At 35.2% G+C, this 72,089-nt stretch overlaps 1 protein-coding gene and 1 long non-coding RNA gene across 2 annotated transcripts; one reads left to right on the forward strand and one right to left on the reverse strand.

Annotated features, from left to right (window-relative positions):
* Positions 1-25,188: 25,188 nt before the first annotated feature.
* Positions 25,189-49,739, reverse strand: LOC18431050 (FH interacting protein 1). Its single transcript, XM_006841183.4, is given in 5 exon segments — positions 25,189-25,487; positions 25,489-25,652; positions 33,234-33,505; positions 48,982-49,083; positions 49,375-49,739. Coding segments are annotated over 5 exon segments (948 nt in total). The 5' UTR covers positions 49,697-49,739; the 3' UTR covers positions 25,189-25,399.
* Positions 49,740-69,664: 19,925 nt separating this feature from the next.
* LOC148782539 (uncharacterized) lies at positions 69,665-71,758 on the forward strand. The gene is made up of 2 exons (XR_016054626.1): positions 69,665-70,238; positions 71,194-71,758. It is a non-coding gene; the product is annotated as an uncharacterized LOC148782539 (long non-coding RNA).
* The last annotated feature ends 331 nt before the right edge of the window (positions 71,759-72,089 follow it).

Below are 72,089 nucleotides of genomic sequence, written 5' to 3' on the forward strand. Positions count from 1 at the left end.
AAAAATCTTGATCAAACTTTGTCAAGAATTACTCCAAAAGTCTTCAAGAAATGTCTAGAAATCTTCTGGAACGTTGTGAAATTTTCCATATTTTTTTCAGGACTTAGAATGGCGCGTTTCACATTAGTGGGCCCATCGGGCCTAGGGACGTGCCCCGTGCTGTTGATCCTGATTCACCACTGGCTCACACCAGGAATTATGATGAGTCTTGTGGTGGTGGTGTGGTTCAGTTTGGGTGCATTTCTGGGTTCACTGTCAGCTATTTTTTCGATATGTCTATGTTGTTTTGGACAACCTCGGATAATTTCGGACTAGATTTGGTTAAAAGGGCTAGTTTTGTTCGGAATTATGGATTTTCTACGGATCACGGACTACAAGTTGGTGTGTCCTCAGGTCTACTGCACTACTATGGCCTTATGGTTTGGGGTTATAAGGTTTTTGGAATTCTACTGGCCAAATTTTAAAAAGGGTGTTGACATAAATAATGGGATAAAATCAACTTATATTTCTCTAATCCCTAAGAATTCCGCTATTAACAAGTTGAATAATACAAGTCCCATAAGTTTGCGTACAAGTCTCTATAAAATTATTTCAAATATCTTCTTTAAAGGATTAAAAGTGCTTCTTATCTCGGGTCCCTCATAGACATTTATTCAAAATAAACTAAAACATTAAAAGTGCTTCCCTTTAGGAACTTGAATGGTGAACTAGAATTTTAAGAGAGTTGGATATGAGAAAAGCTTGTGACAGAGTGGATTAAGGGTGTCTATCAAGTGATCATGTCTCCATGTTGATCAATGGTCTTTTTGTATACTTTTCGATGATGTAAACTGATAATTAATAAAAGTAACATTCAATTATTCATTGGTAAAAGGATAAAATGTCATTCTAGTTCCTTATTTATTAGGGGATAGACTTACGAGGCTGCGTTGGCTTGATATTTTCACTACGGCTAGACGTTCTTCGGTTAAGGTAAATGAAAGGACTAAACATATTGTCTCGAAGTGGTTTTGGAGTAAACCACTTCAAGACATTATGTTTAGTCCTTTCATTTACCTTAGCCGAAGATATATATAACCAATGCTTAACAAGATTTGGAAATGGCTAATTCTTCACAAGGATCTTACTGTGGATTACCTTAAAAAGAGTTAAAATTATAGATTGCCTTAAAAAGAGAGAGAAAATTATAGTTAACATACATTCAGTATGTGAGGGAGATGAAGAAACATGGATGGCTTGTTTTTCTTTCGTCTTTACCTTATCCTATTCGAGAGTGGACTTTATAAAAGATGGGTACATTTCAAGTTGTCTTTACCTATCATATTCGAGAGTGGGCTTTATAGAAGATGGGTACATTTTGCCTAGATCATAAAACGGGGAAGACAATTTGAAAAGTGTTCCGTGCAGCTGTGTTATAAGTGATATGAAAATAAGGAAGACATTTTGAAAAGTGTTTAGTGTAGCTATGTTATAGGAGAAATGAAATGAAAGGATTAGAATATTTTTTTATGGGTTTCTACTGAATGAAGACAACATTAAAAACAAAATTTTTTACACGCATTATGGAACTAGTTTTCAGTTTCAAAAGACGGTTGGGGCGTTTCAAAACTGGATGTATCGATCAATTTGGTTCACCTAGTCAACCAACGCATTCCAAAGCTTCGCCCTAATGTCAACAATTGGTGCAATAAAGAGCAAATAATATTTGGAAACTCATATCCATTTGGCTACAAATCATGGACATTAGTAGCTTTATGGATATTTCATTTAAGCATGTACATAGAGAAGCTAATGATCTGGCAGATGGCTTAGCTAAAAGGACGACTATTTTCTAGGAGATATCTTAGATGGCATTGTAATAATATTGTAATCTCACTTAATAAAGTTAGTAATGTTGTAAAAAGAAAAAAAAAAACTCTAGTTTTCTAGAAAAACATGAGAAAACTAATACAAAATTTTAGACCGTATGGAAAAATTATTGCTAACACTCGTATGTTCTTGCTATCCATTCTATTGAGAAATCACTCTCAAATTCAAGTATATTTATTGTAAAACAATAAACCTTAATAGGAATGGGCTCAAAGCTTAGGCAGTCAAGATGATAGTGCTAGAGTGAGATCTTAAGTTCCATTCTTATCATGAGTAGGAGACCTTTTCTCCACTGAACTCCACAAAAAATATAAACATTAAGGCATAATAGAAGAATAAATTATCTCAACATTAAAGCAACATCTTAGTTTTGAGAAATACCTACATTTATCCAGAATTTCGAAGAGGATGAAGGAATTTATCAAAGGGAAATGGTTTGATTGGGCTGCAGCTTTACGTAAATAAGTAAAGCCTCACCTCATTATTCATCAAAATTTGTATTTCACGTATTGGAAAATCTTGACATCGACATCTCGGCTTGAACATTACGATGGTGGAAAAAAATTACTGTTCATTTCGCTTAAATACAAATGTTTATGTATTCGTACGATATATACTACTTTTTTAGTTTCAAAATTTACTATTGGTGTTGAAGAAAATTAATTTTAGATTCATCATTAAGCGATTTCCATTACCAAACATGTTTTTGAGACGTTTTTTATTTTATTTTCATAAATCCTAAGCCTTATTAAAACATTATCCTTTATCAAGATCAAAGGAGCAGTCTTTCATAAATATCCACACACTCACCTTCATTGTCGGCAAAGAAGCCTTAAGTGAGGGGTACGGTTTGTATGTAGAGCCGATGCTCTAAGCAATCAAAGTAAAGCACACCTTCAAATAGTATCGAAAAATGTGATCTCAATATTAGAAATGTTTTTGTGATAGCGTTAAAATATATTTTCATTTTTAATTATAAAATATATTTTTTTCTTTAATTATAAAATTTAAAGCTTAAAAATAGTGTAAATCAAGCTGATATATGAAAATTGACAACCAAAAAATGGGCTACAAGGTACACCATTTCTAAAATTTGAAATTCATTTTTTTCTCATTTCCATGCATCTTGATGTCGAGATGATCAGTTTGAAGATATTTGAGCATCAAACCTACCTCTTCTATTGAATTTTTTTAGGTGGGCTCCGGTTTGATTGTTTAGAGCCTCGGCCCTATACAAACTTTGTTTTTTTCCCTAAAAAATAATCCACAAATTCAAGGACTGTTTTGGTCATTTGAAAATAATCTCCCTCACCTGGTAAAAAGTAGGAGAGAGAGAGAGCTTCTCGCTTTAGTGAGAGAAAGAGGGAGAGCATGTCGCTTTAGGGCGGGGAAGGAGGAGGAATTGACACCTGGCCCTTGGTCAGGCTGAGCGGTGGCGCGTCGAGTTTAGGGTTTATTTTTAGACATTTCCATACACAACCAAGCCTTGATTCGACATTTCCATACACAACCCCCGCACACCCATATTTAAAGAGGCCTTGTCGGTATTTAAGGCTTCTCTCTCTGCATGCGTCAAATGCCGACACGAGTGACGCCCTCTCACTCTTAGGCGTCAACAACCTCTATTTATTACCTGGTATCCCTCTTGCGAGCTAGAGTAAATTTATTGTAATTGTCCTCCTCTATTGTTCAAATCGTTTATTCGTCCTTGGCTTTCTTAAAGTGCTCAGCTTTTTTACGGTTTCTTTCTTTGTACTAGCGTCCCATGTGGTTAAAAATGCAAAGTGATATGGAATAAGATTTTAGTTTAGATGTTAGTTTTTTAAAAGGAGACAAATTTTATGGATGTAAATTTTGAAATCCACTTCTTTTGAGGAGACAATATTTTCAAAAATAAAATTTTGAATTTGGGCTACCATAACCCTTTTCATATGAGTTACACATATTAACTCCACAAATTTTACGCTTGTATACTATATAATTTTACGCTACTATAAATTTTACGCTTGTATACTATATAATTTACGCTAGTAGTGCACATCTTTGTAACCCTATATAATTTAGGTTCTTGTTCACATCTTTGATAAGCTCAATAATACATCTTTCATAGGGGCTTAACCATTGCAAAGGTTCGATTTTTCAGGTGGTAGAGAATGTGTTTGGTATTTATTTTTTGGACGCAGTTTGTATAGAGCCGAGGCTCTAAACAATCAAGGTAGCGAACTATGGAGAAATATATTTTTATATATAATTATAAAATTTAAAGCTTAAAAATAATGTAGATAGCAGATCTATGAAAACTTGAAATTTTTTCAAAATTGACAGTCAAAAAATGCATTACAAGAAGCACTATTTCCAAAACTTGAAATCTATTTTTTTCTCATGTCCATGCACCTTGATGTCGAGATGATCAATTTGAAGATATTTGGATACCAAAACAACCTCTTTTAGTGAAAATTTTAAGGTGTGCTCTCATTTGATTGCTAAACTATATATATATATATATATATATATATATATATATATATATATATATATATATATATATATATATATATATATATATATATATATATATATATATATATATATATATATATATATATATAAGGAGTGGATTCTGTATGTCCACTAGTTGATCGCTACAGTAAACGCCAATGGCCTAGATTGAATCTGGGCCGATCTGATGGTCACGACCTCTTATTTTTTTTTTATAAATCCAAATCACTTGAAATTTTAGGCGTATATTCTTCTCATCAAGACGCACTTAATAAAAATATAAGAACAAATAATTTGTAAAAAATAAATTGACCAAAATACCTCCGAATCTTTCTCAGGGTATTTTGATCAATTTTTTTCATGGAAAATATTTTTTTTATATTTTTCAAAGATTCATCCATTTTTTTATGTACACATACTCCAAATTTCAGATCAATCCAATTTTCAAAAAAAAAATTTAAAATTCAAATACTACCGGACATTCGGGATCGTTAGATCGGCCCAGATATATACTTTTTTTATTTTTAAATACTAACAAATAAAAGCATAAAAAAACACTTTGTCATCTTCATAAACCAATCGGGGTATGTCATATTCAGAATCGATAGTGCATTCCCATAAGTCATAATTCCTAAAAGCAGTCTCTCGGAAAGCATACAAGTAACATAACAAGAACATAATATTTTCTCAAAATTTATTGCGAAAATTTTATTGATTGCAATGTTTCTTAAAAGGATACTACAGGAAAGCATAAAAGAAGAGTTACAGCTCAATAAACATAAATTTATTTCGTTTTCAAGTATTAAAGAAAAAATGATTTGCCGTGATATTTTATTTTTGGTTAAAAGATTCTATGCTCTCGCGGCATCATTCATCCCTTCATTTTTTTTTTTTTATTTAGAAACAGTAATAATTTTATTGCATCCTTTAAACGTACCCAAAAAATTACAACAGCCATTTGGCTCAATTTTATATACAAACACAACTAGAAAAACAGTTATCCAATTATTAAACACTCAGCATTCATGCCAGATTTAGCCCCCATCCGCTTCCACATTGCGTTCTACATGCATATGAAGCAAGAAGCATTCAAGATCAACACAGCAATCAACCGTCTATGTAATTTTCAGGGTAATCATCCCTTCATTCACTCACGGAAAAATATTATTGGTATTTCGAAGCTCCTAAATTTTGAAAAGGTAATCTCCTAAATCCAGTGACTAATCTAAAGGAAAAAAATATTCAACTATCTGCTTAAAAGAGACAATATCATCCGATCGAATAGAGGCCGTTTAATTTTTGGGCAATTAGAACTAAGTGGTCGGGAACTCAAAATATATAATTTTTAAAAATAATCAGCTGGTGATTCTTAAGTGGGTTCTAAATATTTCATATTGAAAATGTTCGCATATGCAACTCTATTTTTTATTTTTTTATTTTTTATTTTTTATTTTTCTAGACGCCAATCAAATCTTATTGATAGTGAGTGAGGCGGGGTGAACATTCATTCCGCCACAAAGTCTTTTTTTTGGTTTGGTTCAGCCTGTTCTGAGGTATAAATCGAATTTCTTGATAATCCATCTTTTATTTTATGAGATTGTTTATTTGTAGTAGTTTTTTTAACAGGTCATTTTACGAATTTTCTCATTTTTTAACGTTTCTTTGTCTTGTCAATCGGCGAACCAAGTTGAGTTCCTCGGTTCGGGGCAGGGGGCAGTCCATGCCCGGAGGCCGGGACAAAAACATGGACATCAATGGAATTGTTAGGGTAGAGGAAAACCTTAAAGAGTCCCTAAAACAAAACCAGGAAAGAAACAAGAGAGAGAAGGTAAAGGGAGGAGGAAGAAGAGGTAAACGCCTACCCAGTTACGGTATATGGATTCTGTGTTTTTACCCGATATTTTTCCCTGTTTGATTGGGGTTTTCAATAATGGAAGGGAGAAAACAGAAAGAAACGTTACATCTTGGGACTTGAGGAGTACAGACCATATACACATACAATAATAATTGTTGCCATCACCCATTATTAAGAGAGAGAGAGAGAGAGAGAGTGCTGCTCATTGGCGTCATGTGACGTTTCTGACGCAATGCGGTGAAGACTTTCATCAAAGAATCGAATCAGTTGCTGAGTTTCGATGTGGAAATTTGTTTTAGAGAGAGGTGGAGGTTTGCCGGTGGTTAGAGAGAGAAAGAGGACCACCAGAAAGCACGAATGAATGAATGCGATGGCAGCTTGATTGGGGCCAGGCGTCTGACATTCCCACCACTTGGTGAGGTGAGGTGAGGTGAGGTGAGGTGAGGTGGGGGGAAGAAAACAAACACGCCTTCCATTGCCTCCCCAACTCCCTTTCATCATTTCAAAACCCTAAACGGCTCCTTTCCAATTTTTGTTATTTCTCCTTCCAAAATCTCCCTTGCTCTTCCTATTATATCTTAAATGACCTCTATTTAGGGATGGCTCAAGCCTGGCTGGGTGGTCTGGTTGGGAGCACCATAGCATAATGTTTTGAGTTTCATTTCTACTACGGGTAGCCGGGCCCGCTACATCTCTATTGAGCTACCCCTAAAAAAACAAAAAGCGAGGATCTCTGATTTTATAAAAATCAATATTTTCTCCTTTTCGGAGTTTTTTTAGTACGCTTTCATTATTCCTTCTTCTCTTTAATGAGTGAGGCAGGAAAACTGAAGCTACATCCTATTATGTCTATATTCCTTCTTCTCTTCAATGAGCGAGGTAGGAAAATCGAAGCTACATCCTATTTTGTCCCACTCAGTATAAAAAAATTGAATCGGAACGGTTAATTAGGAATAGGCTCGAAAACAGTTATTCAATACTAATCGGTAAAGAATCGGGTAAATCCCAAACAGTCAAAAAAGTGTTCAAAAAAAAAAAATGTAATAACATATGATAGTATACTTGAAGCATGATTAAGCAAAGAACATCCAAACGAAATTGAAAATTAATGAAAAAAATAGATTTTAAATAAATGATTTGTGCCCAAGAGTATTTTTGTAATTTTCTAAAAAATGGATAAAATGCAAAAATAAGTATCAATGGCCAAAACAATTTTCATTATTTGGCAAAATGATGAAAATAAATTTAAAAGTGCATTATAAACAAAGTCCCTTATTTTTTTTAGATTTTATATATTTTTTTGATTTTTTTTTTAAAATACCTGGCCGATTCACCTAAACCGGCAATGACCAGTTCTGATCTGACCGGGTGGTTAGAATTTGAACCACCCGATTTTTCCTACACCGGTCTCACCTCAAGTTGGAGCTCCAAATCACTAAATTGCTCACCTCATCTTATCGTTGTTGAGTTTGAGTATCACAATAGGAGTTGCTATCTAGTAACTATTTACTCAATAGATACAACATTTATGAAGCTTGATTGTATATGTGGTTATTTTATTGACCACTCTCTCGCTCTTCCTCTCTATCTCCAAGGAAAAACAAAGCCTTTTGGTTTTCATATCATTGCCAAACTCCCAATTCGTACAGAAAAGGTCAACACAATTTGTGTCAAAGAGGTCCAGAGATTGAACTTCGAGTCTAGAATCTCAGACTTAAAGGGTTAATAGGGGACTAAAACACAAACTTTTCCCCATGTTCCCTCAACTTCTTCAAATATTTTAGATGATAATGTACTCTTCAACACTTTTCCACTTTTGGTGTTATGGCAACATAATTGTGTTTTATTATAATAATCTTTGGCACTCTTTCAAGTAAGCAAACCATCACCTCTTATAAACCTTGACTTTTAACTCCATTCATTTGATTGGTTGAGAAGAGAATGAGATGAAAAGCTCCATAAATTTGTGTTGCATGTCTTTCTTTGAGTTTGAAGCTTTTGTTTTTATATTTGATGGATGCAATGCACGTGAGTAAACAACACCTAGCAACGAAAACGACTTCATGGCAAACACAAACATGTTATATATATAACATGGGGCCCCTTCTTCCTTTCTTCTATTTTATTTTTCATTTGTATAGTGGTTCAAGATCATATGAGACATGGAAAATAAGAATATCAGGACCGTCCATCGAACCCACCTATTCCATCCTATGCTTTATAATGCGCTTTTTTTTCTTTTTTTAAAATTTTTTTCAAAAAAATATATATAATGCAGTGTACGAAAACCCAACATGTCATTGGTTGAAGGAACCTTTGCTCTAACCATGTGAGAGAAAGGTGCATACTGTTCCAATGAAACCTAAAAATGTTTTGCTTTTCACCGCAACAGTGATTTGTCCCTCGTCATTTCGCCCAATTGTGTGACACCATGATGCTTGTGTGAAGAAGGAGGACATGTATTCAAGTTTGGGGGTCGTAGAAACCAAGTAATGGCCAGACAAGAAATGACAACACACACCCACATTTACGATGTTGATGTTGCGCCTAAATTAACTATGCCGTGGCAAATACCAAGCCGGTTATATCACTCCCAAATACGGGTGAAGCAGGGGGATTGTGTTAGGTAAGACAGCCAACGTAAAATTTTGTTACATTCTTTCATGAATCCTAAATCAATGTTAGATGTTTATGTTAGATCATTTCCTGTTTAGGGTTAGCACTTGATAGAGCAGAATGGTAAAGCAAGAATTGGATAGCTGATCTAAAATAATTGGGATAAACCCGAATAATGATGATGATGTTGGGCCCAAATTGTGAGATCCATTACCATAATTAGTAGGCTATCTATACCCATAAGGAATTATTGATAACAAAAGACTTGCTACAATTTTGTTTTACACGTCATGCATTTTCCAACTAAAGTGAAATATTAATACTGAGAGCATCCACGCCTCCATTTTCAAAATCTAACTATTGCTTACATAGATAGAATTTTCATCCTGCTAGGCTTCTTGACTTGGACATGAGCTTTTTCCTTGCCAAGTGAATTTTCCTATTAGGGTTATGAATATGCTATTTAATGTAATTCTTACCTCATATGTTAAACTTTTATTTCTTTTCCTTTTCATTTTCTCTAGAGAAGAATACCTGTACATTGGCCTCAAAATGCCAAAGAGTGCGTTAAAATTAGAGACAGGAGTTAGCAGTTGTCTACGTAATATAGAACAAGGCATTTCCGAATAAAAGGTCGACTTTTTTTTTCTTTCCAAAAACCAAAAAGGGTATTTTCTAAATCCAATATATTGGTAGCAAAGGGAACTTTATGAATTCCTAGGGGAAATTATGAGGGCATATGTACACGGTTTCTATGGTTCACGGACTCGTATATAGAAATGCGGGCCCCTTAATAATTTAATTTTGAAATAAAATTTGATCATAATTTTTAGATAATATATAATCTTTAATATAGAAATTATTAATCTGTAAAAAATAAATAAATTTTAAAAATTAAAAATGATATTTTTTGGAAAAAATATTTGAACCGTCGATTTTACTTTTTTCTTTGGAGGACTATTAGTAACGAGACGCAGTTTTGGTGGACGGGGTAGATCTCCAAGCCCGCGTAGTAACAGCTGCGGGCTTAGACGCACCAAACAATTTCCCTTCTAGAATTGAAGAAAATATTGGGGATCAAATGGACCCGAATCTATGACGTTTTCCTTTATGTGGAGCAGTTGTTCAACTTTGTTGGGCATATTATGATGAGAAGAGATGTGAGGACAGCTTTTGTTTTAGGGTTTGGAGAAAGGCAACCCCTCCCTCCAAGTAGGAACCTAATTTAGGACCCACTAGCAAGTCCAGTTAGAGGGCAACCCTTGTGGCCTTTGTCTTCCCCAACATAATAAAACCAGTGAACCACCCACATGTTTGGTTTGCAAGGTTCAAATGCCCTAGCCATGAGACATTTTTCATGTTGGCCATTACACATCTTAAGCTGTTTCTTGGCAGCACAGCAGGCAGATTGGAATTTGGGGTGCAATTATAGGCTCTTATGGGAAAGGCATCTCACCTCTCCTTGGTTTGGTGGTTAGGGTTTAAGGGCCACAACACAACTCCATCTTATCCAAGCAAAGTTTTGCCCCAAAAGAATATAACCTCTTTCTTTTTGGAAAAGATTGGTAGATATTCCAAAAGAAAGGGGAGCAAAGATTTTTTAGGGCATGATTGGTTGCTCTTGAAAATTAGGGCACATCATCTGTCATTTTTCAAAGTTGGGAAGGGTTGGTTGGGTATTTTGGCAAAGAGTGAAGGGGTTTTTTGGACTCCCACATGGTTTGGATTGTATGCGACAGTCGCGAAGAAACATCAGATCAAAGGGCACAATGATCACATATGATATGAAGTGAGGTTTTGGCACATCTCTATCATGTGTTTCTCTTTTGCTTTTTCCCCTCTTGGTAGCTTCGTAAAGGTCGTTCCGGAAAAGAGGCTCTTCTTTATACTGTTCAAGGGGGCTGGACACATTTTCGACACATACTTATATCCCATTATCTTTGTCACTTCTCATAATTTTGTCATATTGCTTACACGCTATTGTGAGATCGACCAGACTACTCAAAGTCCGATTTGTATGAGATTATATCCTAACTTAAATCTTATCATAACATGTAATTTTGAATCTCATAAATAATGCACCTTGAAAGTGGTGGGTCCAGTCGAATTACGACTTATGAGTAGCTCAGCCTCAAAAGACCCTTCTTTTTAAACAATCGTAAGCTGAGCCGGTTTAGGTAGTATGAAATCTAAAAAGAGCAAATAGGAATTAAGAAACATAAATACAGAGGAGACAATTGAGAGATATGTACGATGGAGCGTTAACTAGTGTACAAACAACTAGTGGGGAGACGAGTGAGTTTTTAGTGATAACAAGCCTACATCAAGTGTTAGCATTGAGCCCGTACCTCTTTGTCTTAGTTATACACGACTTAACTAGGCACCTACAGGATGAGGTATTGTAATGCATGTTCTTCGCAGATGACATAGTTTTGATTGATGAAACCCGAAACACAAAGTTAGAACTTTGGAAGGATGCTCTCGAGTCCAAACGATTTAAAATTAGTCGGACTAAGATAGAATATATTGAGTGCAAGTTTAGTAATAATAGGAGTAGAGACGATGAAGTAGTTAAGATTGAAGATCAGAAAGTATAGAAAAGACCGCACTTTCGATATCTTGAATCGATAATTTAGGAAAATGGAGAGAATGAGAAGATGTCGTACACAGAATTAGAGTTCGTGGACGAAGTGGAGATGTACAATTGGAATTTTATATGATCGACGCATACTAGTGAGGCCGAAGGGCAAGTTCTATAGGACAGCGGTGAGATCAGCTTTGCTCTATAGGGTGGAATATTGGGCAGACAAAAAACAATATACTCACATAATGAGTGTAACGGAGATGAGGATGTTGAAATGGATGAGTGACAAAGTAAGAAATGATAGCATTTAAAATGAATTTATTCGAGAGAATTTAGGCATGACACCAATAAGCGAATGAGATAAAGTAGACTTAGGTGGGCTGGCCATATATGGTACATTCTAACTACAGCACCTGTTAAGAGGTACGAGTTAGTTCAAGTGGAAGAACTAACAAGGGCAAGGGGTAGGCCCAAAAGGCTGTGGTGGGAAGTAGTCCGAAAAAATATGGGGACTTATGGCCTCACTGAGGATATGTCATTTAATAGAGCGGAATGTAGAATCTTGATTCATGTAGCTAACCCCAATTAATTTGAAAAAGGCTTAAATGATGATGATGAAATACAAAGGAGACAAGCAGTAAAGATCTACTAAAGAAATAAATTAAAAAAAAGAAGAAAGGACTTGGTGGCCAAACCCTTAGGCCAAGCATCGGAGTTAGGCCCGAATCAAAGGCAAAGATGAAGTCCTTACTCCTTGATCTTCGAGATTGACGATTCTCCATGATTGATTACACTCTGGAGAAGATAATTATGCCTAGAAATTTACATTTAGAGCTTTGAATGACTGAAAAGGGCTTATTTTTTTATCTCTAAAGTTTGTTAGAGCAGGATCCTATATCTAGGGTTTGAACGGCTTAAGTCTGGGGCTCGAGGCTGTAGATTTCTATGATTAGGGATTTAGGGTTTCGTCTGTAGGTCCCCTAAAATCGACTACAAAGGGCTATGTTATAGATTCGAATGCCCAAAATATGAAGGCGGTGATTTCAGAGCAATCGGGCGGTGGCACGTGGACTACGCCGCGATATGCATCTCAGGAGAGAGAAAGCCTGTGCCATTGAAATATTTCCCATCCTTTGTTTTAAAGGTTTATCCTGGAGATTGCGTGGAGTCTAATAGTGGTGGTTTGATCAAAATTAAAAACTTTTTTGAGGCCGCGATCTATTATGTTCTTTTTTCTGGTTATAGAAACTACCTTTTCTGGGACATTGGTTTCCTAACTAAGAGATTCTAAAATGTTAACCCTCCTACATTGGGATTTAGGAATATTTGGCTTATGATTTACTGAGAATATTTAAAATATCTTGGGATTATTTAGGGAATATTTGATTTTCTATGTTTAAACATTTGGGATATTTAAGGATATTTGGTTTTCTAAAACATGATGATTATGTTCTATGGCATAGTGAGGGAATATTTCAAGTTGGACTATGGTCTAAGTGTGGATTATGGATCAATGTATCCTATGATGTACTGAGATAGTATGCTCTAAGGTTTTAGAATTCAGAAATAAAGCAAAATTCATAGGGGGTGTCCACAATTGCTCCTCTTTGGCACTCCATGTCGTTTAAGAGATGCGAGAGTAGCAAAGAATTAGACACTTGATGCTGAATGGAAATTTGAAACTAGAAAGACTCAGAACCAATGGTCAGATGATGGTCACCCATCATGTCCGTCGACACATTGACTGCCATCCTATCTAAGCCTACTGTTGAAGACCAGGTCTGAGCATTCTTTTGAATGATTGCATATTATATGTTGAGGTTGCTACATGGGTATCGTCATGTCACTAATTTTGAGTTTTGAAGTTGAACGAAATCAATCCGAATTTATTTTTTACCTCAAAATTCATTATGTATTTTGCACCTAAGGCTTCCTAGTGGCTCGAAGGTTTGAGGTATTTGGTTTAATTAAAGATTTCTAAGGAAGGCTTCTAAATTCTTTATAAGGCTTTATGAAGTTTTAGGGATACCTAATGATTTTGGAGGTCTTTCTTAGGTTTTCTCTTCCTAATTGTATTTTTAATTGTACATTGAAGTTCTCAAGCAATCTCTTGGATCTTTATGGATGGTGGGACAATGTCATCATTTCTTGGGCTAATTCAACTCCTCCAGGTTTTAAAACATTTTGAAAACCAGCAGATATTAAAGTTAGGCTACGATTCAAACCAAAATCATTAAAGTTTTTTAAATGGAAAACACAGTATTCAAAAACATTCAAATCAGAGTTACTTCTACATCTGGAGTTTGAAAATCAAGAAATAAAAATTAAGAAAGTGAAATTAAAGAATAAAAAAATTAAGAACTTAGGATTAAAAGAACATTTTGAAAAGAGTGGGAGTTTTGAAAACGACTTAGTTAGCAGTTTAAACTCATGCGGCTATATTTAAGCAGTTTAACGTCGTGTAACGATGAATGTAAAATTTTGCCACTATGGGGCTTATTGTTTTTTTAAAAAAATTACTTTCTTTTCCTTTTCAAAAATTTTGATTTTTTTTTTTCTCAAGGACATTTTAATACCCAAAATCTGACTTCTAAAAGGTAGAGCTTGGAAAACAATTTGATGTCCCAGTTGTGGGGTTCTTGTGAACCCCTTAGCTTGCGGAACTGAGAATCCCAAACACTAGGATCCCACCCCCGATCATGTATATGCTGGACTAAATGCGAAGTAGACGAATACAACTATAAATCGAGTGCGAGAAATAAAGCAAATATAAAAATCACACCATATGAAAATCAATTTTCTATTTTCCATAATACCCTAATCTTTTTTTAAAAATATGGGTATGGTAATTTAGCTATCACCAAACCAAACCCAACAATCTCCACCTTGATAGCAAAATCACTATAATTGCCTTGACAACCTTCATTGAATAGATTTTTTTTATTTCTTTATGCTTGCCTCCATTGTTGTATTTTTACAAATATTTTGCTTTCATATTTCTCCACCTCAAACCATGGTTATTTTTTAATTTCTTCTCACTTGCCTCTATTGTGGAATTTTCACAAACACTTTGCCTTCATATTTCTCCACCTCAAACCATGTATCCATCAAACTCCATCATTCATCATTTTCTTAATATAAACCTTAGCCTCGTACACACCTTATGCTCTGATACCAATTGTAGGTTTCTTGATAGCCCCATAGCTTGATGAACTGGGAATCCCAAACACCAAGATCCCACCCAAGATCGTGTACATGATGGACTAAATACGAAGTAGACGAATAAAACTATAAATCGAGTACTAGAAATAAAACAAATATAAAAAACACACCACAACAGCACAAGATTTATGTGGTTCACCTCGTAGGGCTACATCTACAGCCTCGGCAATTAGAAATCCACTATCACAATGAATATTATAGTTTTGGATTTAATACCTATATCTAGATATCAGCAAAAAGATCATTACCGATCTGTTCTTCTATACCTGTTCTCCGGACCGAACAACACCGTCGATCCACATCCTCTTTCCCATCGCAATACCGCTACCGGGAAGATAATCTCGAGAGCAACATAGATATTTTCTCTTTTTAGAAATGAAAGTTAACTAACCCAAAGTTCATGGAAATACTGCCCCTCTTTCAGAGGCCATGTTTCTCTCTCTTGGAAACTCATCTCCATATTGGAGATCCATTCCCATAACCCCCAAAGGAGTGACCCTCAGAGGATGGGTATTATGTCCTCCTTCACTCTCTTATAAAGATATCACTTTCTTGCTTTAAAAAAAAATTAATTTTTTATTTCCCATAATAGCCGAATCTTTAGAAGAAAATATGGGTATGGTGATTTAGCTATCACCAAACCAAACCCAACAATCTCTACCTTGATAGCAAAATCACTATAATTGTCTTGACAACCTTCATTGAATAGATTTTTTTATTTCTTTATGCTTGTCTCCATTGTGGCATTTTTACAAACACTTTGCTTTCATATTTCTCCACTTCAAACCATGGATATTCTTGATTTCTTCTCACTTGCTTCAATTGTAGAATTTTCACAAACACTTTGCCTTCATATTTCTCCAACTCAAGCCATATATCCATCAAACTCTACCATTCATCATTTTCTTAATATAATACACACCTTGTGCTCTGATACCAATTGTAGGGTTCTCAATAGCCCCATAGCTTGGGAAACCGCGAATCCCAAACACCGAGATCTCACCCAAGATCGTGTACATGATGGACTAAATGCGAAGTAGATGAATACAATTATAAATCGAGTGCGAGAAATAAAACAAACATAAAAAGCACACCACAACAACACACGATTTATGTGGTTCATCCCATAGGGCTCCACGGCCTCGGCAACTAAAAATCTACTATCACAATGAAGATTACAGTTTTGGGTTACAAGAGGTAATACCTATATCTAAACATCGGTAAAAAGACCATTACTAATCTTCCCTTCTAAACCCGCTCTCCCGACCAAACAACACTGTCGATCCACATCCTCTATCCTACCGCAATATCGTTACCGGAAAGATAACCTCGAGAACAACATAGAGATTTTCTCCTTCTAGAAGTGAAAGTTAACCAACCCAAAGCTTATGAAAATATTGCCCCTCTCTTAGAGGCCATGTCTCTCTCTCTTGGAGACCCATCTCTATATTAGAGATCCATTCCCATAACCCCCAAAAGGGTAACCTTCAAAGGATGGGTATTACGTCCTCCTTCACTCTCTTATAAAGATATCAGTTCTTGCTTTCCAAAAAAATCAATTTTCTATTTCCCACAATAGCCTAATCTTTGGAAGAAAATATGGGTATGGTGATTTAGCTATCATCAAACAAAACCCAATATCAGTATTTCGCACTAAAGTTGCGAGTTGATTAATTCTTCTTCCCGCAGCTTAGCTAACCTTGGCTGGGACTTTCAAGACTAAGAATCATCATGCACTCGTTTGTCCTTAGACCTGATCGTTATTTTGTATTCCAAAGCAAGTACCTAGAGGATTTCGAGAAAACCATGTCTTGGAGAATGTAAGACATTGCCCCTAATGTTCGAGACTACTTCGGACTTCCAATTTCCTTTCTCCTCAAGCATTTCATTTTTCTACAACCACACCTTTGAAGTTTAGATGATCGAGATCAACTCAACAAAATTGATTCTCATAATTTTTTGGAATAATGCCCGCAATTGATTTTGGATGTGAGTGATGATGTTGACTTAAGTATTTTGGACGTTTTAATTGAATTATGGATTTGGAGAAATAAGATATCTTCTGAATTCGAGGGACTCTAAACCAATGTCATCTTTGAAGACTTTGCTTTAGTTGACATTTGACCTTGGGTGTCTTCATGAAATTGAGAAACTTTTGAAATGGTGCTGACTTTAAAAAATTTAGTGATCGTCAATTTTTTTTTCTTTTTTCTTCTTTATTTCTTCTTCTTCTTTTTTCATGATTTTCACATCACACAAGGTTCCTTTCAGATGTTAAGCCTGGCGAAGTTTTTTTCTTTCTTTTTTCTTCCCCTTCTTCGACGACCACTTCTTACAATTGGCTTGGCATTTGAAATTTGATACTTGATAATTTTTTGCGACACTTGAAGATTTATGTTTGTCAATCTTGTCCCTTCCCTAGGAATCGACGACACTTGTTGGTGCATGTCGCCGTACTAATGGGTAGAGATTCCCTGGCATTCCATTTTCTAGTTAGTAGACCCTAGTTTTAGTCATCCTTTGGTTGCACTTCGGTTAGTGCCTGCATTTCCATGACAATGGTTAGTGAACGCACGTCAGACCCTGCTTTGGAATGCTTCACTCAAACTTTGGACTCCTCAAGTACAAAATCGCTCTCGTTTCCTGGTCTCTTGCTTGGGTTGTAAAGCTCATTAAGATTCTACCTATTAAGAAATTGTTGTTTCCTATCCCAAAGCATGTTTTAGGCATGTTTTATAATTTAAATTTTATTTTTGAAAATTTTTAATAGCCCCAAGATAGGGGTGTGAAAAGGAGTGGGTGTGTGAGAGTACTTTCGTTGGACCCTCACATGCCTCGTGGTCCCTATGGTACTTTGGAGTGACGATTCCATTGACAACAAACTGGAAGGAGGAGGTCTTTAGCCACTGATGTACTCGTGCATCTTTTAAAGGGTGCAGTTGGCATACGCATGCATCCGTAGCTGTAGAGGTAAGGTGCTCTTTCAAATTTTATCATGGTATATAATTTTGATGTAAAAAGTTGTAGACACACAATTTTAAATCTGACAAATTCTATGTTTTTTTGAACCCTTAGGACTACATTATTCTAGTAGACCCAATTTAATTTCCCCAAATCCTATCCTAATTTGAAGTAGAGCCGAAGAGCTTTCCAATGGTCCAATAATCGTTTGAATCGGACCTACAGATAAAAAGATATAAAAAATAATAATTTAGTCCCTGTGAGACCCAACTGTCGGACTGCGGGCTCGACAGGCTTAGGCGCAGGCTGATGATGCAGTCAACACATCTAATGACGTAGTAAATGCGTTTTCTTTAATTAGATAAGGCTAAAACTTCATAATAAATCCAAAAAATTCGGAAAAAACTCCAAAAAAATTAAAAAAAATTACCAATTGAATCTTATAAATACCCCCTCTCCCTAACCCAAAAGGAGAAAAAAAAAAAAAAAAGATAAAAAAAAAACCTTAGAAATTCTCGAAATTAGGAAAATTACCTAAAGATATAAAAAACAATAAGAGAAAATTCCTAAAAATTTAGGAAAAATCCCAAAAAAATCATATTCAACCTCTGGAGATCATGAGGCGCTTAGAAAACTAAGAAAATTCTCCTCTAGACCCTAAGAAAGACCGACAACTTTAAAAAAATCTCTAGATTGAAAATCCTAGATAAGATATAAACCCTAGCTTGCTGAAGTCCTAACCCCCAAGACAGAGAAAACCTAGACCTAGGGCACAAATACCATAGATCTAACCCTTTACACCAGATATCTGCTAGTCAACATCCGAATCAGAGAGGCAAAGAGGACAGATTTTGATACGGGTGAGCCCATGAAGGCTTCGGAATCCCGGGCCATCCGGTCCGATTTGGTATTATCTCTTCATCTCTCTTTCTTCTTCTTTTTACTGTTTTGCTTCTTTTATTTATTTTTGATATGTTAACTTGTCTGAAAAATCGTATTTTAATGCTCTGGATCATGTTGGCTCTGCTACATATCTGATAGAAGTTCTGCTCGTTTTCGGGCAAATCTAGCGTCAGATCTGAATTCGATGTGTCCCACTTTCTCTACCAATTTATTTACATCTTTTTAATTAGTTTAAGGGGTTAAAAATTCGTTAGATCTTCATTGGAAGATATGTCAGATTTTCGCCGTAAACAAATGTTCTTAGGATTATCTCAAAATCTACTTTTATATCTAATTAAAAAATTTTAAATTTAAAAAATGGTTAAAATCAAGTAGATCTATAAACATATGAAAATCTTGAAAATGGACAGCGTCGATAATATGTTGTAAAATGCACTATTTCTGGGAGCGCACTATTTCTGGGAGCATTGAGCCTAAATTAATTCTGCTTCGATCTCATCATGGGTGTTTGAATCTGGTTAGGATTCTCGAACAAGGAAGAGGAATATGATAGTTTCTGATTGCTTTAGTATTTTCAAATGTCACATATTTTGTTGTCCTTAAATTACTTTTCCACGAGTAGTATATACAAAAGCGGCTCCCAACCCACACCAACCTATATATTTTTTGGATTTTACTTGCATCCTCAACGGATGTTCATGTACAACTATGTATTTTTTTCCATGAGTAATCTTTACAAAAGCGGCTCCCAACCCATACCAACCTATATTTTTAGGATTTTACCTGCATCCTCAACCGATGTTCATGTACAGTACTTACATATAGGAATGGAACTTGAGATGTTGGGCTGTGAAAACTTAGCCTTTACCGTCTTTGACCCAAACCTGTTTCAACAATTAAGATACAATCACATCAATAAAGCCACTAACAGAAGCTAGGTAATCCTTATGTGCTCTCAGTAAACGACCAAAAATTGCGGAATATATAATGCCCATAAAGCATACTTTCTATATCAAAAGGTCATTTAAATGGCCAATCATTTAACTGGCCAAAAAGATTTCAGGTTCCAAAACATACATTTCCGATATTATTATATGCACCCCACAATTAATGTATACCGCGTGGTTAGTGAGGTCTAAAGGACTTAAAATGTAGAATTTAAAATGCATTTCAAAAATCTATCAGAAAAAGTTGTTTTAATGTTGAAAAACCCTCTAATTGATCATCTCGACATCGATATGTATGAATACGAAGAAACAAAGATTTTGAGTCCTAGAAATAGTGCGTCTTACAACATATTATCTAGACCATCCATTTTTTCAAGATTTTTACATGTATGTAGTTCTACTTGATTTTAACCTGTTTTGGAGTTTAAAATTTTATAATTAGAGATTAAAATAGATTTTCAGATAATCGTAAGAATTCTTTACACCCAAATTATATATTATGATAAAATTTGAAGGTATGCCTTACTTGGATTATTTAAGATTGCAACCTTATACAAACCACACCCTTACATAAAAGGTAAAACTCACCTCCTAGAAAAACATCGTAGAGTTTTTAGAGCCAAAACCCTTATAATTGCCTAAAGATCTATTTCTGGCCCTAAAGATCTATTTTTAGAGCCAAAACCCTTATTTAGTCTTACAAGATATGCTATTTTTAAGACTAAATATATCTTTTTTTTTCTTTACTCAAGCCAAAATTGTTGAAGTCGAGGTGATTAATTTCATAATATTCCAATGCCAAGACTGCGAGGTATGAAGTACAACTTTAACTTCTATCGTAGAGCCTAGGCCTTCCGCTAATGTTCTAATCTTCCCCGTCACTGACGCATAAGAAAATTCAAAAAAAATTTAATATTATTATTTTTCTTAGGGATAGGAAGAGATAAGTTAGGAGACTTGAATTGTTTTGAGGATCGGGGCTATTTTCTAAGAAGGTTATCTTTTTATGGAATGGTTGGTTTTGCTTTTTAGGTACATGAGAGATAAATAGCTTATCTTTGTGTTGTAGTTAGAAAGTTAACTTTTGGTAAAGGTATAATCAGGAAGCGTATCTTTTAAAGAAACTGAGGTTTAGAAAGAGAGGGTAAACCGTATGGATAGGTAGAGAGATAGATCGGTTTAGAAAGAGAGGGTAAACCGTATGGATAGGTAGAGAGATAGATCTCACGTGAGGAAGAGATAGAGAGAAATAGAGATATTTTTTTATGGGTTTTTTTAGTTATTTGTTTTAAATTTTATTTAAAGGGAAGATAACCCTCATTGTAAACCGATCAGATAATGATTAGAGAATGAGAGTTGAATAAAGTTGATCTTATGATAAGATCTTGTTGGGACGGATTCCCTTGCAGACCCTCAGATAAGGTATATTGTACTATTTTATTTATATTGTATTATTTTATTTTAATTATTTTTTTCTTGCATCAATTGTGGAAATACATAAGAGTTTTATTGATTAGTTGCTCGAAATAACATCCACGAAACGGAAGAACAAAAGGTTGTTCGATAGGTAAATTTCATTCACCTTACCATTAGGGATGACGTTGTTGATTTACAAGTAGAAACTAAATATCAAAAGAACAACGATAAACGATTAATGAAGATAAAATGGATACTACAAAGTTTAGGGCTCTTAACCTTGTGGTTATAAATATGAGCCAATAGGTGAGATATTATACCATCTCTCAAAGTCTTCAAGGGAATTTACCCCCAACGAAACCCCAACGAGATCTGCAAGAGAATCTACCCCAAAACAATTTTATCATAAGAAAGAGGTCTGCAAGAGAATCCACCCCAAAATGATCTTATCACAAAAATGAGGTCGGCAAGAGAATCCACCCCAAAAGGATTTTATCACAATATCAACTTCACTCGATTCTCAATTTTATTTTTTTGATATGTTTAGAATGAGGGACCTCTTCCGTTTAAATAGAATTCAAAACAAATAACTATAAAACCTATAAAAGACTCTATATCTCTTCTCACGTGACATCTTGTTCCCCCATGAAAATAGGATCTCTTATGAAAGTAGGATCTCCCACCCTTATCCACCCATAACCTCACGTCTCTCTACCTATTCATATGGTTTACCCTCTCTTTCCAAACCTCCTTGGTTTCTTTAAAGGGTGCAGTTGGCATAAGGACGCATCCGTAGCTCTCTTTCTAAACCACCTTAGTTTTTTTAAACCACCTTAGTTTCTTTAAAGAGTGTAGTTAGCATACGGATGCATCCGTAGCTGTAGAGGTAAGGTGCACATTCAAATTTTATCGTGGTATATAATTTTGATGTAAAATGTTCTTAGGATTATCTCAAAATCTATTTTTATATCTAATTATAAAATTTTAAATTTTAAAAATAGTTAAAATCAAATAGATCGATAAACATATGAAAATCTTGAAAATGGACTGTGTAGATAATATGTTGTAAAATGCACTATTTTAAAGACTTAAACTCTTTTTATTTTTCATGGTCATCTATCTCGATGTTGAGATGATCAATCAAATGGTTTTGCAACATTAAAACTATCTTTTTCGATGGATTTTTGAAGTGCATCTGTAGTTGTAGAGGTAAGGTTGCCACTTTATATAAACTTTTTCCTTCTTTAAAAGATAAGCTTCCTAATTTCACAATTGCCCGAAGTTAACTTTCTAACTACAGCACAAAGATAAGCTATTTATCTCTCAACTACCTAAAAGAAAAACCAACCCTTCCATACAAAAATAAACATCTCAGAAAATAGCCCCTATCCCCAAAACACCTCAAGTCCACCTAACTTATCTCTTCATATCCCTAAGAAAAATAATAATACTATTTTTTAAAAAAATTGTCTTCTGCATCATTCTCCTAAGGTTGGGAGAAGCTTGACCTCGAGCTTGATTCAAAGCAGATCTCCTTCATGACCATGCAATACTATCTCCTAAACTTTGATCTTCTTATGCAATTTGTCCACTTCCTTAACCAAGTGTACCTCCATCCTCCTTTTTCGGCATTTAAATGTCCTAACTCGTTGCATAGATAACACGTGAATTTTGCAGTATCCTTTTTCTCTTCATTAAATTTTGGTTGACGTAAAACCTCTTTCTTGGTGTAAAATCGCCTCTTGATATTTAGTTTCTACTCATAAAGCACTCTTCATTAAATTTTGGTTGACGTGAAACCTCTTTCTCGGTGCCAAATCGCTTATTGCCGTTCTCTTGATATTTGGTTTTCACTTATAAAGCAACTTGAAAAGCTTCCTTAAAGTCCATGGTCGATGTAGAAAAACGTCATTTCCTAATAGTAGGTTAAAAGCCATTTACATATCAAGCAACCTTAATACCTTAATGATAGGTTGAAGGCCATTTACATATCGAGCAACCTTTTGTTCTTCCGTTTTGTGGAGATTATTACGAGCAAATAATCGATAATACTCTCATGTATAATCTTCCACAATTGATGTTGGAAAAAAATAATTAAAAGAAATAGTTAAATATACCCTCTTTGAGTCTGCAATAGAATCCCCGCATAATCTTCCACAATTAATGCGGTAAAAACCACAACGAGATCTTATCACAAGATCAAATTTATTCAACTCTCACTCATTATTCTCGGATCTGTTTACAATGAGGGACATCTTCCCGTTAAATAGAATTCATACCAAATAACTAAAAATATCTCCCCAGAAAAATAGGATCTCCCACCCTTTAAATAGAATTCATAACAAATAACTAAAAATAGCTCCCCAAAAAAGTAGGATCTCCCACCCTTATCCACCCATAACCTCACGTCTCTCTACCTATCCATAGGGTTTACCCTCTCTTTCTAAACCTCCTTAATTTTCTAAACCTCCTTAATTTCTTTAAAGGATAAGCTTCTTAATTACACATTTACCCAAAGTTAACTTTCTAACTACAACACCACAAAGATAAGCCATTTATCTCTCACGTGCCTAAAAGCAAAACCAACCGTTCCATAAAAACGAACTTCTTAGAAAATAGCCTCTATCCCCAAAATAACTCAAGCCTACCTAACTTGTCTCTTTCTATCCCTAAAAAAAAAAAAAAAAATATTTTTTTTTTAATTCTTTTTTGCGTCAATCACTATATTCTATAATCTTTTTAATTGGCAGGGGCATACGACCATGGCTTAATTGAAGTTTGTTGGGAAGTAGAAAATTCGAGCCATAATTATGCAGAGACGGTCTAACCATGTAAAACAGTACCTTAGTGGGAAGTTAAAGAAAGTGAAAAGAAGGGAGAAAAGAGAGAAGAAAAATTAGAAAGGGGATGAAGAGAAATGGAGAATGAACGAGCAGAATTAACAAGGCAAAAATAGATTCTTAGGTTTAAAAAATGCTGACTTTACAGGGTGTAGTTTGCATTAGGTTCCAAGTTTAAACAATCAGAGTAAGGAGTACCTTCAAACTTTGTCATAAAATACTTTGTTTTTTTTTTTTTTTTTTTTAAGAATGTGTCATAAGATTAATTTTGGTGTAAAAAATTATTAGGATAGCACAAAAATCTATCTTCATCTCTGATTATAAATTTTCAAGTTCAAAAACTAGGTCAAATTCAACACATCTATAAACACATGAAAATTTTGATAATAGACGATCCAAATAATGTGTTACACAATGTACCATTTTTTGAACTTGAAATCTTTCCTTTCTATATCTACATATCATTGGTGAAATGATCAATTAGATGTTTTGCTAACATCAAAACAACCTTTTTAAATGATTTTTAAAGTGCACCTCAGTTTTACATTTTAAAGCGTCAACCTTATATAAACTTTAATCCTTTTATGAATAACTGAAAAATTGAATAAAATTTCAAAATATTCAGTTTAGATTTAAATTGTCACGTCATCCAAAACCTAACCTACAACCTCAAATCAGGGCACGAACTTTACTATTGAAATACATGCAATACAAAAGTTGGTTAGGATATAACCATATGGTTGTCAATCAAATAATGTGATCCTTGAATTATCAATGTAATCAAGAGATGTTTCTTTAGTTACTAAAAACCCCAAGAATCATTCATTGACCTTATCAGACTCCCAACAAGTGCAAACAAGTTATACATTAGATTTGGACAGCACCAATGCAAGAAAACAAGCAAAATAGAACCCAATTTTTATCCATGTAATGGAATAAAATAAAAGAAAATTCCACAGAGACTGAACCATAAACTACTACTGAGTTCATAAAATTCCATGTTATGAGAATTTTATTGAATCTAATCCTCGTCTCTTTGAATACATCCACAAAACTAGAGAAAAACATTCTTCAGCAACTTTCAATATCAATTTGCTGGAAACACAGAAAGGATTTTGAATGGTTTGCTGAAATGCTCACTGAGTTCTAATGAATAAGAACCCAAGCGCTCTAAATCCCCAAAACTCCTCAACCAATGTACATCAAGTTTCTCAGTTTTCTTTTTCTTGGAAACACATGCAGATTGTTAAGTAAAATTCAAGGTTTGGTCAAGAAATTCTTGAACCAAAGAAGTCCAAGAAAGTTCCACCCAAAACACCAGCCTAACTAGTTAAACAAAAAACAAAAGAATGATTACGCAATAGATTACATATTCATTAAGATTAGAGATAAAGTCACTTGTAGCAGAGAGATGAATGATATGTCAAGCAAACATTCCTTGAAAAAACATGAAGCAAAGAAACTCAGAACACGTGGTGCACTGGAATTCTTCTAGACATAAAGGTCGAAATCACACACAAGAATCTAACATCATGCTCATCAGTTTTTCCTATCTCGTAATATGAGACATATGGACATCTAGAGAACCACGAGTGAGTTTATTTACACAAGAATCACAAAATGTCAAATAATTAGGCAGGCTTTCCCTATGTTTCAAACATGTGTTTCCAAACATGAGAGCTAAACATTAATTATCAGATAGCTCCAATAGCTTATGGTGGATTTCACAGAGTAGTCCAATTCTACAACCATCACACTGCTTGTGGCCCATGATCCTTGAGAACTTCTACCAGGCTTTTAACAGCACTGTCATAAGTCACAAAGCCCATAAACCAGAATTCATGGTTGTCAATAGATACAACCTGGATGTATTTTTCAGCAGGATTCACTTTGCTTGTAGAAGGATTGATGGCCCTTAGCTGATGAAGTGGGATCACCACCTATTTCCAAACACAGAGAAATCGAGAGCAATAAGAATTATGGACAAAATTAATGACATCAATCTTCAACAAATTCCATCATGCAACTAACAGTTTTATGTCATATACAAACTCAACACAAGAAATCACTTATTCATACCTGAATCTCTGCTACATGGGCTAATGTTTCCCTATTTAGCCAAATTTACCCTGAGGCAGACCCAGATTTTGCTGCTGGGAATAAGAGGCATTGCATTCCACATCTAAAAGAATATCTCAAAGTTCTCTTAGTTGGGTTCGTCAATTCATTTGCTAGAGACCGTGAATATTGTTTTGCTAATAACATCCATGCAGCAACAACTGTTTAATGATGGTCTTGGTGACAGGAGCTAGTCCCTTTTGTGTTTGAGGCGTTGAGCTTATGTGGCCAGATCATCCTCATCTAGAGGATATGGAGAGATGACGATCTGAGTTTCCTGTTAAAGCTTGGAGCATTTTTCAGGTAAAATAAGAAGCTTGATGTTCAAAGCAAATCAAAGGTTTAAAGTCAGGAAGTGATTGAGAGTCTCAATCGACACTAGCAAGATGGTGGTCCATAAAATTGGTATGTTCGGAATAGGGAAAGGACTAACAGAATCCCAATAGATCTAGGGTAGGTGGACTTAGAGAGGTAATGGAGGATGTCTGAAAATCGCAGTTACATGGTGGCAATAACCACATATTCATTAATGGGTGTGGTTTGTATAGAGCCGAGGCTCTAAACGATTGAAGTACAAAAACCTTCAAATAGTGTCGAGAAATGTGGTTTCAATACCGGTAATCTATGTGATAGCCTTAAATTATAATTTCATATCTAATTATACAATTTAAAGATTAAAAAATAGTGTAGATCTAGCAGATCTATGAAAATCTTGAAAATTGACGGTCCAAAAATGCATTACAAGATGCACTATTTCCCAAACTTGAAATCCATTTTTTTCTCATGTCCATGCATCGAGATGGAGATGATCAATTTGAGGATACTTGGGCATCAAAACAACCTCTTCTAGTGAAATTTTTGAGGTGCCTTAATATGATTGTTTAGAGCCTCACACTTATATAAACTTTTCCCTTCATTAAGATCTCATAATCTCACAAAATACAAATTGATTCAAGCTGAAATTTTGTCTACATAAAGTAGACTCAAAAGTACTTTCAGTGTTCAAAATTTCACTGAAATCCGAAGTACTATCATCAATAACAAGCTCTCCCAAGTTTCCTGTTTTCTACTGCCTGCAAACCAGTAACACAAATAGTAGCTTTCGGTTTTAGGGTCAAACCAACATTGTGTCCTTTGGACAGCAGAAAGCCCTGAATCCTTCTAAGGTCTCCATCCCACACAGAGCGACGTTCAAGGCAGAACCAATACAGACCTAAGGTCAATACTCCCCTCCATATCTGGTGATTAACCGAGTATGGTGAATGAGAGTTCTTGGAGTACATCCCAAGAAACAAGCCTCCTTTGCATAAGTCCTTAAGCTCATAAAGTGGATTCACCACACCATTATATTAAGCTTCTAGGAGGTATTAAGCTTCTAGGAGGTCCCTTGTCCCAGTTAGTCCTGTATGCAAGAGACACTTGGTTCTCTCTGCTCCTCCTGAAAGATATGTGCCTCCCCTTGCTTCACACAAGTGGCAATTGCCCAACATAACCTGCCTCTTGTTAAACTAGCAATCATTGACTCTATTTCCAAGGGGTCAACTAATCCTGGACCAGCCACTTAACAGAAATCATTTCTTCTTTTGAGAACCAAAAGGCGAAGGAACTCAAGTACCTGTGTGTTGGGAGTCGAAACCGCCTTTTGCTTTCACCAATAGGATTCTTTAGAACTCAGAGTAGACATATGCAAAATTGCACTAAACTGTACATCAAAATAGTAGTTTGAGACTCAGACTTCCACGGAGGCATAGCACTTTTCTATACCTCCGGCTCAAAGCAGCCATTTCTATAGGCCTTAACTATTTTTTTTAAAAAAAATTACGGGGTTTTTTTTCTTTCTTGGTTGGCACTAGGTGAATGGGGTTTAGGGGGCTAGATTTGCCCCCAAAAACCCTTTTCCCCTCGGACAAGTTGCTGTAAGGCACCGCCCTGAGGCAACACCTTGGCTGCCTAGGCAGGTGCGTATGAGCAAGTATGCCCAGGGAGCCCGCCGAGGCCACGCCTAGGCATTTTGGCCTCCCGGTCGCCTAGCAGCCAAATTTCTAACAATGAGTGGAAGGTGGGAGTCTCTACCAGACAAGATATCACCAGTGTGAAGTGGAAATTCCTAAGAAAGGCTTTCATCCTGGTGAAAGTAGCACCATACAAGGTTCCACACCTATTCACACAAACAAACATCCTCTTCAGTTTAGGGCTGGCAATGGGCCAGGCCAAGTTCGGGCTAGCCTTGGTCCATGTAGGTTCAACATAAGCCAGCCTGGCAAAGAGGCCTTGGCCCAGCCCGTAAGCTCGGCCCTAAACTTGTACAGGCTGGGCTTAATAGATCCAAACAGAAAAAGGAAAAAATAAAGAAAAACAAGAGGATCAGGTCAGGCCATCCTCATCATGGCCCTGGACCTCAAGCCCCATTATATGGCCTAGGCCCTCGTTATTCATGTTCGGGCTGACAGGGCCAGGTTGCCAGGCTCATTGCCAACCGTATCACCATGGTGGGAGCTTCCCACTGCAGCAGTAGGACCTAAGCAAGGGTGGCAGTGGGCCAGGCGGTCCAACTCTAAAAAACTAGGGCTTGGGCCACAAAAATGCAGCTCGAAGGCCCGGCCAATGTCGGGCCATCATGGATGAAGGGCCAGGCCTCAGCCATGACAAGACGATTCGATCCCACCCTTTTCTTTTTCTTTTTTGGTCTACTAGGCCCTGCTTGTACAAGACCAGTGCCGTGTCTGGACCAGGGCCTCTTCACCGGCCAGGCCTAAGCCGACCCTATTGGGATTAAGGCTGAGCTAGAACCAGGGCTAGCCCGGCCCATTCCGAGCCCTGCTCGGTGAAACCCACCTATTTCAGAAAAACTGGGTATCTGTGCTTCCAAACAGGTCGACCACTCTAGTGGGAAGCCCCGGCCATGATGAAACCCACGCCTATTTAAGAAACAACATTTATTTGCACTTCCAAACAGGCAAGACCACTCTAGCGGGAGCTAAGATATTTGCAATTGCACATGCCAAACAGGGCCATATGAGCACTCCTCTAGGCCACAACTTTCTGCTCGTAAAACCAATTTAAAGAAATGACCACTCCTTTGAAATCTCTAATCTTCAAGCAAATCTAAGGTGAATTAGCTTATTAGAAAAGTAGAAGAAGACCTCTATAGTCCGTTAACCTCTAAAGTCTGTTAATGGTTTTAAGAGTAAGATAGAAAAATAATCAAAACATGAAATGAAACATCTCTAAGGTGGCTACAGGTCTGAACTACTTCAGGATTACTAATGAACCACATCAAATGAAAGTTGCATTTTACACAAGGAAAAAGGTGTTCTTTTATGGATCTCAAGTCTGGGTTACCCAGACTATCACAAGGGCTTGCTTTGGCCAGGGTATCTCAAGGGCTTACCCAAGGCCTCTCTCAAGCTGCACCTAACAGTTAGTCATATGAACATCCTCCCCTTGGCCATAGCTGACTGCCTTTCATGTTCAAAGACATGAGATTGATTGGTCCTTACCCCGGCCTAGGCAAGTCATTAACGCCATATGCCCAAACTCTTACTATTGACTGGAAAATCAGTTTTATGGAGCCACCGGGCACAAGTCCTAATCTCAGGTACGTTCAATCATGCAGGGCCCTGGCTATTCCTTAGAATATGCCAACAATCGGTACTAGAAAGATGGTTTCCCTTGAAATTGGTATGTTGGATACTAATGAGGAGCATGGTGCCATGCAGGTGAAGAGAAAAGACAAGACCTTGGTAAGAGAAGGAAAAAAATAAAAAATAAAAAATAGTTTGAGGCAAAGACCTATGGTAATGTGGCTTGAAGAGGGAGACAAGAATCCCCAATTCTTTCTTGGATAGCCATCACATATAGGAGGGATTTTATTATTGGGGTAATCGTTGAAGGTTAGATTTGCTCAGAATTCAAGACTTGACCTTTAGAGACATGGATAGAGACTAATGAGGCAGAAAGATTTTTCAAAATATCATATACCCAAAGTAACTCCATCTATAAAAGCAAGACATGGCTTTTTGTTAAATGTAGGGGAATTCTCGACAGGGCTCTGGTGTTGGCTACTGTTTGAAATCACGGTTTGGCTGCAGAACTCAAACCATGACCAGTCCAAGTTACTCAAGTGAGTCCAAGTAGACCAGCTCGAGTCTGCTGAGCCTCCCAAAGAGCTCAAAAAAATGGGGAAAATTAGTGAAAAATGGTTCAAAAAGGGAAAAAAATAAAAAAGAATATACAAGATGGATTATACAAATTTAAAGTGAGAAAAATGAAATTTACCTAAGAAACATCAATTATATGAATTTAAATTGGAAAAACAATTACCCTAATATTCCGAGACCGACCCCCCAAACATCATGCTCAGTGTGAATTGAGGCCTCCAATCCTTGTCAGAGTTTCATTAGACAACCCCAATCAAAACACCCAAACCAAACTTAGGTTTTCAAGTTCAAATCTAGTCGATCTGAGCTCCTCAAAATTTTGGATAAACAGTATATCCGAAACTAAAATCCCACAAATCTAAAGTTTTTTTCTTTTCTTTTTTTTTCCTCTTGTGGTAAACAAGCATATGATGGAAGAACAACCAAAAATAGGGTTGGGTTGTGGACCAAATTTCACCAAAGATCAGTCATCAAATAGGATGCTATTTCATAGGCAAGTCAGAGATTAAAAAAATGGTTTCCAAGTTTTAGCAAATGAGTTATGAACCTTGCGGAGTCGCATCACCCACAGTCCAGCCCCAAGTTCAATCCTCAAGTAGCAAGAGTACAGAACCTAAACGGTATGTTGGGCACGATTCAGTGGAGTGAAAAAGGTTGATCATGCTATGGAGGTCTCTCAAGGAATAAGAATAGTCAATTCTGTGCTTAGTAATAGCTAAGCAGGGAACCCCAAAACAAACATTCTGCATGGACTAACTTAAAGAAGCGAAGTTTGAAATTTAGATTTCAGACATTGAAGAAGATTTCTGAAGGACTCACTAAGAGTCATATAAAGCAACTCCCAATTGTTAATTGTTCGGCAAGGTATCCCTCATGCCATGGAGTTAGAAGGAATTTTTGCTGGGATTACAAGTACAAGCTAATTTTGTTTTGTGGATGCCATTCACATTTCTCGGAGAGCTATCACAGATCGTGTTTCGGCTAACAAGGAGTTTTCGGAGGACAACCTAAGAAAGGGGATTATATGCTACCATTAGTCTTTCTTTGAAGTAGGAGGCCTTCTTAATATATTTAACATCTAACAGAAAAAGAGTTGAGCAAATCTGTGATAGTCTTCTTTGTGTGTGGGGAGGGGGGGGTGTGTGATGGGGTGGGTGGCTGTGGGTGTTTTATTTTTTTATTTTTTTTTATGTTTTGGGTTGGGGGACGAGAGAGTTGGGTTGGATTAGAAAATTGTGGGTGGTGAGCCTCAAGTTGTAGGTGGCCTTAGTAGGGATTAAATTAACCCAAAACCTCCAGCAACCATCCATCATATTTCCCAATCATGATATGTCATTTCCCCCACCTTCAAGTCCTGCTACACTTCCCACAACCAAGCAATATCTCCAAAAAGTGTCCAAATTATGTCAAGCATTTCAGTTAGTCCACCTAAGGTGCCCACAACATGTAGTTTTTGCTTTTGAACTTTACAGAATCATTTCCTTTTCCTTTCCATTTACCTTCCGACAATATCAGTCTGGCTTTTATTTTATTACTTCATTTTTTCAACATATGATATTGGCATGAGGATGTTTGCACTCATACCTCATGTGTAAGGGCATGTATTTGACTGTCCCATGAGTCCAAATTGTTTATCTGGAACTGTGGTCAAAGCTACCAATAAGGAGTACTTTTTAGGACCTAAAATCATTTCGAAAGAAATATGATCCATCAAAGCATCAATTAAAGAAAATTGATTTTAAGCTAAATAATCCTAGACTTTGATGTCCATCAATTAGGTCATCCAGATTCAATCTTGGAGAGGAAATGATCTGGACCAATTATGTGAGAATTTTGGGTCCAATAGATACTAGATAGGAGTTTTTACCCTCAGGTCCAAATGAAGAACTTATTTGGCCCCTAACTTAGATGTTTAGATGTGTCAATTTAGATAGAAAGTGGTTTTATGCCACAATGTCCACAACTATTCACAAGTTCCATCTTTTTCCTGTTTTACTTTTATTAATCACCACAACTAGTTTAGAGCTGCAAGTTCAATTAAGCATCTAGTATAATGCTCCAGACAAAGGTTCCTCAACTTAGAACGAACAACATTTGAGATCAGGCACTATTTAAAAACTTAAAAGGTCATTGTATGCTCTTTTCGTTTCGGTGAAAGAAGTGTACAATGTTTTCATGTTGCCAAGTAGTATATAAATACACAAACCACCAATAGTTATATGCATGTGTATGTACACACACACGCAGAGTGTCGTTTTATTATGTACACGTGCTTGCCAACTGATGGAAATCAATGAAAATACTGCAAACTAGACAAATAACAGTCCAGTTAATTACCAAACAGAAAAAAAAAGACACCATTGCCAATTATCAAAACATAAATGCTTACTAAGGAACCACAAGAAAGCACTACCTAATAACAAAAAGGCAGTTTAGCTATTGAGCTTAAAGATCATCCAAAAGAGACTCAGGAATCACTAAAATGCCCTCACTAAAAAATAAGAGGACAAAGTAGTTGAAGGTTGAGCTGACAACCCTGTATCAAGGAAGAACTTCACAAAGAGATGGGAAAACTTCATGGACATGTATTATAGAAAGTATGACAATTCTCCCGATAATCTTGTACTCTGCATTGCGAGAACATGGAAGATGTTGTATTGTATGAACAATTAGGTCTTAAATCTACTATTATTCCCTAGTGAGGACTGGTCAACATTTTTTCTTTCTTTAGTGCTAAAACAGATTTGTTAATAGATTTGTCAGAAAGAAGGTATGGCCCTTGATAGAGTGGAATGGCAGAACAAGATTCGTGTAGTCAACTGCAAAAAGTTGGGATCAGGCTCGAATGATGATAATGATGATGATTTATCTGCACAAGGTGAATGATATGAAAAAGCATACTCAGCCGCATTTCTAGTCCAAATTCAACTTCTACATGTATGTGAAGCAAAGATTCAAAAAAGCACACTTGATTCTTTCACACCAACAGTTAATTTGATGGGCAGTCCACAACAGAAGATTCCAAACAAGTTTACATATGTAATTTACTCAAAATCCCAAACTGTATACATCAGAGAACAATTTTAGCACTTACTCGTAAACTAAAATCCTTCTGTATTTTGATACAGGTTCTAAGATATTTGTGGGGCAAATAAAAACCCATTCTAAGCAAGGCATTGCAACTGCACTTCAAACTATTCAACTACACAGTGTAAGCAAGCATTATAATAACTGAAGCTGTACCTTGTAATAAGTCCACTCAGTCTGGTCCCCAGATTTGTAGGAAAGAGGATTGTCACTGCAAAAAGCAAGTTTTGCTGTTGACAAGTACAAAATCCCCATAACAGGACCGGCAGAAGTTGACAAATAGCATGCATATGACTTGAGTAGCTTTTCCCCTGGTAGTGTCTCAAACGTTTGTTGAAAGATCTTTTCATATCCCCCTTCAGCAAGAACTTTAGTTCCCTGAGCAATCCTTCCCATGGCTGCATCAACAACACTAGGTCCTGTTTTCACTGATATAGAGAGACATCATCAACACCTTTATTCATTATTCTGAAAGCCTCTAAACCATGCATGTGCCAATACAATTAAAAAAAGGTGAGAATTGTGATTTTTGGATCTTGGAAAAAGAAAAAAGGCAAGAAACTTCTTAGACTTTTTTTTTTGGGGAGGTGAATAAACTTCTTGGAGTCAGTTCCACATAAACAACCAAGGCTTTTATTAACAATGTGAGCATGCAAAGGACTTAGAAAACATCATTCATGAAATGAAAATTACTCAGGAAAGCACATACATCTCATACATGCCTGGAAAAGAAAGAATCAGGAATTTGTGTCCTCCAAAGACAACTAACATATAGAACAAAAGTAACACAATACACAAGTATGTAATTTACATTCCTGAGATGCTTCTACTCAAGGAAAAAAATACTCAAAATATTAAAATTTCAGACATGTACTTTAAATTTTGAATTTTAAAGCATCAAGAAAAATAATTCAAGCTTTGATGCCTCATGTAAATATTATTTATTCTGCAGAAAAACGGATCAATTATTTGAAGACCATGAAAGTTAGGTAAAGTATTGTTGATACCCCAATGGAAGGCCTCTACAGCTAAATTATGTGGAAGATACCTGACTTACAAAGGCATAGGCACGGAAAGTGGTAGATGTTAACCTTCCAAGAATTATATGCTAGATTTCAAGTGCAGGATACTTAAGGAAGTAAAAAATATATTACGCCCATGTCAAAAGTAAGGTATCGGCACTATGCAGGCTGTAGATGTTAACTTTTCACACAGAAGGTATGTTAGATATCAAGGGCAGAATATTTTAGGAAGTCCAAAATATATTGTGCATATTTTAAAATCATTGGTTCAAAATAGCATAATTTACCTTGATAACAGCTAGTTCATTACCATTACAATAGTGTTAAAATATTAAGGTCATTTTATAAATGAGAAGAGAAGGAAAACAACATAAGACGTTATATCATGAGCCAATACCGCAATCCAGACCTTCATAGAGGTTAGGAGAGTTTTGGTGTGAACCAAGATTTTAAAAACTGCAGATCTGGATCGAAATCGCCCAATCCAGATCAGAAACCCGTGGGACTGTCCAGTTCCCACCATATATCGGGAACCGGCCAGTTCCACCTAAGAACTGGTCGATTTGGATCAGAATCGCCCAAATCCAGATCGAGAATTGGTGGGACAGTTCAGTTCCCACCATATATCGGGAACCGGGTGGTTCACTGTAGAAACAAGCTGATTCCTATAATGAACCGGTCGGTTCGGCCCCATTTTATAATTTTTATAATTATTATTTTTCTCAATTTTTTAATTTAATTTTCTTTCGCATGATAATATTTTCACTTTTGTTGTTTAAAATTTTTTATTTAACAAGGGCCCCACACATGAATATAGAGGGCCCCAATCCATAAGGAGCAATGGAGCATAAAAAGATTGAGTTCGGAGGTGGTCATTTATAGAAGTGGTGCCCCTCGTTCTTCCCTTACATCCGTTACGTAGAATTAAAGATTTATCCCATTGTTTACATTATAAACAAATGAATTATGTAAACATGGGGATAAATAATGAGAAAAATGTGCCTGCTATTAAATAAAAAATTATTGGAAAGATCACCTCGCATCTTCGTATATTGTTAAAATAACTTCTTCCTGGATATGTAGTAACAAAATCAATAGCGTAACCCCATTGTATAAAATCCAAAGAATAAAATAACAAAATTTGTTTGATTTTTTATGGCCTAAAGTTACATCCCATTAAAAGGACCATAAAAAGCGATCCTATATTCGACTTTCACCTATGTCAACTTTCTAGGCTTTGAAATTTTGGTACCCAAGAAAAGATAAAATAAAACAAAATAGGCTTTGAAATGTTAGTTTCTAGTTCCAATGATGTTTAACGGTGCTAATGAATAATTGATAAAACTAACAAAAAGCTCATGTTTTTAATAAAACATACAAAATAAATTGAACAAAATCATAATCAAAATAAAAAGTGAATTACATACCGAATAATTAAACACAAAATCCATAACCTAATCTATATGTGACGACCAGCCAATGAACAAAACTACAGCCAAAGATCGAGTCCAACAATAAATTCAACGCTCCATAAAGTTCATAATTTAAATGAAGTCTTTATAAAGTTTATATCATAAACCGTTGTTTAAAGATATCATTAGGCATTCAATTGCTCATTTGTAAAGTTCTATCATAAATGAAATCTTTATAGATAAAATCTTTATAAAGTTTCCATTGCCTAAATGAAATCTTAATAAAGTTTACATCAGAAACTGTTCAATCGATCATTGGACATGTTGTTTATATGAAGGTTTTAAAATTCAGCGATCCAGATTGGAATCGACCGACCCGGATCGGAATCGACCGACCCGGATCGGAATCGACCGATCTGGATCAGAATCTACCGATGCGGATCGGAATCGACCGATCCGAATCAGATTTGGAGGTGGACGATCCGGATCTGCCAAATTATTAGATTCCACCCGATCCCCCCCCAGGTGGATCGCCAATTTTTAATAGCGATTTGGCGATTTGCTGTAGTGGAATCGCCGAGTCTCATGCACAAACACAGTGGGTCACGGGTTGAGCAAATCTCATGCTTTTCTATGCTTTTTTATTCCTTTTTCAACCATATTTTGGCCTTTTGCAGTAAGTTATTGATCTAAATCATCGTATTATGACTATAAAACAATGTTTTGGGAATCAAACATGCACAAAAAAAAAAATTCCAATCAATTCAAAGGGTGGTTAATTCACCGGTTCTGAAATTTCCGCCATTCTTTGGATTAAATCTTCAATACGAAATGTTTTTTTTGGGAAATTTGGTGTGTTTGAAAAATGGTCGAAGCCTTTACCGGATCGATTTGTTCAATCTACAGAAGATTGCAGGTCGATTTTTGCTCGAAATGCTGCTGCTGAAAAAACATGAGATCAATTCAAAATTAAAGATTCCGATCAATTTATGGCTCGTTTTAGATCAAATTTAGTTCTAGTTTTTTATCACAAGGCTTCATCTCTCAAATAAAATAAGTCAATTTATTTATCATTGAATCTTTTTTTTATATGAATTTTTTATTGCTCACAATAGATGAAAAGTTTATGGATAAAAAATTTTCGCCATTCTTTGAATTAAATCTTCAATACTTAAAAGTTTTTTTTATGAACGTTGATGTGTTTGAAAGATAATCGAAGGCTTTACAATGTTTGTGTGTTGATTTGTTCAATTATTAGAAGATTGGAGGTCGATTTTTGCTCGAAACGTTGCTCAATTTTAGTGGTTTTGAGAAATCGATTTTTCTATAAAAAAAAAAAAAACTTATTTTGCTAAATAAAATTATGTCTTTTGATGACTATGGGAATAAGGATTTTTCTATTTTTTAATTATCTTCAATTTTATCTCGTGACTTTGAAAAATTTAGGGGAAAAATGTCGGTTTTTTAATTTTATTCTTTTTTGTAATGTTATATAATTTTGCTTTTAATATTGTAGTTTTTTTTGTTTTTGAGAAAAATATTCTAGTATTTTTATCTCTTTTTTAATTATTTTTTTATAACATTTAGACTTGAATGCATGTGTATTTGTTTTGCCTGTTATTTTCATTTATTTAAAATAACCCAGCATGATCCTTTTTTTTTGTTTCATGATGAATTCTAGGATCTATTTATCGTTGATCTTTCTATATTTGTGCCGGTATAATTGTAGTTAAGGTTTTCTCCTATTTTTGTAATAGCATATCTCTTTCATGGGTGGCTTAGATGAAAATAGAAAATACTAGAATAATGCAAATAGGACCTTTGGATTACTAGATAATATTTGCTCGTTGTACTAATTAAAGATAAAATAAAATTCCCTTGCCGCTAGTGTGTTCTTAATCCTTGAAACAATTTTTGTTTTCTTGTGCTTCTTTTTTTTAAGTGCATGATAGAATTTTATAAATTAGCTCTCTATTATGGAAATATAGAATTCAAATGGATTTAATTATAAATTAGCTCTCTATTACTAATCTTTTGTTATTTGATTATGAATATAATTATGAATTCTATTTTAGAAATTACCAGAACACCTTGAAATTACTTTAGAACTTGTCCTTTATTTATTTGATTTTTTATGCAATAATGTTTTGAATTCTATTTTAGAAATTACTTTAGAAATTACAAGAACATCTTCAAATTACTTTAGAATTTGTTTTTTTTTATTGAATTTTTTTTGCAATAATGTTTTGATAAATTTTTTTAAGGAAAATTGTTTCATACGGGCTGGACCACATTTCTACATATGCGGTCCAGAAAGTGTAAAGCATCCATCTTCAAGATGGATGCAGGTAGGTGTTCCATCTAAAAACAATGGAAACTAACGGTCCAAATTTTTTCTTACTAGAACTAGTATTTCTAGTTTTTAAAATTTATTTATTTATTCGTATTCATGATCTCCATGTTAGAGATTACATGTCCTTAAAAATTAAGTCTTAAAATCCATCTCAAAAATAGATTTATTAAGAGGCCTACATTTCTACATATGCAGGCTTGGGCTTGGCCGCATAGAAACTGGGTCCTTTTTTTAATGTCATAAAGTATATTAGTTCATTTTTTTAATGAACTTAATTTACTTAGATGCATTGATGTGCAAGCGTGTACTCCATTTTAGGAGAGACAATAAGCATATTTGTAGAGTGTAGACGATATATTTCCTTATATTAGTAGCATGCTTTTTCTTAAAATTCCTATTAGTTGCATGCTTTACTATCAGGGAGGCACATCAATCTTCCTGTCGAACATTGAGTATGATTTTCTAACCATTTGTATACTCAACAATTATCATTAACGGATGACCCTGCATGGCACCATGAGGTCAGAGTTGATCCAAACAAGAAAAATATAATCGTTTGTAATTATTGCCAAACGGTCACAACTAGTGGAGTAAACCGGTTCAAACAGTATTTGACAGGGGTTGGGGGGGGGGGGGGCGCGCTCCGTGTACCAATGTACCTGGCAATGTCAAGAAACAGATAATGGCCCTCATCAAGGCTTATAAGGGTAAGAAGATAGCCAAAAAGAAGATGGATGAGCAGATCGCTAGCCTATATGTGTCATCAAGTAGAGTGAATCCAGACCAGCAATTCTACCACGACACGAAGCTTGCAATGAGAGCCAAGCTTGGAAGAAGTACACCGGCGGGAGAGCGGGATGGGTAGTTGTAGTGGTTAAGGAATGGGCATGTATGGAGCACCGGGCCTGAGCATATATGGAGGGCCTGGCTCGGGTATGTATGGAGGCCCCAACCCAGACATGTATGGTGGGCCCTCCCCGAGCATGTATGGCGGGCCCGCCCCGAGCATATATTGAGGGCCCAACAAAGGGGCACCTAGTGCCACTTCAACTGCAACAAAGGGGTCATCTAGGGCAGCCTCGCTCCACACTTTAGAAGTACAAGAGATTACTCCTGGATTGTCTAGCATGAGAGGAGCACGTAGTAGATCGGTTAGGCCAACAGCTAAGGGTCGCATATCCATTGACCTTGAAGCCTAAATCTCAACAGATGACGTGCATGACATTTAAGGGCAAGGTATATGGGGAAATGGTGGTATGATTAAGAGATTCCCTTCAACGCAGCCAACAGCCCATATTACCCCTCTATGATCGCTGAAATTCAAAAAGCAAGGCCTGGGATGAAGCCTCCTACAACATATGAGCTTAGGGGGCAATTTTGGATGCAGAGGTAGAAGATACTCAAAAATGGATTGGGGATCTTAAGGAGAGTTGGCCGAGAATGGGAGTCACCATCATGGGTGACAGTTGGAGGGACAAAGTCAATCAGAAAGACTCAATCAGAAAGACTACATAAACTTTCTAGTTTATTGCCCAGGACCACGTGGTACAATCTTCTTGTCCAGTAGAGAAGTCATTGAGGTGAAGAAGGAAGCAAAGTTCATTATATAATGACTAGACCAGATAGTCAAGGAGGAGGGAGAGAAGCATGTGGTCCAAGTTGTTACAGATAATGTCAAGGCTTATGTTTCAGTAGGTTCAAAGTTGATGGAAAAAAGAAAACATTTGGTATAGACCCCATGTACTACCCATTGTATTGATTTCATATTGGAGGAGAATGGCAGGCTCAAGAATGTGAAGGAGACTCTCGCATCGGCAAGGTTGATTACAAAATTTATCTATAACCACTCCAGGATCTGTTATTTGATGAGACAGTATACCTACAGGGAGTTAATCAGGCCCGCTATCACCCACTTCGTGATGGACTACCTAGCCATGAACTCTATTGTACAGTCGAAAGCCACATTGAAGAGGATGTTCACTAGTGAGGAGTGGACAGTCCCGTAAGGGACAAAACAATGAGGTCATAATCTCTAATACGAGATTCTGGTCCAGGTGTACCCACATCAATTTCGCAAGTGCTACTTTAGTCAGACTGTTAAGAATGGTGGATAGTGACAAAAAATCCACCATGGGGATCCTCTATGAAGGGATAGAGAGGACGAAGAGATCGATTGGGCAGAAGTGCAACTTTGCCTATGCAATGGTAGATATCATAGACAGAAGGTGGAAAAATCAACTAGGCCGCACGATCCACTATACAGGTAAAATGTTTATTTATATGCTTAGAAAGTATAGATTAAAATATTTCATCGACGTTAATTTAAATGGTTTCTCCATCTTTGTATTATATAGGTTTCTACTTCAACTCCAGTTGTTTCTACTAGGTGCCTATTATTCTTAACAAGGTCATCAAGGGGGTGAGATATATTATTGAGAGCTTCGAGAGGAACCGAAAACATTAATTAGCAGCACTGAGTGAGGTAACAATTGTTGTAGCCTATAAAAATTCCATTGACTTGATGCACTGACGCATAATTAAAAAACTAAAGCATAATGTCTTGCGTAGATGTCTATGTATAGGGAACTGGAAGGCCCATTTGCAACAAGACTTGCCATGGCTTCACGAAGTACGATGGATTCAAATAATTTAGTATGTAATTGTGTCTTCCTTTACACCATTTTCCGCATAGAATATTTCGCCCATTTCTTACGACGCACTTTACATCTCATTTCAGCTAAATGATAGGAATGTCATCATGGTGGAGACACACCTCACTTAAAGATGATAGCAATCAAGGTGCTCTCCCAAACAAGTTCAGCTACTGGATGTGAGCAGAACTGGAATACCTTCCAGTGGATAAACACCCGCAGAAGAAATCAGTTGCTTCCGAGAAGCTTCATAAACTTGTTTTCATTCATTAAAATTCGAAGTTCCAACGGCGACATCTAGATAGGAAGATTGAGGATTACAGCCGATCGGTGGTTGGTGGAGGAAGAGCCTCAAGTGCTGGGAAGAGAGCATTCCTCGAGGCAAACTGTGAGGAGTGTGAAGAACAAGATGTTGATAAGTAAGGAGGAGGGGAGCAGGAGCAAGAGCAGGTTCCTCACCGACATTTTTGAGCAGTTGGTTGGAGATATAGGCAGTGTTACACCTGTTGAAGGAGAGTGGGAAGGGGGTATGGGAGGAAGTGAAAGAGATTATGATTCTGAGACAACCCTATCCCAACCAGGATATACACAACCCGAGATCCAACAGCAAGAGGGTGGGGGCGAGCACGAGTATGCGTGTGAGCAAAAGATTAGGGGCCATCACGAGGACTGGACAAGCCTTGGGGACTTCGACAAGGAGAGTACCAGTTCTTCAATTGTGGGGGACGTGGGTATAGTCAGGTCAGCCCCAAGGATTCTAAGACGTACATGAATCAACTCAATGAATTGTCGAGAGAATTCAATGAGATGCATCAACACGATGAAAAGGAAGAACGGAACCGCCTTTGTTATATCCTCCATTTGAACTTTATATTTATAGGGTGTAGTTTCTATAAGGTTGCAACCTTAAACAATCCAATTAAGGCGCACCTCCAAATTTTATCATAACATGTAATTTTGGTGTAAAAATTCTTAAGATTATCTGAAAATCTATTTTCATATCTAATTATAAAATTTTAAATTCCAAAAATGGTTAAAATCAAGTAGACATATAAACATATGAAATCTTAAAAATGGACGGTCTAGATAATATGTTGCGAGATGTACTATTTCTGGGACTCAAAAAAATCTTTTTTTTCATATTCATATATCTAGATGTTGAGATGATCAATTAGGGGGTTTTTCAACATTAAAACAATCTTTTCCGATGGATTTTTGAGGTACATCTTTAATTCTACACTTTAAGGTTGCAACCTTATATAAACTTTTTCCATACTTATATCCTTATTTATTATAAGGTCTTTTTTTCAATGATATGGATGAATGGTTAACAGAAATTCAGATAGGAAAATAGCGTCTCAGTATTAGCGTATTTTTACAAAATAATAAAAGTACATAATGCACTGCTCCTAATTTGTTTTATAAACTAAAGAAACACTATTTTTGGAGATTTTTATTGATTTTTGGATTTTGTTTTTTACTTTTGGGGTTGAAACTCACCGATCCGCCTGATTCTCTGATCCGAATCGCCGATCCATGTCGCCGATCCGTTTTTTCAAACCTTGGTTTATATCATAAAACAATTTTTCTCCACTCTCAATAAGACAATATTTTAGAGAGAGAAAGAGAGAGAGAGAGAGAGAGACCTTCACTAAAAATTAGTAAAAAAACGCAGAATTAGCATCACAAAATTAATATCAAAAATAAAAAAGCACTTTCTCACTCGTGTCTTCACTAAAAATCAAAAAATGAGTTGTAAAAGTATTGTTTCAGAATTAGTATAAAAAATTAGTATCAAAATCAATATCAATAGACCCTTAGACAACAAACAACATCTCAATATTGACGTATTTTTGCAACATATTGGAAGTCTATACTGCACTACCCCCATTTTAAAAAAGAAAAAAAACACTCAAAAAGCAATAGTTATAACGATTTTAAGTATTTTTTCTAAAATTTTTTTAAGGCCAGATAAGGCCGATCCACCGATCCAAACCACTAATCCGGACCGGTTTTCGAGATGGGTGATCTGGGTCACCAATCCATTTTTCTAAACATTTCCGTGAACCATGGTTGAAAGCAAGATTTCAGTTCTCAGTCAGGTGCACAATGCATTAAAACAACACAATTTAGTGCCATTCTTATTGTGCTACTAGGGAGAACTAAATATATGAAGCACGAGTGGAATCCACTTGCTTTTGAGAATATCAAGGGCATTTTGGTCAACTGGTGTATTATCCAATGACACCACAATGATTCCAGAGGTTTCTCTCACACTCAGATATCAACAATTTAGCTGTAGAGCCCTTCCATTGGGATATCTACAGAATATCAATGCCTCTCTCTCTCTCTCTCTCTCTCTCTCTCTCTCTCTCTCTCTCTCTCTCTCCAACCAAAAAACTGCAAGGAAACCCTCCATTTTTACATGTCAAAACTCACAAAAAACACAAATCGTATTCATCTTCACCAGAAAACTACCAAATTTCACCCCCAAACCACCAATATTCACCTTAAATCTACCAATTGTTTACTAAAAACCAACCTTTTCACCGAAAATCTGCTCAGGTTAGTCTGGAAACCACCACTCTCGGTCTCAAAACCTCCAAAGACTCATGGTTTTCCTCATGATGCAAATTCACATAAACCCATAGTCTATAGCTAAGCTTCTTCTTAGCTCAATCATGGTCTACTTTCAGCAAGCTTAGCTATGGAGAGAAGGGCAACCACTAATTAATAAAACCAGCATTCTTAAGACCAATTAGTTGGGTGGAAAAAAGGGAGAGCTCTTCATTACTAGTTCTCCTGTAGAAGGATACTAAGTGAGAGAAACAAAGAGCCTGACTAATTTCAGCATGCTGTTTATGAGGCCCTAAGCTGGGAAGGAAATATAAGGACATTAGGGGGTGGTCCAGATTCACCCATTGGAAGCTCACCAGACAACTCTCTCTCTCTAAAGTTAGAAAGCTTTGTATCTGTCTAAAGCTGCAAAACTCTATTTTTCTCTCTCTAAAGGGAGGAAACTCTATCCTTCCCTCTTTAAACCCCCACGGTAGTTCAACAGTAGGATGCGAACCTGGAAATTTCCCTGTGCTTGAAAAGTATGTTTTTCCTCTCAACTGCTGAAAACTATCACTACACCACAGAGTAACTTTATGTTTCACTCTGATCTCAAAAACTTTAAAGCGCTCTCTCTCTCTCTCTCTCTCTCTCTCTCTCTCTCTCTCTCTCTCTCTCTCTCTCTCTCTCTCTCTCTACTACTGCAGGACTCAGTTTTTCTCTCTCTAGCAGGATCTAATTTCGGCAAGCTTAGCAATAAAGTGTGATGATTTAGCTCAATCATACGATCCGTAAGCTGAGCTTCTTCTTCTCACCTAAAAACTCCAGCTCAATTATCTCACCGTTGCCGGAAATCTTTTCTGGTATAGCATTTCCAGCCATCTCACTAGTTCTGTACACTGATTTCCGGCATTCCATGGAGGAGATGGTGGATTTCAGGTTGGTGATGGGTGAGGCAGGTGATTTTTTGGCAAATTCTAGTGAAATATAAGAATTGACCTGTCATGCAATATTGGAACATAAGCCACGCAACTAGTACAAATCTTATCTCCCCCAGATCAGAACCACAAGATCTATCAAAAGACACCAAGTTCACACTCTCATTACTAGCAATTCGCAACAGATACCGCTCTGTATTCAGCCTACATTTGACTTGCACACAATGACTTGTAGTATAAAATAAGAACCTCACCTAGAATTATACAGAAGTTAGTTGTGAACCATCTTGTATCAAGATGTCCCATCCAGATTAAATCAACACTTTGTCTGCTAACGATTCAAAGACAAAGATAGAACAAGTCCACAATATAAATTTGATATATCTAAGAAAATGATGAACATCTACGGTGTGAGGGGTCCTGGGGCAGGACACTTTGGCCTCAATGAAATTTGACCGAAATGGTGATAGTCAGATGCAAAACTCCACCAATGAAGTATTTATACATGCCAGAAGGCTCATATTTAAGTATCTCACCATCACCAGCTAAAAAATCACATGTGAGCTTCATGGGCATACCAATCGCCATACAATGCGCAAGTAGTTAGCATTGGCATGTACCTCTATCAAGTCATAAAGGTGCTATTTGTAGAATATATAACACTGATCTCTCGAGTATGTAATAGCATTCCCACATTGGAAACTCATGCTGAAACTCTTCTTAAGAACGGGTATCTGGATTTGGAAGGCTCATCATCACAAATAATCAATACACAATTTATATAAACCAAAAGTACATGAATCTGGTTGGTCGAATATCTGCCAAACACTTATTAGTCTGTAGTACAATGATAAAACCTCCCAATTAGCATTGCAGCCAAGAAATACTCTAAACAAGCACTGGGTTTATAGGGGAAACATAAAGCTTTCTTTAGTTGTAAGACTTAAAAGGAGTCCATAAGAAAACCCAAGGCAGCTGCATAAAGATCTCCTTAGCAACATCCCCACTAAGAAATGGATGATCATACATCCATCTAATATAAAACAATAACTTCTAAGAACAGTAAAAGATAAAAGAATCCATATAGTTGTGAACTTAATACCATGCGCTCCCTACTCCTCTTTGCCACCTACCCCTGCCCTCACCACTTCTTTCTCAGGAGAGTTAAGAGGAAAGAATGGGCGAAGTTGAAGTCCGAATGCATGGAAAATTATTACATTTCATAAAGAGTCCCACCATCCATATTCTAATGAATAGCCCGCCCATTCTTCGAGCTCGATCCCCTCGGGAACGAGAGTCGGGAAAACAAATGGGCTAGGGAATGATCAGGATTGAGAGGCTGCACTTCAAAGGTATGGCTATCTATCCATCTCTCAATGGAGTCGACTCACAGGAAAGGAAGGGCGCCGTATGAGTTCAATCCTGCCTTCTTATCTCCTCAACTACTAGCAAGCCTTGTACCTCTCCAATCGATCTATCCACAAATGCGCACCACCTCAATCCACTCAGATACAATAGGTACCTTAGGAGTCAAAAGCAGTACAGAGTCCTGGGTATGATTCTGCTCAGTGCTCGAATCTCCTCTCGTAAGCAGTTATTACTTTAGAGCTTGTTTAGTACTAGTAGTAGGACACATGGAATGGAGGACACTGTGAAAAAAGGCAAATTGAAAACTTAACAAGGAATCATAAAATGTGCAAATATGGAGTTATCGATTTTTCCCTACCTGAGATAAATATTTCCACAATTTCAAAAAAAAATCCAATCAAATCTGGAGCAATTGTTATTGGAAGACGCATTTACCATCAGCTTAAATTTGACGTGACTAAAGCTACAATTTCCCATAAGGTTTCCTTCATAGTGGTTGAAGAATATTGCATCATTCCAAAATTGCACAGTCGCATGCATTAAAACTATTTGAATTCATGGGGAGAGTTGAGAAATCCACATTCCCCTTTCCCCACATGGTGCTATCTCTTTAAAACGATAGTTTCCTTCGAGTCTTCAAATATCATAACAAGAAATCCATCAAACCAATCTAACATCACCTTCTCAAAAGTAATTTTAGACCAAAATTATAATTCATCTTTGACAACCTATTTATAATGTAAAGCGAATAAAATTTGGTATCAATGGACTATCAAATGATGCAAGTAAAAAGAATGCAGCTAAAGAGGAGCTGCTGATCACAATCAAGATTAGAAAGACAATTTCAATAGAAGAAAAAGTACAAGCCGCTATAGAAGAACAACTTTCCTGCTGTCATGCGAAAAAGAAAAATTAGAAAGATGAAAAGAGACCATCCTTTAACTGCAAAATACCCATACTTTGCAGATCATCTGATGTGGGCCTACCATGCTATGCCAGCAAGGTAGATATAGATACTTAGGGAAAGACTCTATTTAACAACAGCAAATAAAATGTTTTGGAATCTGGTCCGAATACGACCCCAAAGATGTGGCAGAAAAATTCCCATCATTTCCTCATATTTAAATAAGCTCATCTTTAAAACTGCTTTTCAAGATTTGATACCCTTCTATTAACTTCCACCTGACTTAGTCTAAATCTAATTTGAGACAAGTAACCAAGACACCTTTTCCTGGACTTCGTGACTTCAATATAACATTCCATACTCAAAGACACAAAATGATCAATAAAAGAACCATCCATGAGACAAGGATTATATAAAAGTATGTTCCTCAGGTAGTTCATTAACCAATGACTTCCTCTTTGACTAACAATATATTTTACAAACCCAATTCCAAACCGAAGAGAAAGAAGGGACATTATGGTTCACAATAGGAATTCTTGTTGTATACCCGACATTATTCACAGAAGACCAAAAGTGAAATTTTTCCAGAAACCAAAGTTCATTCTACTTAAACAATATGGGATACTCAGATTTTTTTTTTTTTAAATGCCAACCACACCGTCCACAGACCTACATAATCAGCTATTTGATTAAGTGAATGTCATTTACATCATTATCTTCATCGCATAAGAAGTCCTTGAGATTTTTTTCAGTTTCTCAGCAAATAATATTTGGGCCCAGAGGTTTAGAGCGTTCAAATTCCAAATACCAACATAGGGGAATCGTGCTTGCAACTGATCTAGGATGGGTTAAACATCTAGTACATGTTTAAAGCTTTTAGTCCATCCCCTGAGTTTTAAAATATTGTCTAAGAGCGATTCCATAAATTTGGTTTACCCTCGGTGAATGCAGTAAGCGATAGATGGATGGGAGGTAACATTCTGGATATCCTAGCAAAGATTTCAAATAAATTCTTCCTCTGCATGGATCCATAGAAAAGAAAGAAGCTTTTAGGTAGATCGATCTCCTGACTTGATTCATCCTGAAAGGTTTGACGAGGTCATTACACTATCACAATTCCACTGGTCTGCTTTCCAAGAGGTGATAAGAGCATATGCGTACAACAGATATGATGCGGCTTGATCATAACATTGAAATATGATTCACTCAAGCTTCCCATAAATGTGATACACAATGTAGCAAACCTGTTCAAGCCTTCCATGGTAGTCATTGGAGTGTCATAATACATAGAGGGTATCAAGGGCTGGTAGTGAACAATCCAACCAATTAATAGAATTTTCCATGAAAACTAGAATTATTGAGTTGATATGATACAAAATCCGAATCAACCTGTTCAAAAGATCAAGTCATTCCAGCTTCAAAAGAAAGAAAACCCTCTTCAGGATGTTCTCCAAGAGAATAACTCAGTCTGTGATGAATAAGTCATGGTCGATAATATTCACTCCTTCAAAGAAAGCTCTGTGTGTTTGTTGGGTTTCAATTCAATAGCCATCAATTTGAATACGCGTCATAAAATGATGCAACAAAGATTGATGAATCCGAAATAATTTGCAAACATGTAAGGCTTCATCTTAACAAAGAAAGAGTCACAAAAGATAATTTCAGAAGCATTAAAAACATCAACTCTTAACAATATTTCTAAACTTCAATCATTGTGAATCCGCATAGCTCGGAGCTTCTCCAAGGGGCATTAAAAAAAATATATGCACTATGAAATTTCTCCAAGAAATCAGAGTTTCATTTTCTTCCAAGTTCCACCAAAAACACTCCTTATCATAAGGGGTTGAGGGGTTGGGATTTTGCCCAGAAGGTCCTTGTAGGGTTGCACATGTATGAAAAATTGCAACCTTGACATCTGTATTTATCCAATTACCTTTTCAATATATTGAAAAGGCTATTTGATTGCCTTTAAGATGCAACTTTTGTAAAGAAGGACTTGAACAACTGCGTCCATTACCAAAATGAACTTACATCTATTTCCAAATATTTGCAGCAACATGCTTTCAAGAATAATAATGAATCATCACAGCCTTAAAGGAAAAAATCTTCTTGGAAAGAATTTACACGTTCTTTCTGTGGAACAAATTCTGAAGAAAATGTTTTCATAAATCATAATCCAAGCTGAAATGAGATCTTCTAATGGCTATTTAAGGTATCCCTTAGCCACTCCCTTAATCAACCCATTTAGACATTTAACAAAGTAAACATGCATTATCTTCAACATAAACCATGATGACATTACGAAGGAGGATAAAAAGAAAAACAGAATAAAAAATTCCAATTCCTACTAGACACCAGTGATGAATGTACAAGTTAGCAGTATTCCAATTGTTTGATAATACAATCGGACTTATACAAGAGTCACAATTTGCATGTATGGTATGGACACCGGCTCTTACCTGCCAAATGGATAGAAAATCCCTAAACAAAAAGCAGTACTACCAAACACTCAACATTTACAATTACAAAATGGGAATATTCCCAAATCTATCTACTAAATTGCGAGCAATACCATTACATATCAGAACATTTTACAAGTCAGAGTACTCAAAACTTTCATTTGTAATTTTCTCTTTTGATATTATCTCATACAACTTTATCAACCCAAAAGATGAAAGAGAAATAGGATTAGAAACTTACAGTGTTGCCAGACATTGCCCGCAAGATCCTCAGCCTTTTTAGTGGCTTCCCCAGCTTTCTTTCCCCATTTTCCAAGCACGTCTTTAACGGCATCAATTTTAGCTGCAATAATAATAATAATAATAATAATAATAATAATAATAATAATAATAATAAATTTAAATTAAAAAAAAAAGCACCCAAATTAACTACCAAATACCCCGAAAATGAAAACCCACTTAATATGTAAAAGTCAAAATCAGTGATCCTAATCTTAACATCATCAATCGCAAGAAATAATGAAGAAAAAATAAACAAAATAAACAGCAATTCAAACCTACTAAAAACCGATTCATACCAACAAGCCGTATACTAAAAGAAACCCTAGGAAAACGTAAAACTTGACTATCTTACTTTTGCTAGAAGAAGCAGGAGCAGGTGTAACATAGGGGTTCGAATCTATAGGCATCTGTGTAGCAGGCGGAGCAGATCCAGAGATGGAGGAAGGAGCTTCAGACGATAATTGGGGGCTCCATGTCACTGTTTTTGGAGAAGGAGCATTAGTTTCAGCTTCAGGGTTCGACCCCATTACAAAGGTACCCCAATTTCCACCTCCCCCCCCTTGATTTTCATTCACGACATCTTTAGGATCCAATTTAGGGTAAGGAGCGTAATCTTCAGAATGGGTTCCTTGTTTCGCTTCTGATTTCATCTGGTTTTGATCGCCATGAGCCATGTCTGATATCAAATCTCTCTCTGCGTGCGGGAAGACAACCAAAGCTCGAATGTGTAAATTTGAATGAGCAGAAGAAGGTTATTCCTTTTGAGCGGCGAGTTGGAGTTTCATGGAGCTACGACCCTGTGCAGCGAAACGCGGAAACACGTTCCTTAGCCGAGAAGGTTTCCCATTGCAACCCACTTCAAAATCAACAAGGGCACGTTTCGTAACAGGAAGCCGTTGATTCCTTGGAACTTTGAAATTATAGTTCTCTCGGATCATGGGAAATAATCACAAATATATCCTAATTTTTGTTTATTTAGAAAAAACAATTTACAGATATACCCATTGTAGTTTTTCAAAAAAAAAAATTATATATATATCCATTATAGTTTCTCCTCTATTTATTTAAAGAAAAAAAAATTATAGATATATATCTGTTGTAGTTTCTACTATTACCATAATATCAAATAGTTTTTGTTATTATTAGAATGACTGTTGTGTTCCCTTCATAACGAAAATTTAAAAAAAAAAAAAAGATTTTTTGAACTTTTTTCTATTTTGGTTGTTTTGTGACCAAATAATCTTTACGGGAGTCGTATTACCATAATAACATTCACGATAGTCGTATTACCATAAATTAATATTATACGATATTTTAAAACGACCAAAATAACCTTCACAATAGTCGTATTACCATAATAACTTAAATTAATATTATACTACATTTAAAATTACAGTACTTTATGGCATTTTAAATTACGGTACTTTAAATACAATGAAACCTAAGCCATATTATATGGCATTTTAGCTGTGTAGTATTATATTTAGGTAGTATCTATCCATAACTAATGATATTTATCCTTAACTGTTACGGGTGGACAAATACATCACATAAATACCAAATCTTATCATAATCAAGAGATATGAACACCAATAACCTTATCAATATGTATCTCTACATATAATCAAGAGATATGAACACCAACAACCATATCAATATATATCTCTATATATAGATGCCTAGGTGGTATGTATTTATCCTTAATTGTTACTTGTATATAAATACATCAGATAAATACCAAATCTTATCATAATCAAGAGATATGAACACCAATAACCTTATATCTCTATATATAGATATCCATATTGATATGTATCTAATGTATATCCATACGGTATGCCTATAATATTGTAGGTTTTACGAGGTTTTATAGTATTTAATGTCGCGTAGTTAAAATGCCATATAATATGGCTTAGGTTTATTGTATTTAAAGTATTGTAATTTAAAATGCTATATAATATGACTTAGGTTTTACGGTATTTAAAGTGGCTTAGGTTTTAATTTAGGTTTTATGAGGTTTTACAGTATTTAAAGTACTGTAATTTAAAAAATACCATATAATATGGCTTAGGTTTTATGGTATTTAAAGTGGCTTAGGTTTTAATTTAAAGTACGGTAATATTAATGCCGTAATTTAAAAACCGTATAATATGGCTTAGGTTTTATGGTATTTAAAATGGCTTAGGTTTTAATTTAAAGTACCGTAGTATTAATTCAAATTATTATAGTAATACGACTACCATGAAAATTATTTTTATTTTAGTCACAAAACGACCAAAATTAAAGAAAAATGGTGTGGAGGTTTTATGGTATTTAAAGTGGCTTAGGTTTTTAATTTAAAGTACCATAATATTAATTCAAATTATTACGGTAATACAATTATCGTAAAGATTATTTTTATTTTAGTCACTAAACGACCAAAATTGAAGAAAAATTGTGTGAATGAAGTTTATGAAAGTTGGGTTTTTTTTTTTTTTTTTCTAGATAGACTAAAATTAAAGTATATTTATGATAATTTTCCTAGAATTATTGATGCTTAGAAGTTTTTAAAATATTTATTTGGTAACATATATGGAAGTTCTCGTGTACAAAGATTGGGCTTCACTATTGTTTTTTGGGCTTCACTATTGTTTTTTGGGCTTCTTTTTTTTTTTTTATAGTTTAGTGGGATGTGCTCATCTACTTTTAGTAGGGATGGAACTCCGGATAGTGTCCTATCATCCTGATCACCTAGCCTTGAGCCAATTCCTAACAAAGCTTAGGATTCAAAGCATCAACAAAGAGAGCATCAGAAATCAATTGGGAGAGAAAATGGATACGGTTAGAGAAAGAACTTATTAGGCTTTTTTTTTATAATTTAGTGGGATATGCTCATCTACTTTTAGGAGGAATGGAACTCCAGATATCAAGTTGTAGCGCCTTATCATCCTGATCACTTAGCCTTGAGCCAATTCCTAACAAATTTTAGGTTTAAAAAATCAATAGAGAGAGCTTAAGAAGTCGATAGAGAGAAAAAATGGATACGGTTAGAGAAAGAACTCAAGGGGAAAGAGATCTAACAAAGTTCACAATTACTAGGCTTCACTACTTCATATAGAGACGGAGAGAATGTGTACAGTGAGAGAGAGATCACAATTTCATATAAAAGAGAAAGGATGGTACGGTTAGAGGGGGAAAAGGGCCCATAAAGAGAGAAAATGACGATGAAAGAAAAGAGTTAGAAAGGGCACATTTAGATAGAAAATAAAGTTAGAGAGAGAAATATCAAAAGAATCTGAAAATAGGATAAACAAACTTCCATAGGGGATGGAAGCTACAGGTTCTTATTGTTTAGAACTCAAAACTTCCTAAAACGGGTTGCTTGTAGCACTTTCTATTGAAAAACTTATACTACACTAGAACTTCTAGCTTATAGAGTTAAATGTTCTAGTTGTCAAACATGCAACTCTGTTTGGTTCAGAGGTAAATTAAATTTGGGTATGGTTTAAACCTTCTATTTAGTTAATTTTAAAACCTGGGTTTTTGGTACATATCATTTGAATGGCATTCAAATGGAACTCTAAACTTTATATTTCTAGCATTTGAAGTCGGTCGGGAAACTTGGTTAGGGCTTAAAATTAGCATTTTTTGAAGCTGCAAGGGTTTTTTATTTATCTATGCATTCTATTTACATTCTTCTATTGTTTTTCAAGTTGTGAGGGTAATTAGTTTTTAATTTATTTGATGATCTATTTAATTATGTATTTTATTATTTTACTAACATGAAGTTCCTTTTTTATTCTCCACAAAGCACAAACAGTTGATTGGTGATGAGTATCAAACAATGCCTCAATTTGCATTCCCATCCTATTGCTTTTTCTTGAAGATCGCTAGATTTGGCATTTTATTCTATTTTTTATTCTCAAATTCGTATTCGATTTATGGGTCATTTTGGTTACTTGCTAAAATTAAGGTTATGAAAAATAAATCATATATTTAAACTGTAAATCAAATACAAACAGTCAAACAATCGAGTTTGGGGTAGAGCATGCATTTTCCAACTGTTTGGTGTATTTTGAGTCATCAAGACTTTTAAACCCACCGCGATTTAGCTGATGTCATCGATAAGAGGATTGGTGCATAGCTCAAAACCATGATGGAATAGCTCCAAGTGGGGTAGGAAATTGGTGGAATAAATGGAAATAGCTTCACATTCAGCTCGTTGAAAGTTACAGCAAAGATTGGCCTCATAATGCTTATGGTTAAAATTTTATTGGAATGGAATGCCGTTAGATACAATTTCAGGATCACTGCTCAAGTATTCGCGTCCCGGAATTTGCAACGCATTTGCCTCCAAACCATTGTGAAGAGATCAAGATTGCTAATGCATGACTCAAATGCCTAATGGTTAAACTCTAATTATGGAATTTTTCTGGGTGAAGATTAACCTATAAGAGATGAACTTTAACTGTTGACGATCTTGGATGTCCTGGACAGCGGTGAAAGATTAGAGGTTATGTTTGTCTACTAAAGACTCCCTAATCTTTTGAAATAACTCTTAAATTTTCCATGGTCCTGCATCTCCAAGGATTTTCTACCACAACAATGGCTTCTAAAAAGTTGATGGTTAGATAATCATGATACATTTTAATTGGGGTGATGAGTTTCGAATCAAGAAACCACATTACCACTGCAAAGAGTCAGGCTACTGGAAGTCATGATGCTTTGAAGATGCAATGGAATAAATTAATCGATGAATCATGTTCTCCAGTGGAAAATTGATCAATAATGATCAGAACATGAATAAATTATTATCGAAGTGACTCAAGATGCAAAGTTTTGGATCATGTAATCAGAAACATCTAATTGCAGTGAGAATTCTGAAAAAAAAATGAATTCAGACCCTAGTTACTTGTGGTTAGATAACTTCGAGGCAACACATCTTCCTTCTTTGGTGGCACTTTTAGCAAAGAAACACCTTTGGATTAAATGATGAATAGTCAAAGGCCATGGGAGTTGTTATAGCAAGTTTATCTGCTCTAATAAACTTCAAATTGCTCTAAAGTCGCTTTTCGTTTCGACCTGAAGAGTAAGAGAATCAAAATTGTTCCAAAGCTTTGCCTTGACAAAATTTTGCATCAAGTAAAAGAAGATCAAAGCTGCCTTGAATCTAGCATTCTTAGGCTCGAAGAACACCATGGTGAAGTAATTTCATTTAGATAGCTGCTCCATATCTTTGTTCTTTATCTCTCCATAATTTTCTTTTCTAAGTATTCAATCAAAGTGTCTATACTTAAATCTAGAAAGTCAAGTTCATAATCTAACCTCTGTTAAATAAACTTCAAAACTAAAGAGGATTAGGGTCCAACCAAGTACAGATTTACAATTCAAAGATCGATAGTCTCTTTCTTATGCAAGTAGCATTCGACGGATCTAGCTCAAAATCAGTAATTTTTTTTATAAAATACTTGAAATAAGAGAAATAAAGTAAATTTTATGCTAAATTGAAATCTAAGACTTAAAATCAACTAAATTTGAAATAAATAAAATAGAAGAAAGCTTACTAAACCAAGCCCACAAGTCCGACACTTAGAGTTGGGGAATGGATCAAATTGTATTAACTTAAACTGAATCTTTACCAACTCGAATATATGCTTGAATCGAACATTTAACTAGAGGTTTGATTGCACATTGGAAGGTCTTGAACTAAAATTGGTAAGCCTAAAGATGAGATCTATGGTTTCTAGGTTTGTCCCAAGATTTTCTAGGGCTTCTAGCTTAATTACAGTTTTCGCGATCTAAGCTAGAGATCTGAATTGAACTTTTCTAAAATTAGGTTTAGAGGTATCTCGGAATTAGGGTTTGTCTTAAGCTATGGCTCTCTGTATCTCTCTAGAACTTTGTCTCCTATTATCTAATATCGTTTGATATCCTAAGGTACAAAGAGGTGTTTTTAAGCCAAAAGCTAAATCTCCCAATTCCACTAAGGTTAGGAGACCCCAATTTATCATTTCACAAAATTTGCGGCCAATTGGATATCAGGTTTATTTGCCACCATGGTGCGAGTTGATGTCAACTTGGTGCATGTTGACATCAATGTAATCCATGTTGGCAAGCAAACTAAGGCTCCATTAGAGCCCAAGTTTAGTTGTTGAGTTGTTTAGGTATGTCTAAGTCTTTCAACTAGTTTCACATGTTTTCAATAGAAATTTCTCAAAGATCAACACATCCTTTCCTCTCATGTAGTACTACAGGTAATCTAAATCCTAAGACTGACAACTTATCCAAATTCTTTGGTACTTTTAGAATTATAGAGACTTGAATAACTTCTAACCCAAACTAGATTATATCAAGTCCCATCCTACATCTAATCCCAATGCAAATGGACTAAGAGACTGTTGGATTTGGTGCTATCCAAAATCACCCATATAAGTAAATCTCATATTTTGTGGGATTGATTAAGATTGATCCATATATGAGGGATTGAGATATTACGTGTGAGACATTCTCTTATTTTGTGGGATTGAGATTGATATTGTTAAGTTTCCTATGGGAAATTGAAATAAAAAAAGATTAGGACTTTTGGTTATATCCAAGATCTATATGAAGTTTCCTATTTTTATAGACTCCTAATCTTATATATATATGGGGTGAAAACGCACAGAATTCGTGTGCCCAATTTGGGTCACCATATGGGAATAGTGGTTCCTCTAGAGAGAGAGGGAGGTTAAGCACACGTGCATAAGATGCGATTTTCTCCTAGAGAAGAGGACATAAACATTGTGATGGTGCCTCTTTTAAACTCCTGAAGATTGAAATGATTGTTTGTTTCTTATAGAGAAGCGGTTCCTATAGAGATTTTAGGTTGTTCCCCCTTTAGTGAGAGATAAAGTCAGTTTCTCGTTGCTCTCGCATCTCTATCTGGTGATGGAGATTTTGGGTTGTTCCCATTTTAGTTAGAGATAAAGTCAGTTTCTTGTTATTCTCACATCTCTATCTGGTGATGGAGATTTTGGGTTGTTCCCCTTTTAGTTAGAGATAAAGTCAGTTTCTTGTTGTTCTCGCATCTCTATCTGGTGATGGAGATTTTGAGTTGTTCCCCTTTTAGTTAGACATAAAGTCAGTTTCTCGTTGCTCTTGTATCTCTAACTAGTGTTGTCGGTAATGGTTGCCAGAAGTAAAGAAAAGGAATGGAGAATGGTTTAAAAGGGTTTGTTCGACTTGAGTTTCTTGTCGATGTTTGCTCCAAAATCTTTGATGTAACTTTCATTGATATAGTGGATTTCTGTTTGTTGTGCCCGTGGATGTAATCCTTTTAGGGTGAACCTCGTAAATATTTTTGTTCTTGTGTTATATGTTTCATGCTTTATTTTTCATACTTATTTGCCAAAAAATCAACTCATTGGATTTAGAGCTTCCGTGCACAACAAGTGCTAACAGAGCGAGACAACCTGAAAGTCATCATTTGCTAATGACGAGGATAATTTATATTGAAACTTTAAAACTATTGATTCCAATGATCTCTAAATTGTATTTAAAAGCTTCCAGAAAATTTTGGGGTGGAACATTTTTGGAATGAATCCCCCCCCCGCGGTCTATGTTGATGTGAATACCATCTACAATCAACATGATCAACATGATTTGCATTCACAGATTATGCCTTAATGAATAGGGTCCAACTTTGGATTGTAGTTCATACATTGTGATTCTTGGTGCTTCTATAGGCTAGATGTCATCTTCAATGGGGTTTCCTTGGTTTTGACCAGAACGAGCGCTTCATGATTATGCTCTATCATTGGACTTTGACTTGTTTGAAGATCGATTTGATTTCTTCTCTTAAAAGATATGTTCTACCCTAAAGGTTGATTAGTGATGAATCTCAAACCCAACATGAAGAACAAAAAATATAAATAAATATCAAACAACCAAAACTAATAACAAACATAAATATGAAATTGGGTAACGCATAAACTAATAGCTTGTTGGTGGATACAAGTATCTCTTAAATTCTAAGTTTTCCTTAGAAAATAAACCTCAAAATAGAATTTCGCCCAATTTATTGACCTTAAATTAAAAATCTATCTAAAAATATCTATTTCCTCTCTCTCTGTTCCAAAATGAAACCCTAGAAACTCTCTCTCTCAACAAATTTCTTTGGATTAGGGTTTGTTATTGATGATAGTCCTCTAAACATACCATTACATTGATTTTTAATTATGTATTTTTAGTTGGAATGCACTTTCATTATTAGAAAAGATAGATACAGAAAAAGGTTTATATAAAAAATTTGTGCATTTTCTTCTCCCATTGGTTGTATTTCTCATCATGTTCCTTGCAATTCTTTGCCTATTTATTGATAGCTCATGACATTCAAGCATTAGTTTTTCACCATGAAAACTGTATCTAAGAAAGAAGCTCGCATAAACAAGATGCCATGGCTTTCCGAGCTGTAAAGGGAACTAGAGCTAGTAAACTTGCTTGTGTATCCTAAAAATGGAGGAATTTAACCCTAATATTGCAAAAATGAAGGAGTTAACTCCGAATATTAACGAAAATGGAGGATTTAAGTCTTGATAATGTAGAGGATTTAAGAAGATTTCCAGCCATAACTTCTTGCTTCCCAGCTAGATTTAAACAAAATTATAGGGGCTTCAAATTTTGCTCCAAAAATTCTTGGCCAAACTATTAGAGCTTCATTTTTTTTGGGCAAGTATTCATGCAAAACACTACAATTTGTTGAGACAGGTGTTTGCATCTCATGTTGGTGTATGAAGATGTGTTTTTTTTTTTTACAAATATATATAAAACTCTAAGAGGCCAGAGAAACACCAACAAAAAAAAACAACAATTTTAATAAAAAAAAGATTAATAAAGGGTTTGAAGTTCCATGTGCTTGTATTCTTGCCTTTCAACCTCAATTTTATGAGCTTGGGGTGGGAGAATGTTGCTACACTTCAATAGGCCAATGTATCTTTCGAGAATGGGTTTGGTCCAAAAGCTTGAGAGGATTTGAGCTACTATTGAGTTGATTTGCCTAGAAATTATGGTTTCCAACTTGGTTTTAGCCAAATTTATGCATAGGTATTAGGCTGGATGTGTTAGGTTTTTGGTTCGTCTCTATGGGGTTTGCTCTCTAGAAGTCTTGTGCCCCAAGTTTTTATCCAAGAGTTTCTAACAATCTCCTACAAAATCTCCTAGCCCCAAAAATGGCCAAGGCCTATTGTACTTACAGAACTTACTATGGTGCAGAACTAACTTTGGCCCTAGTTTTTAATCTAAAAGACAAGTTTGTTATGGTTTTGCAGTAGAAGTATCCATGGTTTGTCCTTGAAAGCTTTGCATGACCTTGTAGCATCAATTTCCCTTGCCATTTAGGCCAGATATTGATTGATTCATGGGCATTTTCTTTGCATAAATTTATGATGAATTGAGCCGAGGTCGCTTTGCCCTAGGTCTCATCCAAAAACTACTCAAATTCATAGAGTAATGGAGATTTGATTGACCATAGGCTATTTTTATAGTAGAATTTATTTTGGGTTACATTTGGGCTTTAATCTGATTTTTAATCTTACAAAAATCATTTAATCAGTTGTACGATGTTTATGGGATTGAGTGGCATTTGTCTACAAACTTTCAACTCCAAATACTATGTAGTTTGGGAGAAATTGTGAGAGAGGCCGGTGAAGGGTGTTGCCTACAACCAGTAGGGATCTTTAATTTGTAGGGTTTATGTAGCCATTAAAGGCTTTGTGACAACATGTAATTAATATCTAATAGAGTGGATCAAAGAACCCTTGTGGGAATATGGTCCCAAGGGACCAAGAGATTATGGCCTAGAAGGACTAAGATAGGCAAATGCTATTTGTCGATACTCTGGCTTAGCTTGATGAGTTAGGCTAGTCGAGTTAGAAAAACCCCGAAATACCTAGCCAAAGAGCACAACCAATAAGGGTTTATGGGTTATCCCTTGATGAGGTCGGAGTTGCCCAAGGAGTGAGCCAATGGACTATGTGACCTTGTGTATGATGGTGGGTCTCTGGAGATGATGGTTAAAGACTCATCATTGAACCATCACACGGCATGTGCATATGATAAACGTACCAGAAAAGCAAGACATCATTGAGGGTGCAACGTGCACATATGTGAGAGATTATTTCTATACGTCATAGAGCTGTAGTGGCATCTAGTCTAGGTGACCAGGGGTTTGTCTCTAGGGAAAAATCTGTAATCCATAGACTGAAATTATATTTCATTGCCTATTGGATGACTTTGGTAGCCCAATCATGAACCACTGTAGTGGTCTCGATCATGAGATGTTGTGTCAGTTTGAGAAAACAAGTGTAGATTATAGTCCAAATAGAAGATGAAGTGTTTCAAAAATATTAATTCCTAAGCTTAGAAGGATCATATTCCCCTCAAATTTATTTGGTTTTATTTATTTTGATGTTAATTGATCTTTAAAATGATTATTTAAAGTTTTATGAGTCTCTAGATATTTTATTTTTCCAAAATGAATTTAGAAAACAAGAAATATAATTTTCAGTATTTAAATAATCAGAGAAAAATAAGGTTTATTTCTCAACTATTGAAAGTCAATATTCTTATTTTAAAAATTAATATAATTGATGAGGGGCCGTAGGGGCCCATCAGGACCCCATTGGCATGTGTGTGGGGCCCACTATGGGAGCCCTAGTTGGTACACTCCACTAAAAGTGGGGAATTCTCTACAATTTTAATATCCACTTATTAGGATCTATTGATTTAGATCATGTCTTGTTAACCAAGTCCATTAAGAATAAGATATGCTCTATGAGTCCTAAGAGATTAGGATTTCTAAAAGAAATATGTTTTAAGGAATTCAACTCTTAAAATAATTAGAATTATGTAAAGGAAAAGTATATAAAGAGATCATTGACCTTTGGTACAAGGTGGTCACTATTAATCTTGATTATTAAATGTGAAATTGGGTGTGCATTTATTTCATTGACCAAGCTCAAAGTTCAAAAGAAATTTTCTCGAACTTTGTGATACACCCGAGCTATCAAAATTTACATCGGATGATTGTGAGTAATTGTGACCTCTCCATACCAAAGGTAAATGATCTCATTGTATACAATCCCTTATGTTAAAAAGATATTTACATAAATAAATACTATCTAATGTTTTACTTATTTTTTATTTGATAGGATAAAAGTTTAGGAAACTGAAGGATAAGGTTTTATATCATCAGTTGAATCATGATGGCTGATCTAATAAATAAATGACTTATATCTCTCACCCCATAGGTCTCATATGATCAATTGATCAATATTAATCTACAAGAATGACTATCCCTATGAAACCCTATCCCTCTGAAAAGTCTATAAATAGATGTCTCATCATCTCTCATTCTCTACATACCAAAAATCTTTTTCTCTCTAAACTCTCTAGGGTGACATGTCACCCTATGGGAAAATTCTTCTCACTCCCTCTCTTGAAGGTATCATCTCTCTAAAGAGAGATAGGGGGCACGCCCCATAAGAAACTATAGAGGTGGGCACACCCCACTCATAAAATTGACTAAGGCATTGATTCTTTGACTTAATCAAATAGTTATTGCTCTCATATTTTTGTGAAGGGGTTTAGTCAAGGTTTTTCCATATTTCTGATAAAGCATTATGTTGCTTTTATTCAATAAAAGAAAGTTGTAAATAGAGGCAGCAAGTGAGAACCGATTTATTTATTCTTTTCTTTTTAGTTAAGTTTATCGTAATTGGGCCATTGTAAGTATTCTAGACGGTGAGAAAAAAAAAAGTGTATATATTGTGCCAGATCACCTTTGTCCAACTTTCATAATCCCCTCATTTTATCTTCAATATGGTATTGATTCATGAAAATAATCCCATAAATATATATATATATATATGTGTGTGTGTGTGTGTGTGTGTGTGTGTGTATGTATGTGTGTGTGTGTGTGTGGAAAAAGCTGGGATTAGCCCACTTGCTCATACTAACATATGAGCCCAACGGCCCATATTGAATTTGAGTCGATCTGACATTCATAGATGTCTAGTAGTATTTGAATTTTATTTTATTTTGTACAAATCCAAATCATTTAAAATTTTAGGTGTATGTTTTTCTCATCAAGGCACACCTAATAAAAATATAAACCAAATTATTCATGAAAAAAAAAGATCAAAATACCTCTCAAAATTTTTTTAGGGTATTTTGGTCCATTTATTTCATGTAAGAAAATTTTTTTGGTATTTTTAAAAGATTCATCTATTTTTTATGAACACACACCTAAAATTTCAAGTGATTTGGATTTATAAAAAAAATAAATAAAATTTAAATACTACCGGACATATGTGATCGTCAGATCGGCTACAGATTCAATCTAGGTCGTCGAGCTCATATATTTATATGACCTAGTTGGCTAATATATATAATGAGAAATGAAAGAGAAACCATAGCCTAGATGCTTGCTTAAAACTATCCAACTCATTTTTTCAACTTGCAAACCAAGTTAGGATTGGTTTTGTCCTAAAAAAACTTCAGGCTGACACGTATCAATTTCTTCTTCAATATCTTTATGCAATAAGGCAGTTTTTATATCAAGTTGTTCTAACTTTAAATTCAAGTTAGCAACTAAAGATAAAATAACTCTAATAGAGCTATGCTTAACAACAAGAGATAAATCTTGTTAAAATCAACATATGGTTTTCGCCCATAGCCTTTTAACATAAATCTGGCCTTATATCGTATAAGATCATTTGCCTCCTGCTTAATTGCATATACCCACCTATTCTTCAATGCTTTCTTTCCATGTAAAAGTTTCATCAACTCCCAAGTTATATTCTTATACAAAGTATCAATCTTCTCCTCAATTGCCTTATGCCACATTTCAGCACTAGAGCAATAAATAGCTTCATAAAAAGACTCAGGTTAACCACTATCAATATACAAAATATAATATAAAAAAGAAGAGTACCTTTGTGTGGGCTTGTAAAGACGTATGAATCTTCTCAATTCTTCCTCAGTTGTACCCGGTACGCTTTATTCATCTTCAATCAATGTAGTATCTTCCTCATAACTATTATCACCTCTATCAAAACCATCTTGAGCTTAAATTTGAATTTCTTGTACTTGCTAAGGTGAGACAATGGGATTTTGGACTTGTATATCCACAACAAATCTTTCTTGTTTGGTTTTTCTTTTTTTTTTTCAGCAACTATCACATTCTCATTAAAAAAAACATACCTACTTCTTATGGTCTTTTTTGCAATAGGATCATAAATCTCTACTTCTTATGGTTTTCTTGACATCCAAGTTAGCTCTATTTTCACTTGGCATTTGAACATAAACTTCACACCCAAATGTTTTCAATGATTCATATGACACACTCTTACCTTTCCAAAGAATTTTAGGTATTTCACCATTCAATGGTGCACTAGGAGACCAATTGATCAAATATAAAATTGTATTAGGAATTTTAGCCCAAAATTGCTTACCAATACCCAATTATAAAAGCATGCTTGTCAATCTTTCAATGATGGTCCTATTCATCTTCTCAATGATATCATTCTATTGTGGTGTTCTAAGAAGAGTCATTACCTTGTGAATGTCATTATCTAAAAAAAAATATATCAAAAGCATTTTGAGAAATATTTATCAAAACCATTTTTAGTTTGCAAGCATTTAATAAATCTCTCTATTTCTCTTTTAACCTTGGTTTTGAAGACTTTAAAAACTTAATCCTTAGATGCCAAAGGATCCAACCAACACTTATAGAATAATTATCTAAAAGAGTGACAAAATAAGAAGCTCCACCGAGAGATTTATCATTAACAAGGCCATAAACATCATAGTATCTCAATTCTGATGCTTTAAATTTTCTATAATATTCATTTTTAAAAAAAACTAACTCTATGCTACATATCCATGATACAATGATCACAACAATCTTGGAAGGAATGCTTAGACCTAGGAATAAGATTTTGACTTTATAATACTTTAATATCATGCTTACTGAGATGACCCAAGTGACTATGTCAAACTTGTATGTCTTCATGCTTACTAACTATAGTAACGATCTTCTCTACAACATCATTCTTTTGAGCCGTGCCATGAACAATGTAGAAACACCCATCTTTTTGCCCTTTTAACATTGTCATACAACCTCTTGAAATCTTCTATGACCCATTTCCAAAAGTCACTATGAAACTAAAGTCATCCAATGCTCAACTAAAATAAGATTATTTTTCAAGTCAGGAATATGCCGCACATTTATCAATGTGTGCTTATTTCCATCTAGTTGCTTAACAAGAACATTTTCAATGCCGAAAATTTTACATGCTCAATCATCATCAAGATAAACAAAGCCACCATCCACATCTATATATGATGAAAAGTATGATCTTTCTAGGCAAATATGAAATGAAATACCATAGTCCAATACTCAAGTATCTTCAATAGTCAGTGTTGTGCATACAACACTAAAAGTGATCCTATCTTAAACAATATTTGGTTTTTGCATGGCCATCCTTATTCTTGGCATTTTGCTTATTTTTTGATGCATAACAATCTTTATTTGTAGGATCAGGTTTCTTGCAATACCAACAAATAAACTTCTTACCCTATGATTTGGACCTAAACTTTTTGCCATGTGACTTGGACCCGCTTCTACCATGAGATTTACCCCTATTAAATCCAAAGGGTTGATCTCTATGTTGTGTTTTTCTTCTATCTCTTATTGACAATACTTGATTTGATTCAACAAGTATTTATGTAGATGTCTTTCTAGTCTCTTCATTTAACAATGAAACAACATCTTTCAAATTAACCAAGGTATCCCAACTAGCAGGCAAAGAACTCAGTAAAAGTAAACACAAAACTTATTTTTCTAAATTGACTTTCAGATATCTTAATTGTGCATAAATGAAATTAAATTCACTCACATGCAGTCTAATTATTGCACATTCTTTCATTTTCAAAAAAAAAAAAAATTTAATCGTATACATTTATTTGTAGTAAATGGTTGCTCAAAAGATTGCTCTAAAGATTGCCAAAGCTTTGCCGATGCTTTACATTGACAAACATCAAATAAATTAAGGGTGAAATACAAAGTTTAGTGGCTGCCAAATATTCTCGATCAAGAATTTATCATTCCCAATCTTCTATTTCAATAGCTATGATATCTTTTCCTCAAAGTGACCAATATAATTATTTCCCAACAAGATAATATTTCATCATCATCTTCCATATTGGTCAATTACTTAGATTAAAATTTTCAAATTTCATTGCCTTTTTTATTTTAAGAAAATTTTAACAAATAAACACAATAACAAAAGCCCTTTCTCCACAAGCAAAGTGATTTACAAAACCTGGCTCTGATACCAATTGTTGTGATCAATGCTGGTGAAAATACAGCAAGGGTGTGTAACATTAACAGTTATTGTGCATCAGAAATCACATAAATTAACAATAAAATAATATGGCATCAAAAGAACATCACAGAATGAAAATACAACACCAAACAAAGCAAATAACAAAAGGATTTAACGTGGTTCAGTCAAAAATTGCAACCTACATGAGAATAGCGTGAAGCTTTACTTACTAATTCAATGGAGATTACAGGAAAAACTAAGATCCAAAGCTCCAATTTAAAGCAGCTTTTTCTACTAAAATAGGGCCCAAAATAGGGCTCCAAACATCGCACAATGGACACTTTGTCTCGGCTAGCAATTGGGTCTCAACATCCTAGTGGATGACCTACATTCCCCACTCTCTCTCTACAAAGTAGGGTGCAATATAACCCTATGTAAGCTCCCTCATTTTCTTTTTTTTTCATATCATTTTTCTAACTCTAAAACAATGATGACCAATTCCCTTATACTTGGGAGCTTACAAGACACCACAACCTTTGGATTAGATTCAATCCAATGGTTTAAAAATAATAAAGATAAGTTATGAAGAAAAGATAAAAATGAAGGCCACTTATGTGATTTGGCTTTACGCATACAACAACTTTTTATTTAGATAGGAAAATGTGTTGTAGATCTCAAGTTAAATTTTGAGACAATTCCAAGCGCTCCAAATAAATCAAACTCAAAATATTTCAAGTTGCAAACCACAGCATATGAAGATTAGCTTACTGTGAACTTTTTTAAACCACAGTTTTAAAATCTAATTAATATATTTGTATGTAGATGGCCAAAAATCTTATGGTTAAAATTTCATTAATTTTAGAGATAATTAAGAGGACCAAATAAATCAAATATTTCATATTATTTGCACTCATGATAAACTCTACATACACGTTTGTTTCGCATGAAAATATTTTTCGTGAAAGAATTCTCTTTTATAGTTAGGTGTGGGAATATTTTCACATCGATTGGTCTCAATACATATTTTCACACAAATTGGCAGTTCATTTGTGTAAAAAAATTCCCACACTTAAACACATGAGGGAATTTTTTCACGCAAAAATATTTTCTAAAAAATATTTTTACACGTATCCAACATGAAGAGTAGGTTCATGCCGAACTTCTGGTAGACCATGTCCTTGACAACCAATCGACGTCAAACTCTACTGGTTGATTGATAAATATACTCAATCGAAATCAATCTTTATCACCTGCCAATTTCGTGTAACTAAATACAAGCTGCAAAGTGGACTCCTCTATTGGCAACAAATGATGGATGAAATGATTTAGTTTGACATGAAATTTTGTAGGTTAGTATATGAACAAGGGAGAAATTTTCAGTTCAAATTTCATAAATTTTGGGCACTAATAAGGGGGCTAATTAAGTCAACATCTTTTTAGTGCTCAATTACATTTTGCTGGATGAACAAGGTCACATTGAACCTTTGTACTCGGGGTGAACTACTTACTTTGAACTTTTGGGGCCTATGTTGCTAAGAGATGGTTCTAGGGCCTATGTTGCTAAGAGATGGTTCTAGACTGATCAATAAAGCTTTTATGAAGTTTCCAAAATTTTGGTTGATAAATTTTGGATTGAATTTTGACCTGAAGTACATAAGATTAGGGCAAAAATAAACAAAGTTCCCCTTTTCACCTCCAAGTTCGAGAATCATTTCGAAGTATACAAACATCTCATGCAATTTAAGTCTAAAAATCATGGGTGATATTTGAAATGATTTCCTCATTAATATTTCTACTTTTGAAAGGATAAAACTTGAAATTGGAGTAAAGCTTAGCAAGTTCCCATGACCTTGAATATTTTTTAAAAGAAAATTGATTTTCAAATCAGACCTGGGATCCAACGGGTAGTCCTAACCTCAAGTCTGGGTATTGGTCCAAATTTTGGACATGAATATTATTTGAGTGTCTGGGGCCGGGTCCAACTGGACTTTGCCCATACCCGTAGTCATAGGGTATATGATGACAATCATGTGTCTTTAGGCACGCGCTGGGTGTTCATATTGTCACAATATTGGCAACATTTACAGTATTATTGGCAAAAAAAAAAAAAAAAACTCAGTATATGATGGTAAAAAAACAAGGGCAAAAAAAAAGGAAGCTCATAGTCATAGGGTGGCAATATATCTGACTAGACCCGAATCCCGGGACCCGACGGGTCCAGGTCCAGCCAGACCCAACCCATACCCGACCGCGACCCCTAATGTAGAGCTTTGCTTTTGGTCCAACCATTGATATTTTATTCGTTTTCTTATGGCAAATCAAGTTTGGAGTATGGAAAGATATAGAACTTGTTGAAGAAGAGCAATATGATGAGGAAAGTTGTTGATTCTCATGTCTGCTCACCTTTTATGCTGAGATTTTTAGTTATGTGTTTGGTCCTCAAACCATAGGATTTTGTCTTTAATAAGGCATGTATTCTCCATATATTGATCCCCTCATACCTCTCGAAATATATAGGTGGCTAGAAATATAAGATTTTAAAAAGAAAAGTCTAGAAAATTGAAGATCTCCCTTGTTCATCAAATTTCAACCCTCTATAAATGGGTATTTTGAAGCACGATATTTTCATGGGATTTTTACATCGTAGATTTAAGTGTTCCATTTTACATAAAGATAAGGACAATTGTTGGCGTGTCCAAGCCCGCATATGGTATTATGCAGGCTTGGAGATCTACACCGTCCACCAAACCCGGGTCTCGCAAAAATTAGTCCTCTAAAGAAAAAGTAAAATCAACAATTCTAATATTTTTTTCAAAAAATGTCATTTCTAATTTTTAAAATTTATTTATTTTTACAAATTAATAATCTCCACATTAAAGATTATATATTACCTAAAAATTAGAATCAAATTCTATTTCAAAAATAAATTATTAAGGGGCTCGCATTTCTACATATGAGTCCGTGGACATATAGAAACCGCATCGTAAATATAAATCTATGAAGTAATATTACATACTAGCAGATTTGCACTAATATGATGCCAAATAATGGTTAAAAGAGGGCTGGGGTCGTAGTGGTAGCATCCCCACACCCAATTACCATATTGCCGTATTCATTCTTACTGACACCCCCAATTAACATTTTCAAAATGTAACTCCCCAATCTATTGAAAAAATAGGTAGGGCTTTGTCTTCTCCACTGAATTACCAAAAAAAAGGGTTAAAAGGGAATACACAAGAAAAGTAGAAGAGAGAAAAGAAAAAAAGAGAAAAAAATGTTTGATCGAATTTAAGAGACTTTAATGGAGGTGAAAGGAATTGTAGAGAGAAAGAGGACCAAGAGACAGAGAGTTATGCCATCATAACAATGAGATTTACATTTAGGAGAATTAGGTGAGACAGAAAACAATGTAAAGAGAGGAAAAGAAAGAGTTGAGGGATATATCATGGTGATTTAAGATGTGATGCTTGATGGTTTTGATTCAACTCAAGAGTTGGATCTTGAAGTGCATTGATGCGGGATATACAATGGTGATTCAAGAAGTGATGCTTGATGGTTTTGATTCATTTCAAGGGTTGGATCTTGAGCTGCAATGATGCGTGTTTTGATCCATTCTTATGGCTCCATCCTGGCATGTACCCGTGATAGAGTCTTGATGTAGGTTTTAATTTCTTGTTGTGGTTCGGTCTTTAAGAGAGAGGGGGAATACCAAACCTCTAAGAAATAAAAATATAACAATTTGAAAGAAATCATAAACAAATCAAATATCAAGATTTACATGGAAAACCTTTCAAAAAACTATAGGGCGCAACATATAAAATTCACTATGCAGAAAAATAATTAGAATATTTTTTCTCAAATTAATTGGCCCTAAATTGAGGATTAGAAATAAAAAAATAGGAAAAATATAGGGTTACATGTGAGGTAACTATTTCATCTTCTTCCTCTTCATAAAATAATAACTTCTTTCTGACCTTCATCGGAGAACATCAGCTTCAATCATTTAGGAAGTTCCAAACCTTTTCAAGACTTTAGAAGAAAAAATCATCGTTAATTTTTATGTACATCAAAAAACCTTAGAGGGAGAGAGACAAATGACTTTAACCTCTATGCAAGTTTTTTTTTATTCACATCTCTCTCTAAAAAATAAGCAAAGACTTTCCATAAAATACGTGATACTATACCTACGTTCATATATATATTGATTATAATATACACATTCGATAATTAAGTCCATAGACAATATACACTTTCCTTAACAAGGCGCACCTTCAAATAGTATAGAAAGATGATGTTTTAGTACTACAAATCTTTGGATGACCTAAAACATTTATTTTTATCTCACATTATAAAATTTAAAGCTTTAAAAATAGTGTACATCGAGCATATATAAAGCATTGAAAATTTTGAAAATTGATGGTTAAGAATATGGAAAAAATTGGACCAAAGTACCTGCTCAAATTTGAATTTTATAATATGCCCAAAAGAGCTCAAATGGATTTTCTCTTTCAAACTGTTTTTTTTTTGTGCAAGTTATGTGTGTAGCCTGTGCCATGCAAGTGGAAGAATATCGCATTTTGTAACCTAAACTTCACCCGTCTTTTGTCCCTAGGTTGATACTTTGATTTACTAACCCACCTAAATTAATCCATTTCCTTTTGTGATAATATTTAATGTTAAAAAATTAACAAATTGGTCCCTTTTCGTCTTCATTGAGATGATAATGTACTCATTACATCCTTATTATTTTTTATTTTTTCATAATGAAACTCTAGATATCACGTTATGCCGCCCACCACCCCAACTATATCTACGAATAATCAATTCTCAATATACCTAATGTACCTTAGAGCAACTACACGTTTGGTTCGCATGAAAATGTTTTCTAGAAAGCATTTTTCACATTAAAATTCTCTTATGTGGCCAAATGTGAGAATATTTTTATATCAATTAGTTGTCAATTGGTATACAAAGATACACTAAGACCAATTGGAATGAATATATTCTCATACTTGATCACATAAAAAAAATTTATCATGGGACAAACCTTCTTAAAAAAAAAGATTTCAACAAACTTTGCACTTTCCCATGTTTGTAGCATATGAGAAAACGTAACACAACTGTGCTTAGGAAAATGATTACAAAAGTACCCCTCAATTTTCTTAGGGCAAGAAACTTGAGGTTCCATGCATGAAAAATTCCTACTCCACGATGTCGCAAAAACAATTAAACAAATCCAAGGTCCGTGACTTAAGGGCTTTTTTTTCTTTTCTTTTTTTGGTTATTCAATGGTAGAAATTAAACTTGAGATGTAGCACCGTTAAATGTAAGTGGCTAACCAATCGAGCCCAAGCCCAAGCCCAATTCCTACTTAAAAGGTTCTCATTATAGCTACACATGCACGCCCCCAAGAGAAAGTCTTATCTTCTCCTTTATGGGTCACATTGATCGAATGTCCATCCATGGAAATAGCATAAAGACTATGTTGACAAAATGGTCCTTTTACATGTTGTTTCTTTGTATGGTATCCCTTCTCTTTTTCATTTGGTTATTTTAGGCACCAAACTTTATAGGGGAATCAATATTGCTAACTTCTTCTCTATTTCAAGTCTTTCTTTACCACAATTGTCTACCTTTGGCTCTAGTTTAGATTTTTGACTCCTACATAGAACATTTACCTCCAAAAAAACAATAAAAAAATAAAAAAATTTCACCGTGGAGAAAGTATGCCATACACCGCCGCTAGATGGCATACAGTGTCTGCTATTTTGTCATCCACCGTACGGTCTTGACGATGAACGATGGAGTTTAAGCATACATGTGGGATTCTCTCCGATTATAACTACAATTAAACATCAACCGTCCATGGATGGTAAGTTGCAATGTACGGCATACGCCGGAGGATTCCCTTCACCCATATCATATGCTCGTGTTTTACATTCGTTTATCTAAGAAATATATTTTATGAGAAGCGCCAAAATACCCTTGCTCTCTAGTTCAATACTTGAAAAGGATTTTGAGTTCAAAGTTGAGCGTTTGGCTTCTAAGTTTCTTAGAATTTGATCCTTAATGCTTTTTTAGCTTCGTTATATTTTCCCCTTTTTTAGGATCCTTAATGCTTCAAAATTAAAGGTTTGGCTTTAAACTCTGTCATGGCCGGTCCAAGGTCACAAGTCCCAACCCAAATATTGCCGGTCTTAAGCCTGTATAAAAGAAGAGGGTTGCATTAAATATTTCCAATCAACATAAAAGTTGACCATATTTTTTTCAAATAGAAATGATGCAGTCGATCCTAAATAGTTGAGATAAGGCTCGGAAGAAAATAATAACGACATTTTCTCTTTTTTGGCCCTTTTTTGGTTCTATCAAAAAAAAAAGTAGGAAAAAGTAGGTCCTAGTATCTAGGCATGATTGAATGTAAGAGCATTTTCAAAGGAAAAAAAAGACCAAAAATCCACCTCTCTCTTTCACAATACATAAAAGTGCTCGAAAAATCTTCAAATGATTCTCCATGTAATATTTAAAAAATTGGCCAATTCAACCCTTCTTACCCACAAGTAAATTCAAGCTGTGAGATTCATTATTACACAGGAACTGGGTTTTTTCCAAGATATTGACCAATGTCTTCTCTATCTCTCCGGGCCTCTATATGCACGTCTCTTTCAACTTTCATCTCTTTTTTCTTTTTTACTTTTTTCTTATTTCTTTTTTATTATTATTATTATTTTTTGAAATGCCCCCTCAATCGATTCTCTCTCTTAAATATTCAAGGGCTGTTGCACCTATGTAATTATAGAATTTATTAACAGCTGCCCTGTGTTTTTTAGATTTGAGTGATGGGGAGAAGAAAACAGGGGAAGATTGGAAGGGATGGGAAGCGAGTGGTTAACATTTATTATAATGAGGAGGAGGAGAGGAAGGCATATCAGGAGAGATCGAGTCAATCAGTCAACATCTACATCACCATTGCAGGATTGTACACTAGTGTCAGGGGATGCCAAAATGGGCCCCCTCTCTCTCCAAAAAGTTTCAACTTTGGGAAAATCAGTGTTGTTGCTTCTTGTTGTGGGCTTTCCGTTTTCAATCAGAGAACGGCCTCTGAACCCTTCGGTTAGAGCATCAAATCGTCCTCCCCATGGACCACACAAACTCTCGAGGTGTATAATTATTACTGATGTACGAAATGCTCCTAGGGTTGGGTCGGGTCCCAACCCAACTTGAGTTGAGGGTTTTGGACCTTAATCTGACCTGATGGTTCTAAAACTTGGTTTTGGACCCAACTTGGTTTGGGTTCGAGTCTAGAAACATTATACTCAACAAATCATGTTAGGGTACGCACGCTATGTATATCATTTTATAATTATACTCAACAATTTTTTAATATTTTTATAATCGTTATTTTATAATAAAATATATTTTTTTAATATAGATATTTTTTGTCATTAAAAAAGGTGTGACATTATCCATATGGAGCGTGACATCAATAACATTAAATACCACTAGTGAATTCTATATGAGTGAATGCCACGTATATTCTATTCTATATGAGTGATTTTTACATCTTTATGTAGATGATGTCACACATCTCCTACTGGCCAAAAATACTTTATGTGGATTTGTGTTCGAGTCGGGTCAACTTTGATTGAGACCTGACCTAGATCCAACTCGAGTCCAAGGTTTTAGACATAAAATGAAACCATCAAGTCCAAAACTTAGACCAAAA

The sequence above is a fragment of the Amborella trichopoda genome, chromosome 4 (genome assembly GCF_054954075.1).
Source record: "Amborella trichopoda isolate Santa Cruz 75 chromosome 4, AtrichopodaSantaCruz75HAP2 v2.0, whole genome shotgun sequence".
NCBI classification, from domain to species: Eukaryota; Viridiplantae; Streptophyta; class Magnoliopsida; order Amborellales; family Amborellaceae; genus Amborella; species Amborella trichopoda.